The sequence below is a fragment of the Aythya fuligula genome, chromosome 14 (genome assembly GCF_009819795.1).
Source record: "Aythya fuligula isolate bAytFul2 chromosome 14, bAytFul2.pri, whole genome shotgun sequence".
Lineage (NCBI taxonomy): Eukaryota > Metazoa > Chordata > Aves > Anseriformes > Anatidae > Aythya > Aythya fuligula.
Window position 1 is genome coordinate 7,924,706 of NC_045572.1, and position 69,472 is coordinate 7,994,177.

A 69,472-nucleotide genomic window follows, 5' to 3' on the forward strand; every position below is an offset into this window, starting at 1 on the left:
ATTTAGCTCAGTAGCATCCTAAGGGAAACTGTGTCAAAAGCTTTACTGAAATCCAAAAAGATTACAGCAGCTGCTTTCCCTTCATCAGCTACATGGGTGATCTCATAATAAAAGGAAATCAGATTTGTTAAACAGAACCTACCCCTCATGAAGCCAATTTGGCAGGAACCAATGACTTTCTTGACCCCGGATGCAATTCAATAACTCCCAGGATTATCTCCATAATTTTATCAGGCACTGCCATGAGACTAAGAGGCCTGTAGTTTCCAGAGTCTTCTTTCTTGCCCTTCTTGAAAACTGGTACAACATTTGCCAGCTTCCAGTCAACTGGGACCTCTCCAGATTCCCAAGAACACTGAAAAATCATTGCGAGAATTCCCACGATGATGTCAGTCAGCTCTCTGAGCGCCCTGAGATGATTCCCATCCAAATCCATGGATGTTTATGGATCCAGGTGGAGCAGCAAATCCCACACACATTAAAAAATGCAATCTGTATTGATCCATGGGGTACACCAAGAGTTCCTGGCATCCAACAGGACTTTATGCCATTGATCACCACTCTTCTGGGCCCACCTGTTCAGCCACATATGCTCAGGTCTCACAAGACCCACAAGAGGCCTTCTAGCAAGTCTGTGCTACCCACCCTTTTCCTTCAGGCAAAAGCAGTCACATCTCCAGGTTGAGGACACATTCCCCCAGAACAATACCTCAATAAAGGAAACAATTAAAAATATATATAATAAATAAAAAAGCACCCAGACTTTGGAAAAACCATGGATCCTTTACAGAGCCTTCCTGATAAGAACATTACTACAAAGACTCTCTCCACAACAGCATCCTTTTTATTGCCTGAATGGCACTTGGGCATTCGTTCCATTTCACTTTTACAGACAAGGGTATACAAGTTTAATAATGGTAAAGTGTATAATGCAGCACAACAGAACATGAGAGTTTTTATGTATCCAGTCCCAGAACGCCTTCTTTCCAAAAACCCATTGTTATATGTTGGATGTCAGTCCTTCTTAAGGGGAATTCGTAAGACAGTGTTTAAATACACAGCCAAAGGAGAAAGGGAAAAAAAGGAAGATGCAAGCATTCTAACAAAAACCTGGAAAACCAGACCATGATAATACTTCCCTTTCATTGAGGAACCCATTCAAGCAACAATGAAAACAATGACACAAAAAAGGATATTCCTTTTTAAAGTCTATCTTTCTTCTGCCTTGTAGACAAACATCCTCTGAGGCAATGTACCAAGATGCCTTCCATCCACCCAAACACAATGATCAGGGTCAAAGCTATGAATAAGTAGTGTCTGTTGGAATCATTAGTCCTGCTATAGTTTTGAGTCACTCCCAAGAACATGGAGCACTGCAAAGTCTGGCTCTGCATGTATTTGCTGTGCCCTGGAGAAGATGAGATGGTGCAACCCAGATAATTACATGTTTCATGCCAACCAAGGTGGAAGAACACACAGTGCAAAAACACATGGTGCCAACAAGACTCACACAGAGAGATCCAGGACTCAGCAAAGAAAGAGTAGCACTTGCACTGCAGTGATACACTCGGAGAAATCCTTTCTTCTCTGCAGAAAAGAGAGGAGGGCTATACTACCCTGTCATTTGCAGAATCTCAACATTTTGCTTCAGGGTGACAGGGTGATTTTCAAGGTTTTTCCGAATTACAAGCACATAGCCAGAGAGCCAGGATCAAACCTTGCTCATGAAGCACTTTGGAGAACTCAGTATCAGAGCTGAAACATCATTGCATGAGCAAAAAGCCTTGGTTCTCTTACATTTTTTTATTCCTAATCTTTTTCGGGGGGAGAAGAAAAATATACATCTGACTTAGTGTTAGAGGGTCATTTGTGAAGCCAATTACGAACGCAGTTTTAATCTCTAGGAAACAAGACTGAATACCTTTAGCCAGATCCCTTCCAGCTCCAAGGCATGAAGCCTTTCACTGTGTGGACTCAGACCTAGTTAAATGGAAGGCCATTAAAGTGTCCAACAGATGGTGTACCAGAGATGTCCAGGGCTGCATCCCCAATGGAGTTCTGGATGGCATGGAAATCCTCTGTGTCATCAACACCCCTGCCTGTGCCAGAGTGCTGTGGTGGCACGCTGGGGAGGATGGGCTTCAGGAACTTGAACTCGCTGTTGCCCGACCCCGTGGAGAGGTTGATTTCGTAGCAATAGGCATGGGGCAGAGTCCCAGCAGCAGCCCCAGCAGCAAGACTGCTCTGCAAGTTTCCTGAACCATATAGCACATGCCCTCCTTTCAGCTCCTTTCTCTTGAACACCTTGCAAGCAACAAAGGCGGCGACAGATGTGAGGAAGAGGAGGGAGACAAAGACCAGTGAAACGATTAAATACATTGTCAGCGAGCTGTCTTCATCCTGCACAGCCAGCTCCTGCTGTGGCAGGTGTTCCTGTGAGAGGCCGTTGAGCAGGAGTACGTTCAGTGCTGCCGTGGCCGACAGAGGTGGCCGCCCATTGTCACGCACCAGCACCTCGAGCTTCTGCTTCACGGCATCCCTCTCTGTCACTGGCCTCCTCAGACGCACCTCCCCATTTTGGCTACCCACAGCAAACAGCCCGGGGTCTGTGGCCCTCAGCAGGTGGAAGGAAAGCCACGAGTTCTGACCAGAGTCCGCATCAACGGCCACCACTTTGGTGACCAGGTCCCCCACCTCAGCCGACGCTGGCACCAGCTCACTGGATGGCGGGCTGCTGTCCTGAGCAGGGTGCAACACCAGTGGGGCATTGTCGTTCTCGTCCACCACGAGAACGCGGACGGTGACATTGGTGCTGAGGGGAGGGGACCCCGCATCGGTGGCACTCACCAGCACCTCAAGCTGCCTCACCTGCTCATAGTCCAGTGGACGCAGCACAAACACATGTCCGTTCTCTGAGTTGACAGAGATGCAGGAGCAGGGGTCCCGCTCTGCAGGATATACAGGCCTCAGGGAATAGGTCACCTTGGCATTGAGTCCTGCATCTGAGTCCGCTGCACTGATAGCCCCAACAAGCACTCCAGGGATATTGTTCTCTCGCACATACATTGTGTACGATGTTTGGTTGAAGACAGGGGCATTGTCGTTGACATCGGAGATGTCCACGGTGAAGGTCTGGGTGGTGGTGAGAGGAGGAGAACCTGTGTCTGCTGCTGTGATGACCACAAGGTACCGAGATGTCTCCTCCCGGTCCAACGTGGTCACTGTCACTAACTCATAGTAATTCTTATAGGCTGGCCTCACGGAGAAGGAGAGCTGGTCTTCAAGGGCACAGCTGATCTCCCCATTCACACCAGAATCCCGGTCCCTCACAGCAAAGAGGGCGACCACTGTCCCAGGCTCTGTGTTCTCAGGGAGGGGGCTGCTGAAGGAACTCACCACCACCTCTGGTGCATTGTCGTTCACATCCAGCACCTCCACGACTACATTGCACATGGCCGATATGCCCCCACCATCAATTGCCCGCACACTGAGATCATATTTCTGTGTGGTCTCATAATCCAGGGACTTTGTGACACGAATTTCACCAGACATATTGTCAATTGTGAATGGCAAGTGGTTCTCACCCACTGACTGGCTGAACCTATAGGTGATGTCACCATTCAGTCCCATGTCTGGATCAGTAGCCATGACATTGAGAACCACAGTGCCCATTGGGGCATTTTCCAAAACCCGACCAATGTAAAGCTTCTGTGTGAATACAGGAGCATTATCATTTACATCTAGAACTACGATGTGGATTTGGGTGGTCCCGCTCCTAGGTGGAGAGCCACCATCTGTAGCAATGAGACTCAAAAGCAGCTCTGGCTGCTCCTCCCTGTCTAGAGGCTTTTCCAGTACCAATTCTATATACTTGTTACCTTCAGCTGGACTCTGTGTGGAAACACTGAAGAACTCGATCTCGGGAGTGATGGTGTAAGCCTGGATGCTGTTGCTGCCAACGTCCAGGTCCTGAGCAGCCTCCACGGGGAAACGCGAGCCAGGGTCGCTGGTTTCCAAGATCTGAAAAGTGACTCGTTCCTCGGGAAAGACCGGCGAGTGGTCGTTGACGTCCTCCACGGCCACCTCGACACGAAAGAACTGCAGCGGGTTTTCCAGCAGGAGCTCGAAGGCGAGCGTGCACGTAAGCGAGCGGCCGCACATCTCCTCGCGATCGAGCCGCTCCGCCAGGACGAGGCGGCCGGTGGCGCGCTCTAAGCCAAAATGCTGCCGGCCGTCCGGGGAGGCAATGCGTGCCCGGCGAGCCGAGAGCTGCGCCGGCGTCAGCCCCGCGTCCTCCGCCACGTTGGCCACCACGGAGCCGCTCTCCCCCTCCTCGGCTACGGAGTAGCGGATGGGCTCGCAGCGAACGCGCGGCACGCACAGCAAAGCACACAGACAAAGCACTTGCCTTGCAGACGCCATGGCGGGGCGGCGGACACCCTCCGTCTGCCGCAGTCCTCCGCGGGAAGCGGCGCCCGGCAGCAGCGCGGCGGCAAGGGCGGGCGCCCTCCCTCGCGGCCTCCCTCTCTCCCTCTCGCCGAGCTCGGCTGGCGGCCCGCAGCGCGGCACTCCGGGACCGGCAGCGGCTGCTGCGGAGGACGGCGCGGACGACCGCTCGCCGCCGCCTCCCGGCTGCGCTGCGCTGCGCTGCGCTGCGCTGGGCTCGGCCGCCTCCCCGCTCGCAGCCGCTCGCCGCTGCCTTGGCCACGAGCACCACCCTGCGGCCTGCGGCGGGACTGCTCCGGGACGGGACGCGCTCCTGGCCGCCCACTCGCAGTCTTTCACAAACGCCGGCGTGCTCACACAGCTTCCCTGCAAACTATACGTCTACAAGGACTCTCTCAACAGCAGCAGGCTTTTTGTGGAAGGAATTCCGTTCGGGTGTTTATCCCATGTCACCTTTACAGGAAAGCATGTGCTGTGTGGCCGTAATGCAGCTCATGACTGCAGCGCAAAGCAGCGTGAGCTTTTCCAACTGTTCAGTGCCATACCACCGTTATTCCAACAACCTGTTCAGCTGTTCTTCTTCCTGTGGTGAGAGTCTGTCTTCAGGGGAATAGGTAACACCATGCTCCAACACAACTCATACAGGAAAAGAGAAGTGGAAAACGTCGAATGAGAGCTTTCTAAAACCATAAAACCATGAAAATTCATGAAGAAGCTATAGGAAGTGGGAAGGAAAGTGACGGGATAAAAGTGAGAGACCAGTTTTTAACTTTGCCTACCTATAGAGTTGTTGTTCATTTACCTTAAAATCCTGGCAAGCAGAAGTGCACAGGGCTTTATAGCTATCATCGATCTCAGCACGGAGAGTGCTTCTAGAGCTTTGAGGAAATCTCCCGGAGACAGCCAACCCTTCTTTTCAAAACCGCAGGGATCTTGGGTTGTGCACGTTTTTTCTGTCCACTGGAGATGATAATATTCACTCTAAGAACCTCTCTTGCTGGCCCAGCTCGAGGAGCACACATCACAAATACATACAGGGCCCATGCATCTCAGAAACAGAGATAGAGGAACCAGCTAAGAAAGCAAGATGCACTTGTGCTGCATTGAAACACAGGACTCACAGCACCCTTTCCCTGCTGACATGGGGACATGGCTAAAGTGCATTACATGAGCGTGACTTGCTTTGCTTTTAAGGAAGGATGGCCAAGTGGCATTGGTGTGAGCATCATCTTTGTCTACCAATCTCACCCTTGTGTAACATCCCAGAAAAGACAGGGTGGGGTCCACAGCGTTCCCTAACAAGGAGGACAAATTAATTAAGGAGCCAAAGAACAAAGTACTTAACGAGCGAATTTAAAGAGCCAAACCCTACAAATGAAGTACTTCAGAAAAGATATTGTCCGAGATGAAACAAATTGCCTGAAGGAAAGAAATTTTACTTTCTTGATTTTATCTGTTTTATTTTATTTTTCCTTTGACGGGTGAAGAAAAACATACATCTGACTTCGAATTAGAGGGTCATTTGTGAAGCCAATTAAACAAGCAGGACAAAGAACTTAAGAAGCCAAAGAATTTAAGGAGAGAAAGAACTTAAGAAGACAATTTGAAGAGCCAACTTTTGCTCAGTTCAGAAGAGATCTCGAGTGAGGTGAAACATATCACTGCTTGAATGATGGAGACTTTGCTTTCTTTCATTCAATTTATCTGCTTTTTTTTTTTTATTTTTGAGGTGTAGAGGAAAACATATATCTGACTTATTTTTAGAGGGTAATTTTAAAGGCCAATTTCAAGTGCAGGTTTACTCTCCGGGAAACAAGGGTGAAGGGTTGTGAGCTAGATCCCTTCCAGCTCTAAAACACTAGACAGGGTCTGGCCTCACCACTGGTGAACAGAAGGGAAATACGGTTTTCCTTGGACTACTCGAGATATTCCCTTTACATGTTCAAGAGACTCTGCTGATTCAACCATCATTAGGCTTCTTTATGGCAAGGGTATGATGCTGGCACATGTTCAACTTGGTATTCACTGGGATCCCCAGAGACTTTTCCACCAGCCTGCTTTTCTGGAACATGGCATTGTTCCTCCCCATGTAAAAGATTTTGCACCTTTCCTTGTGGAACTCCATGAGGTCCTGTCAGCCCATTTCTCCAGGTTCTCCAGATCCTTTTGATGACAGCAACACCTTCTGCTGTAGCCAACACTTCCCCACCTCAGCACAATGCCATTTTATAGTACCTGCTGACTTACAGGGGGTACACTCTGTCCTATTATTTATATTATTTATAAGGACATTCATCAATGAATAAGAGGAATACGAAGTGGGAAGAAACCGATATGGATCATCGAGTCCAATACGTAGCACCAAATAGGACTAAAAAAATATTCAGACCATGTGACTAAGAGCACAGCCCAAATGAACAGCCCAAATTTGCTCAAAATACCTTCTAGTCCTACTTCCAAATCGTTTATAAAAACATTGAAGAGAACTGGGTCTAAAACGAAGCCTTGGGGGACCCCACTGGTGACTGGCCACTGGCCTGATGCAGCTCCATTTACCGTAAACGTTCAAGCACAAACCATCAGATAATTACTCACCCATCGTATGATGTTTTTGTCTAGCTGTATGCTGGACAATTTGCTCAGTAGCATCCTAAGGGAAGCTGTGTCAAAAGCTTTACTGAAATCCAAAATGATTACAGCAGCTGCTTTCCCTTCATCAGCTACATGGGTGATCTTATAATAAAAGGAAACAAATTTGTTAAACAGAATCTACCCCTCATGAAGCCATGTTGGCTGCGACCAATGACTGTGTTGTCCCCCAGGTGTGATTTAATAACTCCTAGGATTATCTCCATAATTTTACCAGGCACTGCCATGAGACTAATAGGCCTGTAGTTTCCAGGGTCTTCTTTCTTGCCCTTCTTGAAAACTGGTACAACATTTGCCAGCTTCCAGTCAACTGGGACCTCTCCAGATTCCCAAGAACATTGAAACATAATTGAGAGACGTCCCACGATGAAGTCAGTCAGCTATCTGAGCACCCTGAGATGAAACACATCCAAATCCATGGATGTTTATGGATTCAGGTGGAGCAGCCAATCCCACACATGTTGAACAATGCAATCAGTGGTGATCAATATGGGACACCAATAGTTCCTGGCATCCAACAGGACTTTGTGCCACTGATCACCTCCCTTCTGGGCCCAGCTGCTCGGCCGCTTCTTATGCTCAGTGCTCACAAGGCCCACAAGAGACCAGCCACTATATCCTAGATACCCACCCTTTCCCTTCAGGCACTAGCAGTCACATCACCAGGTTGAGGACACATGCCACCAAACCAAAACCTCCATTAAGGAACCAATTAAAAATATATATAGTAAATAAAAAAGCACCCAGACAGACAGTGACCCAGGACAACAGCATACTTTTTATTGCCAGAATGGCACTTGGGCATTCATTCCATTTTACTTTTACAGACAAGGGTATACCAGCATAAAAATGGTACAGTGTATAATGCAGCACAACACAACATGAGGGTGTTTGTGTATCCAGTCCCATATCACGACCTTTCCAACGAGCCATTGTTATAGGTTGGGTATCAGCCCTTCTTAAGGGGAATTCATAAGACAATGTTAAAATACACAGCCAAAAGAGAAAGGGAATAAGAAAGGAAGATGCAAGCATTCTAACAAAAACCTGAATAACCAGACCATGATAACACTTCCCTTTCACTGAGGAACCCCTTCAAGCAAGAATGAAAACAATGACACAAAAAAGGATATTCCGTTTTAAAGTCTATCTTTCTTCTGCCTTGTAGACAAATGTCCTCTGAGGCAATGTATCAAGATGCCTTACCATCCACCCAAACACAATGATCAGGGTCAAAGCTATGTATAAGTAGTGTCTATGTTGGAATTGTTAGTCCTGCTACAGTTCTGAGTCACTCCCAAGCACACGGACCACTGCAAAGTCTGGCTCGGCACATTTTTGCTGTGCCCTGGAGAAGATGAGATGGTGCAATCCAGTGAAATATATGATTAATGCAAACTGAGGTGGAAGACCACACAGTGCAAAACCACATGGTGCTGACATTACTCACACAGAGAGATCCAGGACTCAGCAAAGAAAGAGAGAAGAACTTGCACTGCAGTGATACACAGGGCTAACATCTTTCTTCCCTGCAAAAAAGAGACGAGGGCTATACTGCACTATCAACAGCCCAGACTCACCATTGTGTTTGAACACAGACTAAGACAGGGTGATTGTCAAGATTTTTCCTAATGACAAGCATTTAGCCAGAGAGACTGAATCACACATTCCTCACGAAGCACCAGTACCAGACCTGGAATATATCATTGCCTGAGAACAAAGGCCTTACTTCTCTTATACATACATATATTTAATTTCTCACCTTTTTTGGGGGGTGAATAAAAACACACATCTGACTTGGTATTAGAGGGTCATTTGTGAAGCCAATTACAAATGCAGATTTAATCTCCAGGAAACAAGACTGAATATCTTTAGCCAGATCCCTTCCAGCTCCAAGGCATGAAGCCTTTCACTGCGTGGACTCAGGTCTAGTTAAAGGGAAGGCCATTAAAGTGTCCAACAGATGGTGTACCAGAGATGTCCAGAGCTGCATCCCCCATGGAGTTCTGTATGGGAAGGAAATCCTCTGTGTCAGCAACACCCCTGCCTGTGTCAGAGTGCTGTGGTGGCATGCTGGGGAGGATGGGCTTCAGGAACTTGAACTCACTGTTGCCCGACCCCGTGGTGAGGTTGATCTCGTAGCAATAGGCGTGGGGCAGGGTCCCAGCAGCAGCCCCAGCAGCAAGACTGCTCTGCAAGTTGCCCGTGCCATACAGCACATGTCCTCCTTTCAGCTCCTTTCTCTTGCACACCTTGCAAGCAACAAAGGCTGCGAAAGATGTGAGGAAGAGGAGGGAGACAAAGACCAGTGAAATGATTAAATAGATTGTCAGCGAGCTGTCTTCATCCTGCACAGCCAGCTCCTGCTGTGGCAGGTGTTCCTGTGAGAGGCCGTTGAGCAGGAGTACGCTCAGTGCTGCAGTGGCCGACAGAGGTGGCCGCCCATTGTCACGCACCAGCACCTCGAGCTTCTGCTTCACTGCATCCCTCTCTGTCACTGGCCTCCTCAGACGCACCTCCCCATTTTGGCTACCCACAGCAAACAGCCCGGGGTCTGTGGCCCTCAGCAGGTGGAAGGAAAGCCACGAGTTCTGACCAGAGTCCGCATCAACGGCCACCACTTTGGTGACCAGGTCCCCCACATCAGCCGACGCTGGCACCAGCTCACTGGATGGCGGGCTGCTGTCCTGAGCAGGATGCAACACCAGTGGGGCATTGTCGTTCTCGTCCACCACGAGAAGGCGGACGGTGACATTGGTGCTGAGGGGAGGGGACCCTGCATCAGTGGCACCCACCAGCACCTCAAGCTGCCTCACCTGCTCATAGTCCAGTGGACGCAGCACAAACACATGTCCATTCTCTGAGTTCACGGAGATGCAGGAGCAGGGGTCCTGCTCAGTGGGGTGCACAGGCCTCAGGGAATAGATCACCTTGGCATTGGATCCTGCATCTGAGTCCACTGCACTGACAGCCCCAACAAGCACTCCAGGGATATTGTTCTCTCGCACATACATGGTATACGATGTCTGGTTGAAGACAGGGGCATTGTCATTGACATCGGAGATGTCCACAGTGAAGGTCTGGGTAGTGGTGAGAGGAGGAGATCCTGTGTCTGCCGCTGTGATTACCAGAAGGTACTGAGCTGTCTCTTCCCGATCCAATGTGCTCACAGTCACCAGCTCATAGTAATTCTTGTACGCTGGCCTCAGGGAGAAGGAGAGCTGGTCTTCAAGGGCACAGCTGATCTCCCCATTCACACCAGAATCTCGGTCCCTCACAGCAAATACAGCTACCACTGTCCCAGGCTCTGTGTTCTCAGGGAGGGGGCTGCTGAAGGAACTCACCACCACCTCCGGTGCATTGTCGTTCACATCCATCACCTCCACGACTATATTGCACATGCCTGAGAGACCCCCACCATCAGTTGCCAGCACACTGAGCTCATATTTCTGTGTGGTCTCAAAATCCAGGGGCTTTGTGACACGAATTTCACCACTTGTGGCATCAATTATGAAGGGCAATTGGTTCTCACTGACTGCTTGGCTGAACCTATAGGAGATATCACCATTCAGTCCCACATCTGGATCGGTGGCTTCAACTCTGAGAACCACAGAGCCTGCTGGGGCATTTTCCAAAACCTGACCAACATAAACGTCCTCAGTAAAGGTGGGAGCGTTGTCATTTACATCAAGAACTACGATGTGGATTTGCGTGGTCCCACTCCTAGGTGGAGAGCCACCATCTGTAGCAATGAGACTCAAAAGCAGCTCTGGCTGCTCCTCTCTGTCTAGAGGCTTTTCCAATACCAATTCTATAAATTTATTTCTCGGATGCTTAAAAGAAACACTGAAGTAGTCATTCTCTGGAGCGATGGTGTAAGCCTGGATGCTGTTGCTGCCAACGTCCAGGTCCTGAGCAGCCTCCACGGGGAAACGCAATCCAGGGTCGCTGGATTCCAAGATCTTAAAAGTGACTCGTTCCTCGGGAAAGACCGGCGAGTGGTCGTTGACGTCCTCCACGGCCACCTCGACACGAAAGAACTGCAGCGGGTTTTCCAGCAGGAGCTCGAAGGCGAGCGTGCACGTAAGCGAGCGGCCGCACATCTCCTCGCGATCGAGCCGCTCCGCCAGGACGAGGCGGCCGGTGGCGCGCTCTAAGCGAAAATGCTGCCGGCCGGCCGGGGAGGCAATGCGTGCCCGGCGAGCCGAGAGCTGCGCCGGCGTCAGCCCCGCGTCCTCCGCCACGTTGGCCACCACGGAGCCGCTCTCCCCCTCCTCGGCTACGGAGTAGCGGATGGGCTCGCAGCGAACGCGCGGCACGCACAGCAAAGCACACAGACAAAGCACTTGCCTTGCAGACGCCATGGCGGGGCGGCGGACACCCTCCGTCTGCCGCAGTCCTCCGCGGGAAGCGGCGCCCGGCAGCAGCGCGGCGGCAAGGGCGGGCGCCCTCCCTCGCGGCCTCCCTCTCGCCGAGCTCGGCTGGCGGCCCGCAGCGCGGCACTCCGGGACCGGCAGCGGCTGCTGCGGAGGACGGCGCGGACGACCGCTCGCCGCCGCCTCCCGGCTGCGCTGCGCTGCGCTGCGCTGCGCTGGGCTCGGCCGCCTCCCCGCTCGCAGCCGCTCGCCGCCGCCTTGGCCACGAGCACCACCCTGCGGCCTGCGGCGGGACTGCTCCGGGACGGGACGCGCTCCTGGCCGCCGACTCGCAGCCTTTCACAAAAGTCCGGCAGTTTCTTGCCGGTCAAACTGAATCCAGGCAAACTGAAGTTCACAGTGTTTTATAGTTACCATCGTGCCCAGTATCATGGGTGCTTCTAGAGCTTTGAGGTAATCTCCAGAAGACAGCCAACCCACCTTTTCTAAACCACAGTGATCTCAGGTTGTGCACTTTTGTTTTCTGTCCTCTGGAGGTGATAGTACTCTTTCTAAGCATCTCTCTTGCTGGCCAAACTGGAGAAGCACACATCACAAATGCACATACGGCCAATGCATCTCAGACTCAGAGATCCAGGAACCAGCTAAGAAAGAGAGCAGCACTTGTGCTGCATTGAAACACAGGACTCACACCATCCTTTCCCTGCTGACATGGGGACATGGCTAAAGTGCATTACAGGAGCGTGACTTGCTTTGCTTTTAAGGAAGGATGGCCAAGTGGCATTACCATGGGAATGACTGTTGCCCAATCTCACATTTGTGTTACATCCCAGAAAAAGGACAGGATGAGGTCCACTTGCTCCCTAACAAGGAGGACTAATTAATTAGGAAGCCAAAGAATTTAACAAGAAAAAGTAGTTAATGAACGAATTTAAAGAGCCAAACCCTACTAATTAAGTACTTCAAAAAAGATATTGTCTGATATGAAACAAATTGCCTGAAGGAAAGAAACTTTACTTTCTTAATTTTATTTTATCTGTTTTATTCTATTTTTCCTTTGACTGGTGAGGAGAAACATACATCTGACTTCATATTAGAGAGTCATTTGCGAAGCCAATTAAAACAAGCAGGACAAAGAATTTAAGGAGAAAAAAATTAAGGAGACAAAGAACTTAACAAAATAATCTTAAGAGCCAATTTCTACTCACTTCAGAAGAGATCTCGACTGAGGTGAAACATATCTTTGCCTAAATGATGGAGACTTTAGTTTCTTTCATCCTTTTTATTTGCTTATTTATTTATTTTGGAAGGGTGGAGGAAAACATATATCTGACTTATTTTTAGAGGATTATTTGCAAGGCCAATTTCAAGTGCAGGTTTAGTCTCCAGGAGCCAAGGGTAAGGGTTGTGAGCTAGATCCCTTCCAGCTCTAAAACACTAGACAGGGTCTGGCCTCACCACTGGTGAACAGAAGGGAAATACGGCTTTCCTTGGACTGCTCGAGATATTCCCTTGACTTGTTCAAGAGATTCTGCTGATTCAACCATCATCAGGCTTCTTTATGGCAAGGGCATGCTGCTGGCACATGTTCAACTTGGTATCCACTGGGACCCCCAGAGCCTTTTCCACCAGCCTGCATTCCTGGAACATGGCATTGTTCCTCCCCAAGTGAAGGACTTTGCATATCTCCTTGTGGAACTCCATGAGGGTCCTGTCAGCCCATTTCTCCAGGTTCTCCAGATCCTTTTGATGACAGCAAGACCCTCTGCTGTAACCAACACTTTTCTACTTCAACCCCACTCTGGTTTTACTACACCTGCTGACTTACAGGGGGTACACTCTGTCCCATTATTGAGATTATTTATAAGGACATTCATCAAAGAATAAAAGGAATACCCCAAGTGGGATGAAACCCATATGGATCATCAAGTCCAACTCCTGGCTCCACACAGCTCTACAACAAAAATTCAGAGCGTGTGACTAAGAGTACAAACCAAATGCACATTTGCTCAAAATACCTTCTATTCCTACATCCAAATCATTTATAAAAACATTGAAGAGAACTGGCTCTAATACAAAGCCTTGGGGGAACCCACTTTTGACTGTCCACTACGCTGGTGTAGCCCCGTTTACCATAAAACTTTAAGCAATACACATCAGATAATTATTCTCCCATCGTATGATGTTTTGTCTAGCCGTATGCTTGACCGTGTGCCCATTAGGATCCTAAGGGAAACTGTATCAAAAGCTTTACTGAAATCCAAAAAGATTACAGCAGCTGGTTTCCCTTCATCGACGGGATGGGAAATCAAATTTGTTAAACAGAACCTACCCCTCATGAAGCCATCTTGGCTATGACCAATAACTACTTTTTCCCTCAGAGGCGATTCAATAACTCCCAGGATTATCTCCATAATTCTACCCTGCGCTGCCATGAGACTAACAGGCCTGGAGTTTCCAGGGTCTTCTTTCTTGCCCTTCTTGAAAACTGGTACAACATTTGCCAGCTTCCGGTGAACTGGGACCTCTCCAGATTCCCAAGAACACTGAAAAATAATTGAGAGAAGTCCCACAATTTTGTCAGTCAGCTCTTTGAGCACCCTCAGATGAAACCCATCCAAATCCATGGATCTGTATGGATCTAAGTGAAGTAGCAAATCTGTATTGATCCATGGGGTACACCAAGAGTTCCTGGAATTCAACAGGACTTTATGCCATTGATCACCACTCTTCCGGGCCCAGCTGTTCTGCCACATATTCTCAGGTCTCACAAGACCCACAAGAGGCCTTCTACCAAATCCTTGCTACCCACCCTTTTCCTTCAGGCACTAGCAGTCACATCTCCAGGTTGAGGACACATTCCCCCAGAACAATACCTCAATAAAGGAAACAATTAAAAATATATATAGTAAATAAAAAAGCACCCAGACAGACAGTGACCCAGGACAACACCATCCTTTTTATTGCCAGAATGGCACTTGGGCATTCATTCCATTTCACTTTTACAGACAAGGGTATACCAGCATAAAAATGGTACAGTGTACAAAGCAGCACAACAGAACTTAAGGGTGTTTATGTGTCCAGTCCCAGAACACCTTCTTTCCAAAAACTCATTGTTATACGTTGAATGTCCATCTTTCTTAAGGGGAATTTGTAAGACAATGCTTAAATACACAGCCAAAGGAGAAAGGGAAAAAAAGGAAGATGTAAGCATTCTAACAAAAACCTGGAAGAGCAGACCATGATAGCACTTCCCTTTCATTGAGGAACCCCTTCAAGCAACAATGAAAACAATGACACAAAAAAGGACACTCGTTTTTAAAGCCTATCTTCTGCCTTATAGACACAGATCCTCTGAGGCAATGTATCAAGATGCCTTGCCATCCACCCAAACACAATGATCAGGGTCATAGCTATGTATAAGTAGTGTCTGTTGGAATCGTTAGTTGTGCTATAGTTTTGAGTCACTCCCAAGAACATGGATCACTCCAAAGTCTAGCTCTGCATGTTTTTGCTGTGCCCTGGAGAAGATGAGATGGCAGAACCCAGTAAAATACATGGTTCATGCCAACTGAGGTGGAAGACCACACAGTGCAAAAACACATGGTGCCAACATGGCACACACAGAGAGATCCAGGACTCAGGAAAGAAAGAGAGAAGCACTTGCACTGCAGTGATACACAGGACTAATATCTTTCTTCCCTGCAGAAAGGGGAGGCGGGTTATACTGCACTGTCAACTGCCCATCCACAACATTGTGTTTCAGCCCAGAAAAAGACAGGGTGATTTTCAAGGTTTTTCCTAATGACAAGCATATATCCAGAGAGCCAGAATCAAACCTTGCTCATGAAGCACCAGTACCAGACCTGGAACATATCATTGCCTGAGAAGAAAGCCCTTAGTTCTCTTATATATATATATTTAATTTCTCACCGTTTTTTGGGGGGGGAGAGGAAAAACACACATCTGACTTAGTGTCAGAGGGTCATTTGTGAAGCCAATTACAAACGCAGATTTAATCTCTAGGAAACAAGACTGAATATCTTTAGCCAGATCCCTTCCAGCTCCAAGGCATGAAGCCTTTCACTGTGTGGACTCAGACCTAGTTAAAGGGAAAGCCATTAAAGTGTCCAACAGATGGTGTACCGGAGATGTCCAGGGCTGCATCCCCCATGGAGTTCAGGATGGGCGGGAAATCCTCTGTATCATCAACACCCCTGCCTGTGTCAGAGTGCTGTGGTGGCACGCTGGGGAGGATGGGCTTCAGGAACTTGAACTCGCTGTTGCCCGACCCCGTGGTGAGGTTGATCTCGTAGCAATAGGCGTGGGGCAGGGTCCCAGCAGCAGCCCCAGCAGCAAGACTGCTCTGCAAGTTGCCCGTGCTATACAGCACATGACCTCCTTTCAGCTCCTTTCTCTTGCACACCTTGCAAGCAACAAAGGCTGCGAAAGATGTGAGGAAGAGGAGGGAGACAAAGACCAGTGAAATGATTAAATAGATTGTCAGGGAGCTGTCTTCATCCTGCACAGCCAGTTCCTGCTGTGGCAGGTGTTCCTGTGAGAGGCCGTTGAGCAGGAGTACGCTCAGTGCTGCAGTGGCCGACAGAGGTGGCCGCCCATTGTCACGCACCAGCACCTCGAGCTTCTGCTTCACTGCATCCCTCTCTGTCACTGGCCTCCTCAGACGCACCTCCCCATTTTGGCTACCCACAGCAAACAGCCCGGGGTCTGTGGCCCTCAGCAGGTGGAAGGAAAGCCACGAGTTCTGACCAGAGTCCGCATCAACGGCCACCACTTTGGTGACCAGGTCCCCCACCTCAGCTGACGCTGGCACCAGCTCACTGGATGGCGGGCTGCTGTCCTGAGCAGGGTGCAACACCAGTGGGGCATTGTCGTTCTCGTCCACGACGAGGAGGAGTACGGTGACGTTGGTGCTGAGGGGAGGGGACCCTGCATCGGTGGCACTCACCAGCACCTCAAGCTGCCTCACCTGCTCATAGTCCAGTGGACGCAGCACAAACACATGTCCGTTCTCTGAGTTCACGGAGATGCAGGAGCAGGGGTCCTGCTCAGTGGGGTGCACAGGCCTCAGGGAATAGGTCACCTTGGCATTGGGTCCTGCATCTGAGTCTGCTGCACTGATAGCCCCAACAAGCACTCCAGGGATATTGTTCTCTCGCACATACATGGTGTATGATGTCTGGTTGAAAACGGGGGCATTGTCATTGACATCGGAGATGTCCACGGTGAAGGTCTGGGTAGTGGTGAGAGGAGGAGATCCTGCGTCTGCCGCTGTGATTACCAGAAGGTACTGAGCTGTCTCCTCCCGATCCAATGTGCTCACTGTCACTAACTCATAATAATTTTTATAGGCTGGCCTTAGGGAGAAGGAGAGCTGGTCTTCAAGGGCACAGCTGATCTCCCCATTCACACCAGAATCTCGGTCCCTCACAGCAAATACAGCTACCACTGTCCCAGGCTCTGTGTTCTCAGGGAGGGGGCTGCTGAAGGAACTCACCACCACCTCTGGTGCATTGTCGTTCACATCCACCACCTCCACCAACACCTTGCAGAGTGCTGAGAGACCCCCACCATCAGTTCCTCGCACACTGAGCTCATGTTTCTGTGTGGCCTCAAAGTCCAGGGGTTTTGCAACTCGAATTTCACCAGTCATACTGTCAATTTTGAATGTGGACTGGCTGTCCTCAAGAACATTACTGAACCTATAGGAGATGTCACCATTGAGTCCCATGTCTGGATCTGTTGCAACAACGCTGAGAATCACAGAACCTATTGCAGCATTTTCCAAAACACGTCCAATGTAATACTTCTGTGTGAATGTAGGAGCGTTGTCATTTACATCAAGAACTACGATGTGGATTTGGGTGGTCCCACTCCTAGGTGGAGAGCCACCGTCTGTAGCAATGAGACTCAAAAGCAGCTCTGGCTGCTCCTCCCTGTCTAGTGTTTGATCTAAGACCAAGTCGACAAACTTGTAATCGTCACTGTGAGTCCCGAAAGAGACACTAAAATATCCATTCTCGGGAGCGATAGTGTAAGCCTGGATGCTGTTGCTGCCAATGTCCAGGTCCTGAGCAGCCTCCACGGGGAAACGCGAGCCAGGGTCGCTGGTTTCCGGGATCTGAAATGTGACTCGTTCCTCGGGAAAGACCGGCGAGTGGTCGTTGACGTCCTCCACGGCCACCTCGACACGAAAGAACTGCAGCGGGTTTTCCAGCAGGAGCTCGAAGGCGAGCGTGCACGTAAGCGAGCGGCCGCACATCTCCTCGCGATCGAGCCGCTCCGCCAGGACGAGGCGGCCGGTGGCGCGCTCTAAGCCAAAATGCTGCCGGCCGGCCGGGGAGGCAATGCGTGCCCGGCGAGCCGAGAGCTGCGCCGGCGTCAGCCCCGCGTCCTCCGCCACGTTGGCCACCACGGAGCCGCTCTCCCCCTCCTCGGCTACGGAGTAGCGGATGGGCTCGCAGCGAACGCGCGGCACGCACAGCAAAGCACACAGACAAAGCACTTGCCTTGCAGACGCCATGGCGGGGCGGCGGACACCCTCCGTCTGCCGCAGTCCTCCGCGGGAAGCGGCGCCCGGCAGCAGCGCGGCGGCAAGGGCGGGCGCCCTCCCTCGCGGCCTCCCTCTCTCCCTCTCGCCGAGCTCGGCTGGCGGCCCGCAGCGCGGCACTCCGGGACCGGCAGCGGCTGCTGCGGAGGACGGCGCGGACGACCGCTCGCCGCCGCCTCCCGGCTGCGCTGCGCTGCGCTGGGCTCGGCCGCCTCCCCGCTCGCAGCCGCTCGCCGCCGCCTTGGCCACGAGCACCACCCTGCGGCCTGCGGCGGGACTGCTCCGGGACGGGACGCGCTCCTGGCCGCCGACTCGCAGCCTTTCACAAACGCCGGCGTGCTCACACAGCTTCCCTGCAAACTATACCGCTACAAGGACTCTCCCCACAGCAGCAGCCTTTTTGTGGTAGGAATTGCATTCGGGTGTTCTTCCCATGTCACCTTTACAGGAAAGTGTGTCCTGCGTGGCCGTGATGTAGCGTATGACTGCAGCACAATGCAGCGTGAGCTTTTTCAAATGTTCACTGCCATACCACCACCGTTCCAAAAGCATGTTCTGCCTGTGGTGACAGTCCATCTTCAGGGGAATAGGTAACACCATGCTCCCACACATCTCATACAGGAAATGAGAATGGGAAAAAAGGGAATGAATGCTTTCTAACACCATGGAACTAAACCCACGAATAATCATGTCAGACTGATCTCTTGTCTCATGGAGAAGCAAGAGCAAGTGGGAAGGAAGGATAGCAATGGGAGAAAACTGGGAGACCAGTTTTTAACTTTGTCTAGGTATAGAGTGGTCGTTCATTTACCTTAGAATCCTGCCAAGCAGAAGTGCACAGTGCTTTATAGCTATCATCGATCTCAGCACGGAGAGTGCTTCTAGAGCTTTGAGGAAATCTCCAGGAGACAACCATCCCTCCCTTTCTCAACCACAGGGATCTCTGGCTGTGCACATATTTTCTGTCCCCTGGAGATGATAGTACTCAGTCTAAGCACCTCTCTTGCTGGCCCAGCTCAAGGAGCACACATCACAAATACACACAGGGAGCATGCATCTCAGACACAGACATCTGGGAACCAGCTAAGAAAGCAAGACACACTTGTGCTGCATTGAAACACAGGACTCACACCTTCCTTTCCCTGCTGACATGGGGACATGGCTAAAGTGCAATATGTTACTGTGAGTCGCTTTGCTTTTAAGGAAAGATGGCCAATCAGAATTGGCATGAGTATGATCTTTGTCTGCCCAATCTCATCCTTGTGTTACATCCCAAAAAAGACAGGGTGACGTCCACAGTGTTCCCTAACAAGGAGGACAAATTAATTAAGGAGCCAAAGAATTTAACGAGACAACTTAACGAGCCACTTTGAAGAGCCAATTTCTACTCCAGAAGAGATCTCGACTGAGGTGAAACATATCATTGCCTGAATGATGGAGACTTTGGTTTCTTTCATTCTTTTTATTTGCTTATTTATTTATTTTGGAGGGGTGGAGGAAAACATATATCTGACTTATTTTTAGAGGGTTATTTGCAAGGCCAGTTTCAGGTGCAGGTTTACTCTCCAGGAAACAAGGGTTAAGGGTTGTGAGCTAGATCTCTTCCAGCTCTAAAACACTAGACAGGGTCTGGCCTCACCACTGGTGAACAGAAGGGAAATATGGCTTTCCTTGGACTGCTCGAGATATTCCCTTGACCTGTTCAAGAGATTCTGCTGATTCAACCATCATTAGGCTTCTTTATGGCAAGGGCATGCTGCTGGCACATGTTCAACTTGGTATCCACTGGGACCCCCAGAACCTTTTCCACCAGCCTGCTTTTCTGGAACATGACATTGTTCTTCTCCAAATGAAGAACTTTGCACTTTTTCTCGTGGAGCTCTAAGAGGGTCGTTTCACACAATTTCTCCAGGTTCTCCAGGTCCTTTTGATGACAGCAACACCTTCTGCTGTAGCCAACACTTCTCTAACCCACCCCCACTCCGGTTTTACAGTACCTGCTGACTTACAGGGGGTACACACTGTCCCATCATTGAGATTATTTATAAGGACATTCATCACAGCATAAAAGGAATATCCAAGCTGGAAGAAACCCATGTGGATTATCGAGTCCAACTCCTGGCTCCACACAGCTCAGACCAAAAAAAAAAAAATTCAGAGCATGTGACTAAGAGCACAAACCAAATGCACAGCCCAAATTTGCTCAAAATACCTTCTAGTCCTACATCCAAATCATTTAGAAAAACATTGAAGAGAACTGGCTCTAATACGAAACCTTGGCGGACTCCACTTTTGACTGACTGCTACTCTCGTGCAGCCCCATTTCCCATAAACCTTTGAGCACAACCCATCAGATAATTATTCACCCATCGTATGATGTTTTTGTCTAGCCGTATGCTTCACCGTGTGCCCATTAGGATCCTAAGGGAAACTGTGTCAAAAGCTTTACTGAAATCCAAAAAGATTACAGCAGCTGCTTTCCCTTCATCCACTGGATGGGAAATCAAATTTGTTAAACAGAACCTATCCCTCATGAAGCCATCTTGGCTGGGACCAATAACTACTTTTTCCCCCAGATGTGATTCAATAACTCCCAGGATTATCTCCATAATTTTACCCTGCGCTGCCATGAGACTAACAGGCCTGGAGTTTCCAGGGTCTTCTTTCTTGCCCTTCTTGAAAACTGGCACAACATTTGCCAGCTTCCGCTCAACTGGGGCCTCTCCAGATTCCCAAGAACACTGAAACATAATTGAGAGAAATCCCACGATGATGTCAGTCTGAGTACCCTGAGATGAAACCTATCCAAATCCATGGACGTGTATGGATCCAGGTGGAGCAGCAAATTCCACACACATTAAACAATTCAATCTGTATTGATCCATGGGGTACACCAAGAATTCCTGGCATCCAACAGGACTTTATGCCACTGATCACCACTCTTCTGGGCCCAGCTATTCAACTACATATGCTCAACTCTCACAAGACCCACAAGAGGCCTTCTAGCATATCCTTACTACTCACTCTTTTCCTTCAGGCACTAGCAGTCACATCTGCATGTTGAGGACATGTCACCAAACCAATATCTCAGTTAAGGAACCAAGTAAATATATATATAATAAATAAAAAGCACACAGAATTTGGAAGAACCATGGATCCTTTACAGAGCTTTCCTGATAAGAACATTACTACAAAGACTCTCTCCACAACAGCATTATTTTTAATTGCCAGAATGGCACTCGGGCATTCATTCCATTTCACTTTTACAGACAAGGGTATACCAGCTTAAAAATGGTACAGTGTATAATGCAGCACAACAGAACATGAGGGTGTTTATGTATCCAGTCCCAGAACACCTTCTTTCCAAAAACCCATCGTTATACGTTGAATGTCAGTCCTTCTTAAGGGGAATTCATAAGACAAGGTTTAAATACACAGACAAAGGAGAAAGAGAAATAAAGGAAGATGCAAGCATTCTAACAAAAACCTGGAAAACCAGACGATGATAGCACTTCCCTTTCATTGAGGAACCCCTTCAAGCAAGAATGAAAACAATGACACAAAAAAGTGAAGGACTTTGCACTTTTCCTTGAGGAACTCCATGAGGATACTGTCAGCCTATTTCTTCAGGTTCTCCAGATCCTTTTGATGGTAGGAACACCTTCTGCTGTAGCCAACACTTCTCCACCTCAGTCCACTCCTGTTTTACAGTACCTGCTGACTTACAGGGCTACACTCTGTCCCATCATTGAGATTATTTATAAGGACATTCATCACAGAAACATAGAATATCCCAAGCTGGAAGAAACTGATATGGATCATTGAGTCCAACTCCTGGCTCCACACACATCTAAAAAACATTCAGACCATGTGACTAAGAGCACAGCACAAATGCATCTTAAACTCCAACAGGTTTGGTGCCATCACTGCTTCCCTGGGGAGCCTGTTCCAGTGCACAGCAACCCTCTCTGAAGCACCTCTTCCTGATTTCCAGCTTGAACCTCCCCTGCCACAGCTTGACACCATTCCATTGAGTCCTATCACTGGTCAGTAAAGAGAATAGATCAGTGTCTGCCCCTTCACTCCCCCTTGTGAGGAAGCTGTAGACCACAATGAGATGTCCCCTAAGCCTCCACTGTTCCAGGCTGAACAGGCCAAGTGACCTCAACCGCTCCTTGTACCTCTTCCTATTTAGGACCTTCAACATCTTCGTAGACTTTCTCTGGACACTCTCCAAAAGTTTCAGGTTTTCTGGAATGTGGTGCCCAAAGCTTCACATAGTACTCAAGGTGAGGTTGCACCAATGCAGAGCCGAACGGGATAATCACTTCCCTCAACTGACTGGAAATGCCATGCTTGATGCATCCCAGAATATGGTTTGCCTTCCTGGATGCCAGGGCACACTGAAGCCTCATATTCATCTTGCTATCAACCAAAACCCCCAGATCCCTCTCTTCCTGTCTCCCCACTAGCACCTCGTTACCTAGTCTGTACGCATAGACAGAGTTGCCCCTTCCCAGGTGCAGGATCCAGCACTTGCTCTTCTTCAACTTCATGTGGCTGGTGATTGCCCAGCTCTCCAATCTGTCCAGATCTCTCTGCAAGGCCTTTCCACCCTCAGTGGAGTCAATAACTCCTCCCAGTTTAGTATCATCAGGAAATTTGCTCAAAATACCTTCTAGTCCTACGTCCAAATTGTTTATAAAAACATTGAAGAGAAGTGGCTCTAAAACGAAACCTTGGGGGACCCCACTGGTGACCGGCCGCTGGCCTGATGCAGCCCCATTTACCGTAAACGTTCGAGCACTACCCATCTGTACTGGGTCTGGCTGGAATGTTAACTTTCCCGGCAGCAGCCCATACAGTGCCGTACTCTGTACTTGTAGCTGGAACAGCAGTGTTATCACACCAGTGTTGTGTCTGCTGCTGAGCAGCAGTGGCACAGCATTGGGCCTTTCTCTAACCCTCCTAGGGGGTGGGCAAAAAAGTGAGGAGAGAAACATCACTAGGGCAGCTGACCTAAACCAATCAAAAGGATATTCCATACCATGTGGTGTCACACTCAGCAATAAAAGGTGGAAACAGGAAGAAGAGGGGAGGGGTGGGCTCTCGTTGGGAAAACGTCGATCCTCCTCTCGAACACCGGCTGCGTGCGTTGAGGCCTTGCTTCAAGGACGTGGTCAATCATCGCTCATTTGTGGGAAGTAGAGAGTAATTTCTTTCCTCTGCACTTCCATATAGCCTTCGTTTATTTTGTTTGTTTGTTTTCCTCCCTTCTTCTTCTTTTTTCCCTTTTCCCCTCCCTTTTCCCCTTTCCCTTTTAATTTCCCCTTAGTTAAATAGTTTAGTTCATGGTAGTCTTTATTTACTTGTTATTATTATTTCCCTTTAATTAAATTATCCTTATCTCAACCCGTGAGTTGTTCTTTGCTTTACTTCTCCCCCTCCTCATCTAAAGGAGGGGGAGTGAGAGAGCGGTTGTGGGGTTTAGCTGCCCAGCGCGGGTAAAACCACCATACCATCAGATAATTATTTACCCATCATATGATGTTTTTGTGTAGCCGTATGCTGGACAAATTTTCCTCAGTAGGATCCTAAGGGAAACTGTGTCAAAAGCTTTACTGAAATCCAAAAAGATTACAGCAGCTGCTTTCCCTTCATCAGCTACATGGGTGATCTTATAATAAAAGGGAATCAAATTTGTTAAACAGAACCTACCCCTCATGAAGCCATCTTGGCTGAGACCAATGACTGTGTTGTCCCCGAGGTGTGATTTAATAACTCCCAGGATAATCTCCATAATTTTACTCTGTGCTGCCATGAGACTAACAGGCCTGGAGTTTCCAGGGTCTTCTTTCTTGCCCTTCTTGAAAACTGGTACAACATTTGCCAGCTTCCGCTCAACTGGGGCCTCTCCTGATTCCCAAGAACATTGAAAGATAATTGAGAGAAATCCCACAATGATGTCAGTCTGAGTACCCTGAGATGAAACCTATCCAAATCCACGGACGTGTATGGATCCAGGTAAATCCCTGCAGTAAATCCCAAACACATTAAACAATGCAATCTGTATTGATCCAATAGGTACACCAAGAGTTCATGGCATCCAACAGGACTTTATGCCACTGATCACCACTCTTCCGGGCCCAGCGGTTCAGCCACATATTCTCAGGTCTCACAAGACCCACAAGAGGCCTTCTAGCAAATCCTTGCTACCCACCCTTTTCCTTCAGGCACTAGCAGTCACATCTCCAGGTTGAGGACACATTCCCCCAGAACAATACCTCAATAAAGGAAACAATTAAAAATATATATAGTAAATAAAAAAGCACCCAGACAGACAGTGACCCAGGACAACACCATCCTTTTTATTGCCAGAATGGCACTTGGGCATTCATTCCATTTCACTTTTACAGACAAGGGTATACCAGCATAAAAATGGTACAGTGTATAATGCAGCACAACAGAACATGAGGGTGTTTATGTATCCAGTCCCAGAACACCTTCTTTCCAAAAACTCATTGTTATACATTGGATGTCAGTCCTTCTTAAGGGGAATTTGTAAGAGAATGCTTAAATAAACAACCAAGGAAGAAAGGGAGAAAAGGAAGATGTAAGCATTCTAACAAAAACCTGGAAAACCAGACCATGATAACACTTCCCTTTCACAGAGAAAACCCTTCAAGCAAGAATGAAAACAATGACACAAAAAAGGATATTCCTTTTTAAAGTCTATCTTTCTTCTGCCTTGTAGACAAATGTCCTCTGAGGCAATGTGTCAAGATGCCTTGCCATCCACCCAAACACAATGATCAGGGTCAAAGCTATGTATAAGTAGTGTCTATGTTGGAATTGTTAGTCCTTCTATAGTTCTGAGTCACTCCAAAGCACATGGACAACTGCAAAGTCTGGCTCGGCACATTTTTGCTGTGTCCTGGAGAAGATGAGATGGCGGAACCCAGTAAAATACATGGTTCAGGCCAACTGAGGTGGAAGACCACATAGTGCAAAAACACATGGTGCTGACATATCTCACACAGAGAGATCAAGGACTCAGCAAAGAAAGAGAGAAGAACTTGCACTACAGTGATACACAGGGCTAACATCTTTCTTCCCTGCAAACAAGAGACAAGGGCTATACTGCACTGTCATCTGCAGAACCTCAACATTGTGTTTCATCACACAGACTAAGACAGGGTGATTGTCAAGGTTTCTCCTAATGACAAGCATTTAGCCAGAGAGACTGAATCAAACATTCCTCATGAAGCACCAGTACCAGACCTGGAATATATTATTGCCTGAGAAAAAAAGCCTTAGTTCACTTACATATATATATTTAATTTCTCACTGTTTTTTGGGGGTGAAGAAAAACACACATCTGACTTACTGTTAGAGGGTCACTGTGGAAGCCAATTACAAATGCAGATTTAATCTCTAGGAAACAAGACTGAATAGCATTAGCCAGATCACTTCCAGCTCCAAGGCATGAAGCCTTTCACTGTGTGGACTCGGGTCTAGTTAAAGGGAAGGCCATTTAAGTGTCCAACAGATGGTGTACCGGAGATGTCCAGGGCTGCATCCCCCATGGAGTTATGGACAGGCAGAAAATCCTCTGCATCATCAACACCCCTGCCTGTGCCAGAGTGCTGTGGTGGCACGCTGGGGAGGATGGGCTTCAGGAACTTGAACTCGCTGTTGCCCGACCCCGTGGTGAGGTTGATCTCGTAGCAATAGGCATGGGGAAGGGTCCCAGCAGCAGCCCCAGCAGCAAGACTGCTCTGCAAGTTGCCCGTGCCATACAGCACGTGCCCTCCTTTCAGATCCTTTCTCTTGCACACCTTGCAAGCAACAAAGGCTGCGACTGATGTGAGGAAGAGGAGGGAGACAAAGACCAGTGAAACGATTAAATAGATTGTCAGGGAGCTGTCTTCATCCTGCACAGCCAGCTCCTGCTGTGGCAGGTGTTCCTGTGAGAGGCCGTTGAGCAGGAGTACGCTCAGTGCTGCAGTGGCCGACAGAGGTGGCCGCCCATTGTCACGCACCAGCACCTCGAGCTTCTGCTTCACTGCATCCCTCTCTGTCACTGGCCTCCTCAGACGCACCTCCCCATTTTGGCTACCCACAGCAAACAGCCCGGGGTCTGTGGCCCTCAGCAGGTGGAAGGAAAGCCACGAGTTCTGACCAGAGTCCGCATCAACGGCCACCACTTTGGTGACCAGGTCCCCCACCTCAGCCGACGCTGGCACCAGCTCACTGGATGGCAGGCTGCTGTCCTGAGCAGGGTGCAACACCAGTGGGGCATTGTCGTTCTCGTCCACGACGAGGAGGAGTACGGTGACGTTGGTGCTGAGGGGAGGGGACCCCGCATCGGTGGCACTCACCAGCACCTCAAGCTGCCTCACCTGCTCATAGTCCAGTGGACGCAGCACAAACACATGTCCGTTCTCTGAGTTCACGGAGATGCAGGAGCAGGGGTCCTGCTCAGTGGGGTGCACAGGCCTCAGGGAATAGGTCACCTTGGCATTGGGTCCTGCATCTGAGTCCGCTGCACTGACAGCCCCAACAAGCACTCCAGGGATATTATTCTCTGGCACATACATGGTGTACGACGTTTGGTTGAAGACAGGGGCATTGTCATTGACATCGGAGATATCCACGGTGAAGGTCTGGGTAGTGGTGAGAGGAGGAGAACCTGCATCTGCTGCTGTGATGACCAGAAGGTACTGAGATGTCTCCTCCCGATCCAATGTGCCCAAGGTCACCAGCTCATAATAATTCTTATAGGCTGGCCTTAGGGAGAAGGAGAGCTGGTCTTCAAGGGCACAGCTGATCTCCCCATTCACACCAGAATCCCGGTCCCTCACAGCAAATACAGCTACCACTGTCCCAGGCTCCGTGTTCTCGGGGAGGGGGCTGCTGAAGGAAGAAATCACCAGCTCTGGAGCATTGTCATTCACATCCATCACCTCCACCAACACCTTGCAGAGTGCTGAGAGGCCTCCACCATCAGTTGCCCGCACACTGATCTCATGTTTCTGTGTGGTCTCAAAGTCCAGGGGCTTTGTGACTCGAATTTCACCACTAACAGTGTCAATTGTGAATGTGGACTGGCTGTCCTCAGGAACATTGCTGAACCTATAGGAGATATCACCATTCAGTCCCACGTCTGGATCGGTAGCTAAAACTCGGAGAACAACAGATCCCACTGTGGCACTTTCCAAAACCTGACCAACATATACATCCTGAGTGAAGACGGGAGCATTGTCATTTACATCTAGAACTACAATGTGGATTTGGGTGGTCCCACTCCTAGGTGGAGAGCCACCGTCTGTAGCAATGAGACTCAAAAGCAGCTCTGGCTGCTCCTCTCTGTCGAGAGGCTTTTCCAATACCAGTTCAACATGCATTTCAACCCCACTCCGTTTCCGAATGGAAACACTGAAGTACTCATTTTCGGGAGCGATGCTGTAAGCCTGGATGCTGTTGCTGCCAACGTCCAGGTCCTGAGCAGCCTCCACGGGGAAACGCGAGCCAGGGTCGCTGGTTTCCGGGATCTGAAATGTGACTCGTTCCTCGGGAAAGACCGGCGAGTGGTCGTTGACGTCCTCCACGGCCACCTCGACACGAAAGAACTGCAGCGGGTTTTCCAGCAGGAGCTCGAAGGCGAGCGTGCACGTAAGCGAGCGGCCGCACATCTCCTCGCGATCGAGCCGCTCCGCCAGGACGAGGCGGCCGGTGGCGCGCTCTAAGCCAAAATGCTGCCGGCCGTCCGGGGAGGCAATGCGTGCCCGGCGAGCCGAGAGCTGCGCCGGCGTCAGCCCCGCGTCCTCCGCCACGTTGGCCACCACGGAGCCGCTCTCCCCCTCCTCGGCTACGGAGTAGCGGATGGGCTCGCAGCGAACGCGCGGCACGCACAGCAAAGCACACAGACAAAGCACTTGCCTTGCAGACGCCATGGCGGGGCGGCGGACACCCTCCGTCTGCCGCAGTCCTCCGCGGGAAGCGGCGCCCGGCAGCAGCGCGGCGGCAAGGGCGGGCGCCCTCCCTCGCGGCCTCCCTCTCTCCCTCTCGCCGAGCTCGGCTGGCGGCCCGCAGCGCGGCACTCCGGGACCGGCAGCGGCTGCTGCGGAGGACGGCGCGGACGACCGCTCGCCGCCGCCTCCCGGCTGCGCTGCGCTGCGCTGGGCTCGGCCGCCTCCCCGCTCGCAGCCGCTCGCCGCCGCCTTGGCCACGAGCACCACCCTGCGGCCTGCGGCGGGACTGCTCCGGGACGGGACGCGCTCCTGGCCGCCGACTCGCAGCCTTTCACAAACGCCGGCGTGCTCACACAGCTTCCCTGCAAACTATACCGCTACAAGGACTCTCCCAACAGCAGCAGCCTTTTTGTGGCAGGAATTGCATTCGGGTGTTTATCCCATGTCACCTTTACAGGAAAGCATGTGCTGTGTGGCCGTAATGCAGCTCATGACTGCAGCGAAAGCAGCACGAGCTTTTCCAACTGTTCAGTGCCATACCACCGTTGTTCCAACAACCTGTTCAGCTGTTTTCTTCCTGTGGTGTGAGTCCGTCTTCAGGGGAATAGGTAGCTTTCTAAAACCATAAAACCATGAAAATTCATGAAGAAGCTATAGGAAGTGGGAAGGAAAGTTACGGGATAAAACTGAGAGACCAGTTTTTAACTTTGCCTAGGTATAGAGTTGTTGTTCATTTACCTTAGAATCCTGGCTAGCAGAAGTGCACAGTGCTTTATAGCTATCATCGATCTCAACACGGAGAGTGCTTCTAGAGCTTTGAGGAAATCTCCAGGAGACAGCCAACCCACCTTTTCAAAACCACAGGGATCTTGGGTTGTGCACGTTTTTTCTGTCCCCTGGCGATGATAGTACTCACTCTAAGAACCTCTCTTGCTGGCCCAGCTCGAGGAGCACACATCACAAATACACACAGGGCCCATGCATCTCAGAAACAGAGATAGAGGAACCAGCTAAGAAAGCAAGATGCACTTGTGCTGCATTGAAACACAGGACTCACAGCACCCTTTCCCTGCTGACCTGGGGACATGGCTAAAGTGCATTACATGAGCGTGACTTGCTTTGCTTTTAAGGAAGGATGGCCAAGTGGCATTGGTGTGAGCATCATCTTTGTCTACCAATCTCACCCTTGTGTAACATCCCAGAAAAGACAGGGTGGGGTCCACAGCGTTCCCTAACAAGGAGGACAAATTAATTAAGGAGCCAAAGAACAAAGTACTTAACGAGCGAATTTAAAGAGCCAAACCCTACAAATGAAGTACTTCAGAAAAGATATTGTCCGAGATGAAACAAATTGCCTGAAGGAAAGAAATTTTACTTTCTTGATTTTATCTGTTTTATTTTATTTTTCCTTTGACGGGTGAAGAAAAACATACATCTGACTTCGAATTAGAGGGTCATTTGTGAAGCCAATTAAACAAGCAGGACAAAGAACTTAAGAAGCCAAAGAATTTAAGGAGTGAAAGAACTTAACAAGACAATTTGAAGAGCCAACTTTTGCTCAGTTCAGAAGAGATCTCGAGTGAGGTGAAACATATCACTGCTTCAATGATGGAGACTTTGCTATCTTTCATTCAATTTATCTGCTTTTTTTTAATTATTTTTGAGGTGTAGATGAAAACATATATCTGACTTATTTGTAGAGGGTAATTTTAAAGGCCAATTTAAAGTGCAGGTTTAGTCTTCAGGAAACAAGGGTTAAGGGTTGCGAGCTAGATCCCTTCCAGCTCTAAAACACTAGACAGGGTCTGGCCTCACCACTGGTGAACAGAAGGGAAATACGGTTTTCCTTGGACTACTCGAGATATTCCCTTTACATGTTCAAGAGACTCTGCTGATTCAACCATCATTAGGCTTCTTTATGGCAAGGGTATGATGCTGGCACATGTTCAACTTGGTATCCACTGGGACCCCCAGAGACTTTTCCACCAGCCTGCTTTTCTGGAACATGGCATTGTTCCTCTCCATGTGAAGGATTTTGCACCTTTCCTTGTGGAACTCCATGAGGTCCTGTCAGCCCATTTCTCCAGGTTCTCCAGATCCTTTTGATGATAGCAACACCTTATGCTGTAGCCAACACTTCCCCACCTCAGCACACTGCCGTTTTACAGTACCTGCTGACTTACGGGGGGTACGCTCTGTCCCATTATTTATATTATTTATAAGGACATTCATCAATGAATAAGAGGAATACGAAGTGGGAAGAAACCAATATGGATCATCAAGTCCAATTCGTAGCACCAAATAGGACTAAAAAAATATTCAGACCATGTGACTAAGAGCACAGTCCAAATGAACAGCCCAAATTTGCTCAAAATACCTTCTAGTCATACATCCAAATCATTTATAAAAACATTGAAGAGAATTGGCTCTAAAATGAAGCCTTGGGGGACCCCACTTGTGACCAGCCGCTGGCCTGATGCAGCCCCATTTACCGTAAACCTTCAAGCACTACCCATTAGATAATTATCCACCCACCGTATGATGTTTTTGTCTAGCTGTATGCTGGACATTTTGCTCAGTAGGATCTTAAGGGAAATTGTGTCAAAAGCTTTACTGAAATCCAAAAAGATTACAGCAGCTGCTTTCCCTTCATCAGCTACATGGGTGATCTTATAATAAAAGGAAACAAATTTGTTAAACAGAACCTACACCTCATGAAGCCATGTTGGCTGGGACCAATGACTGTGTTGTCCCCCAGGTGTGATTCAATAACTCCCAGGATTATCTCCATAATTTTACCCTGCATTGCCATGAGACTAATAGGCCTGTAGTTTCCAGGGTCTTCTTTCTTGCCCTTCTTGAAAACTGGTACAACATTTGCCAGCTTCCAGTCAACTGGGACCTCTCCCGATTCCCAAGAACACTGAAACATAATTGAGAGAATTCCCATGATGAAGTCAGTCAGCTATCTGAGCACCCTGAGATGAAACCTATCCAAATCCATGGAGGTGTATCGATACAGGTGGAGCAGCCAATCCCACACATGTTGAACAATGCAATCAGTGGTGATCGATATGGGACACCAAGAGTTCCTGGCATCCAACAGGACTTTATGCCACTGATCACCTCCCTTCTGGGCCCAGCTGCTCGGCCGCTTCTTATGCTCAGTGCTCACAAGGCCCACAAGAGACCTGCCAGCAAATCCTAGATACCCACCCTTTCCCTTCAGGCACTAGAAGTCACATCTCCAGGTTGAGGACACATGCCACCAAACCAAACCCTCCATTAAGGAAACAATTAAAAATATATATATTAAATAAAAAAGTACCCAGACAGACAGTGACCCAGGACAACACCATCCTTTTTATTGCCAGAATGGCACTTGGGCATTCATTCCATTTCACTTTTACAGACAAGGGTATACCAGCATAAAAATGGTACAGTGTATAATGCAGCACAACAGAACATGAGGGTGTTTATGTATCCAGTCCCATATCACGATCTTTCCAAAGAGCCATTGTTATAGGTTGGGTATCAGCCCTTCTTAAGGGGAATTCATAAGACAATGCTTAAATACACAGCCAAAGGAGAAAGGGAATAAAAAAGGAAGATGTAAGCATTCTAACAAAAACCTGGAAAACCAGACCATGATAACACTTCCCTTTCACAGAGAAAACCCTTCAAGCAAGAATGAAAACAATGACACAAAAAAGGATATTCCTTTTTAAAGTCTATCTTTCTTCTGCCTTGTAGACAAATGTCCTCTGAGGCAATGTGTCAAGATGCCTTGCCATCCACCCAAACACAATGATCAGGGTCAAAGCTATGTATAAGTAGTGTCTATGTTGGAATTGTTAGTCCTTCTATAGTTCTGAGTCACTCCAAAGCACATGGACAACTGCAAAGTCTGGCTCGGCACATTTTTGCTGTGTCCTGGAGAAGATGAGATGGCGGAACCCAGTAAAATACATGGTTCATGCCAACTGAGGTGGAAGACCACACAGTGCAAAACCAGATGGTGCCGACATGACTCACACAGAGACATCCAGGACTCAGCAAAGAAAGAGAGAATCACTTGCACTGCAGTGATACACAGAGCTAACATCTTTCTTCCCTGCAAACAAGAGACAAGGGCTATACTGCACTATCAACAGCCCAGACTCAACATTGTGTTTGAAAACAGACTAAGACAGGGTGATTGTCAAGATTTTTCCTAATGACAAGCATTTAGCCAGAGAGACTGAATCACACATTCCTCACGAAGCACCAATACCAGACCTGGAATATATCATTGCCTGAGAACAAAGGCCTTACTTCTCTTATATATATATATATATTTAATTTCTCACCTTTTTTTGGGGGGTGAAGAAAAACACACATCTGACTTGGTATTAGAGGGTTATTTGTGAAGCCAATTACAAATGCAGATTTAATCTCTAGGAAACAAGACTGAATAGCATTAGCCAGATCACTTCCAGCTCCAAGGCATGAAGCCTTTCACTGTGTGGACTCAGACCTAGTTAAAGGGAAGGCCATTTAAGTGTCCAACAGATGGTGTACCGGAGATGTCCAGGGCTGCATCCCCCATGGAGTTATGGACAGGCAGAAAATCCTCTGCATCATCAACACCCCTGCCTGTGCCAGAGTGCTGTGGTGGCACGCTGGGGAGGATGGGCTTCAGGAACTTGAACTCGCTGTTGCCCGACCCCGTGGTGAGGTTGATCTCGTAGCAATAGGCATGGGGAAGGGTCCCAGCAGCAGCCCCAGCAGCAAGACTGCTCTGCAAGTTGCCCGTGCCATACAGCACGTGCCCTCCTTTCAGATCCTTTCTCTTGCACACCTTGCAAACAACAAAGGCTGCGACTGATGTGAGGAAGAGGAGGGAGACAAAGACCAGTGAAACGATTAAATAGATTGTCAGGGAGCTGTCTTCATCCTGCACAGCCAGCTCCTGCTGTGGCAGGTGTTCCTGTGAGAGGCCGTTGAGCAGGAGTACGCTCAGTGCTGCAGTGGCCGACAGAGGTGGCCGCCCATTGTCACGCACCAGCACCTCGAGCTTCTGCTTCACTGCATCCCTCTCTGTCACTGGCCTCCTCAGACGCACCTCCCCATTTTGGCTACCCACAGCAAACAGCCCGGGGTCTGTGGCCCTCAGCAGGTGGAAGGAAAGCCACGAGTTCTGACCAGAGTCCGCATCAACGGCCACCACTTTGGTGACCAGGTCCCCCACCTCAGCTGACGCTGGCACCAGCTCACTGGATGGCGGGCTGCTGTCCTGAGCAGGGTGCAACACCAGTGGGGCATTGTCGTTCTCGTCCACCACGAGAAGGCGGACAGTGACATTGGTGCTGAGGGGAGGGGACCCCGCATCGGTGGCACTCACCAGCACCTCAAGCTGCCTCACCTGCTCATAGTCCAGTGGACGCAGCACAAACACATGTCCGTTCTCTGAGTTCACGGAGATGCAGGAGCAGGGGTCCTGCTCAGTGGGGTGCACAGGACTCAGGGAATAGGTCACCTTGGCATTGAGTCCTGCATCTGAGTCCACTGCACTGACAGCCCCAACAAGCACTCCAGGGATATTGTTCTCTTGCACATACATGGTGTACGATGTCTGGTTGAAAACGGGGGCATTGTCATTGACATCAGAGATATCCACGGTGAAGGTCTGGGTAGTGGTGATAGGAGGAGTACCAGTGTCTGCTGCTGTGATGACCAGAAGGTACTGAGCTGTCTCCTCCCGATCCAACGTGGTCACTGTCACTAACTCATAATAATTCTTATAGGCTGGCCTCAGGGAGAAGGAGACCTGGTCTTCAAGGGCACAGATGATCTCCCCATTCACACCAGAATCCCGGTCCCTCACAGCAAATACAGCTACCAGTGTCCCAGGCTCTGTGTTCTCAGGGAGGGGACTGCTGAAGGAACTCACCACCAGCTCCGGTGCATTGTCGTTCATATCCAGCACCTCCACGACTACACTGCACATGCTTGAGAGACCCCCACCATCAGTTGCCAGCATACTGAGCTCATATTTCTGTATAGTCTCAAAATCCAGGGGCTTTGTGACACGAATTTCACCACTCAGAGTGTCAATTGTGAAAGGCAATTGGCTCTCACTGACTGCTTGGCTGAACCTATAGGAGATGTCACCATTCACTCCCACGTCTGGATCAGTGGCTACAACTCTGAGAACCACAGACCCTGCTGGGGCATTTTCCAAAGCCTGACCAACATAAACTTCCTGAGTAAAGGCGGGAGCATTGTCATTTGCGTCTAGAACTACAATGTGGATGATGGCTGTCCCGCTCCTAGGTGGAGAGCCACCATCTGTAGCAATGAGACTCAAAAGCAGCTCTGGCTGCTCCTCTCTGTCGAGAGGCTTTTCCAATACCAATTCTATAAACTTTTTTCTCGGATGCTTAAAGGAAACACTGAAGTACTCGTTCTCGGGAGCGATGCTGTAAGCCTGGATGCTGTTGCTGCCAACGTCCAGGTCCTGAGCAGCCTCCACGGGGAAACGCGAGCCAGGGTCGCTGGTTTCCGGGATCTGAAATGTGACTCGTTCCTCGGGAAAGACCGGCGAGTGGTCGTTGACGTCCTCCACGGCCACCTCGACACGAAAGAACTGCAGCGGGTTTTCCAGCAGGAGCTCGAAGGCGAGCGTGCACGTAAGCGAGCGGCCGCACATCTCCTCGCGATCGAGCCGCTCCGCCAGGACGAGGCGGCCGGTGGCGCGCTCTAAGCCAAAATGCTGCCGGCCGTCCGGGGAGGCAATGCGTGCCCGGCGAGCCGAGAGCTGCGCCGGCGTCAGCCCCGCGTCCTCCGCCACGTTGGCCACCACGGAGCCGCTCTCCCCCTCCTCGGCTACGGAGTAGCGGATGGGCTCGCAGCGAACGCGCGGCACGCACAGCAAAGCACACAGACAAAGCACTTGCCTTGCAGACGCCATGGCGGGGCGGCGGACACCCTCCGTCTGCCGCAGTCCTCCGCGGGAAGCGGCGCCCGGCAGCAGCGCGGCGGCAAGGGCGGGCGCCCTCCCTCGCGGCCTCCCTCTCTCCCTCTCGCCGAGCTCGGCTGGCGGCCCGCAGCGCGGCACTCCGGGACCGGCAGCGGCTGCTGCGGAGGACGGCGCGGACGACCGCTCGCCGCCGCCTCCCGGCTGCGCTGCGCTGCGCTGCGCTGCGCTGGGCTCGGCCGCCTCCCCGCTCGCAGCCGCTCGCCGCCGCCTTGGCCACGAGCACCACCCTGCGGCCTGCGGCGGGACTGCTCCGGGACGGGACGCGCTCCTGGCCGCCGACTCGCAGCCTTTCACAAAAGTCCGGCAGTTTCTTGCCGGTCAAACTGAATCCAGGCAAACTGAAGTTCACAGTGTTTTATAGTTACCATCGTGCCCAGTATCATGGGTGCTTCTAGAGCTTTGAGGTAATCTCCAGAAGACAGCCAACCCACCTTTTCTAAACCACAGTGATCTCAGGTTGTGCACTTTTGTTTTCTGTCCTCTGGAGGTGATAGTACTCTTTCTAAGCATCTCTCTTGCTGGCCAAACTGGAGAAGCACACATCACAAATGCACACTGGGCTCATGCATCTCAGACACAGAGATCCAGGAACCAGCTAAGAAAGAGAGCAGCACTTGTGCTGCATTGAAACACAGGCAGGACTCACACTATCCTTTCCCTGCTGACATGGGGACATGGCTAAAGTGCATTACAGGAGCGTGACTTGCTTTGCTTTTAAGGAAGGATTGCCAAGTGGCATTACCATGAGAATGACTGTTGCCCAATCTCACATTTGTTTAACATCCCAGAAAAAGGACAGGATGAGGTCCACTTGCTCCCTAACAAGGAGGACTAATTAATTAGGAAGCCAAAGAATTTAACAAGAAAAAGTAGTTAATGAACGAATTTAAAGAGCCAAACCCTACTAATTAAGTACTTCAAAAAAGATATTGTCTGATATGAAACAAATTGCCTGAAGGAAAGAAACTTTACTTTCTTAACTTTATTTTATCTGTTTTATTTTATTTTTCCTTTGACTGGTGAGGAGAAACATACATCTGACTTCATATTAGAGAGTCATTTGCGAAGCCAATTACAACAAGCAGGACTAAGAATTTAAGGAGAAAAATAATTAAGGAGACAAAGAACTTAACAAAATAATCTTAAGAGCCAATTTCTACTCACTTCAGAAGAGATCTCGACTGAGGTGAAACATATCATTGCCTGAATGATGGAGACTTTAGTTTCTTTCATCCTATTTTTTGGTTATTTATTTATTTTGGAGGGGTGGAGGAAAACATATATCTGACATATTTTTAGAGGATTATTTGCAAGGCCAGTTTCAAGTGCAGGTTTACTCTCCAGGAAACAAGGGTAAGGGTTGTGAGCTAGATCCCTTCCAGCTCTAAAACACTAGACAGGGTCTGGCCTCACCACTGGTGAACAGAAGGGAAATACGGCTTTCCTTGGACTGCTTGAGATATTCCCTGGACTTGTTCAAGAGATTCTGCTGATACAACCATTATTAGGCTTCTTTATGGCAAGGGCATGCTTCTGGCACATGTTCAACTTGGTATCCACTGGGACCCCCAGAGCCTTTTCCACCAGCCTGCTTTCCTGGAACATGGCATTGTTCCTCCCCAAGTGAAGGACTTTGCATATCTCTTTGTGGAACTCCATGAGGACCCTGTCAGCCCATTTCTCCAGGTTCTCCGGATCCTTTCGATGACAGCAAGACCCTCTGCTGTAACCAACACTTCTCTACCTCAACCCCACTCTGGTTTTACTGCACCTGCTGACTTACAGGGGGTACACTCTGTCCCATTATTGAGATTATTTATAAGGACATTCATCAAAGAATAAAAGGAATACCCCAAGTGGGAAGAAACCCATATGGATCATCAAGTCCAACTCCTGGCTCCACACAGCTCTACAACAAAAATTCAGACCATGTGACTAAGAGTACAAACCAAATGAACATTTGCTCAAAATACCTTCTACTCCTACATCCAAATCATTTAGAAAAACATTGAAGAGAACTGGCCCTAATACAAAGCCTTGGGGGACCCCACTTTTGACTGTCCACTACGCTGGTGTAGCCCCGTTTACCATAAAACTTTAAGCAATACACATCAGATAATTATTCTCCCATCGTATGATGTTTTGTCTAGCCGTATGCTTGACCGTGTGCCCATTAGGATCCTAAGGGAAACTGTATCAAAAGCTTTACTGAAATCCAAAAAGATTACAGCAGCTGGTTTCCCTTCATCGACGGGATGGGAAATCAAATTTGTTAAACAGAACCTACCCCTCATGAAGCCATCTTGGCTATGACCAATAACTACTTTTTCCCTCAGAGGCGATTCAATAACTCCCAGGATTATCTCCATAATTCTACCCTGCGCTGCCATGAGACTAACAGGCCTGGAGTTTCCAGGGTCTTCTTTCTTGCCCTTCTTGAAAACTGGTACAACATTTGCCAGCTTCCGGTGAACTGGGACCTCTCCAGATTCCCAAGAACACTGAAAAATAATTGAGAGAAGTCCCACAATTTTGTCAGTCAGCTCTTTGAGCACCCTCAGATGAAACCCATCCAAATCCATGGATCTGTATGGATCTAAGTGAAGTAGCAAATCTGTATTGATCCATGGGGTACACCAAGAGTTCCTGGAATTCAACAGGACTTTATGCCATTGATCACCACTCTTCCGGGCCCAGCTGTTCTGCCACATATTCTCAGGTCTCACAAGACCCACAAGAGGCCTTCTACCAAATCCTTGCTACCCACCCTTTTCCTTCAGGCACTAGCAGTCACATCTCCAGGTTGAGGACACATTCCCCCAGAACAATACCTCAATAAAGGAAACAATTAAAAATATATATAGTAAATAAAAAAGCACCCAGACAGACAGTGACCCAGGACAACACCATCCTTTTTATTGCCAGAATGGCACTTGGGCATTCATTCCATTTCACTTTTACAGACAAGGGTATACCAGCATAAAAATGGTACAGTGTACAAAGCAGCACAACAGAACTTAAGGGTGTTTATGTGTCCAGTCCCAGAACACCTTCTTTCCAAAAACTCATTGTTATACGTTGAATGTCCATCTTTCTTAAGGGGAATTTGTAAGACAATGCTTAAATACACAGCCAAAGGAGAAAGGGAAAAAAAGGAAGATGTAAGCATTCTAACAAAAACCTGGAAGAGCAGACCATGATAGCACTTCCCTTTCATTGAGGAACCCCTTCAAGCAACAATGAAAACAATGACACAAAAAAGGACACTCGTTTTTAAAGCCTATCTTCTGCCTTATAGACACAGATCCTCTGAGGCAATGTATCAAGATGCCTTGCCATCCACCCAAACACAATGATCAGGGTCATAGCTATGTATAAGTAGTGTCTGTTGGAATCGTTAGTTGTGCTATAGTTTTGAGTCACTCCCAAGAACATGGATCACTCCAAAGTCTAGCTCTGCATGTTTTTGCTGTGCCCTGGAGAAGATGAGATGGCAGAACCCAGTAAAATACATGGTTCATGCCAACTGAGGTGGAAGACCACACAGTGCAAAAACACATGGTGCCAACATGGCACACACAGAGAGATCCAGGACTCAGGAAAGAAAGAGAGAAGCACTTGCACTGCAGTGATACACAGGGCTAACATCTTTCTTCCCTGCAGAAAGGGGAGGCGGGTTATACTGCACTGTCAACTGCCCATCCACAACATTGTGTTTCAGCCCAGAAAAAGACAGGGTGATTTTCAAGGTTTTTCCTAATGACAAGCATATATCCAGAGAGCCAGAATCAAACCTTGCTCATGAAGCACCAGTACCAGACCTGGAACATATCATTGCCTGAAAAGAAAGGCCTTAGTTCTCTTATATATATATATTTAATTTCTCACCGTTTTTTGGGGGGGAGAGGAAAAACACACATCTGACTTAGTGTCAGAGGGTCATTTGTGAAGCCAATTACAAACGCAGATTTAATCTCCAGGAAACAAGACTGAATATCTTTAGCCAGATCCCTTCCAGCTCCAAGGCATGAAGCTTTCCACTACATGGACTCAGACCTAGTTAAAGGGAAAGCCATTAAAGTGTCCAACAGATGGTGTACCAGAGATGTCCAGGGCTGCATCCCCCATGGAGTTCAGGATGGGCGGGAAATCCTCTGTATCATCAACACCCCTGCCTGTGTCAGAGTGCTGTGGTGGCACGCTGGGGAGGATGGGCTTCAGGAACTTGAACTCGCTGTTGCCCGACCCCGTGGTGAGGTTGATCTCGTAGCAATAGGCGTGGGGAAGGGTCCCAGCAGCAGCCCCAGCAGCAAGACTGCTCTGCAAGTTGCCCGTGCCATACAGCACATGTCCTCCTTTCAGCTCCTTTCTCTTGCACACCTTGCAAGCAACAAAGGCTGCGAAAGATGTGAGGAAGAGGAGGGAGACAAAGACCAGTGAAACGATTAAATACATTGTCAGCGAGCTGTCTTCATCCTGCACAGCCAGCTCCTGCTGTGGCAGGTGTTCCTGTGAGAGGTCATTAAGGAGGAGTACGTTCAGTGCTGCAGTGGCTGACAGAGGTGGCCGCCCATTGTCACGCACCAGCACCTCGAGCTTCTGCTTCACGGCATCCCTCTCTGTCACTGGCCTCCTCAGACGCACCTCCCCATTTTGGCTACCCACAGCAAACAGCCCGGGGTCTGTGGCCCTCAGCAGGTGGAAGGAAAGCCACGAGTTCTGACCAGAGTCCGCATCAACGGCCACCACTTTGGTGACCAGGTCCCCCACCTCAGCCGACGCTGGCACCAGCTCACTGGATGGCGGGCTGCTGTCCTGAGCAGGGTGCAACACCAGTGGGGCATTGTCGTTCTCGTCCACCACGAGAAGGCGGACAGTGACATTGGTGCTGAGGGGAGGGGACCCCGCATCGGTGGCACTCACCAGCACCTCAAGCTGCCTCACCTGCTCATAGTCCAGTGGACGCAGCACAAACACATGTCCGTTCTCTGAGTTCACGGAGATGCAGGAGCAGGGGTCCTGCTCAGTGGGGTGCACAGGCCTCAGGGAATAGGTCACCTTGGCATTGGGTCCTGCATCTGAGTCTGCTGCACTGATAGCCCCAACAAGCACTCCAGGGATATTGTTCTCTCGCACATACATGGTGTATGATGTCTGGTTGAAAACGGGGGCATTGTCATTGACATCAGAGATATCCACGGTGAAGGTCTGGGTAGTGGTGAGAGGAGGAGATCCTGCGTCTGCCGCTGTGATTACCAGAAGGTACTGAGCTGTCTCCTCCCGATCCAATGTGCTCACAGTCACTAACTCATAATAATTCTTATAGGCTGGCCTCAGGGAGAAGGAGAGCTGGTCTTCAAGGGCACAGCTGATCTCCCCATTCACACCAGAATCCCGGTCCCTCACAGCAAATACAGCTACCACTGTCCCAGGCTCTGTGTTCTCGGGGAGGGGGCTGCTGAAGGAACTCACCACCACCTCCGGTGCATTGTCGTTCACATCCAGCACCTCCACCAACACCTTGCAGAGTGCTGAGAGACCCCCACCATCAGTTCCTCGCACACTGAGCTCATGTTTCTGTGTGGCCTCAAAGTCCAGGGGTTTTGCAACTCGAATTTCACCAGTCATACTGTCAATTTTGAATGTGGACTGGCTGTCCTCAAGAACATTACTGAACCTATAGGAGATGTCACCATTGAGTCCCATGTCTGGATCTGTTGCAACAACGCTGAGAATCACAGAACCTATTGCAGCATTTTCCAAAACACGTCCAATGTAATACTTCTGTGTGAATGTAGGAGCGTTGTCATTTACATCAAGAACTACGATGTGGATTTGGGTGGTCCCACTCCTAGGTGGAGAGCCACCGTCTGTAGCAATGAGACTCAAAAGCAGCTCTGGCTGCTCCTCCCTGTCTAGTGTTTGATCTAAGACCAAGTCGACAAACTTGTAATCGTCACTGTGAGTCCCGAAAGAGACACTAAAATATCCATTCTCGGGAGCGATAGTGTAAGCCTGGATGCTGTTGCTGCCAATGTCCAGGTCCTGAGCAGCCTCCACGGGGAAACGCGAGCCAGGGTCTCCCCTTTCCGGGATCTGAAAAGTGACTCGTTCCTCGGGAAAGACCGGCGAGTGGTCGTTGACGTCCTCCACGGCCACCTCGACACGAAAGAACTGCAGCGGGTTTTCCAGCAGGAGCTCGAAGGCGAGCGTGCACGTAAGCGAGCGGCCGCACATCTCCTCGCGATCGAGCCGCTCCGCCAGGACGAGGCGGCCGGTGGCGCGCTCTAAGCCAAAATGCTGCCGGCCGTCCGGGGAGGCAATGCGTGCCCGGCGAGCCGAGAGCTGCGCCGGCGTCAGCCCCGCGTCCTCCGCCACGTTGGCCACCACGGAGCCGCTCTCCCCCTCCTCGGCTACGGAGTAGCGGATGGGCTCGCAGCGAACGCGCGGCACGCACAGCAAAGCACACAGACAAAGCACTTGCCTTGCAGACGCCATGGCGGGGCGGCGGACACCCTCCGTCTGCCGCAGTCCTCCGCGGGAAGCGGCGCCCGGCAGCAGCGCGGCGGCAAGGGCGGGCGCCCTCCCTCGCGGCCTCCCTCTCTCCCTCTCGCCGAGCTCGGCTGGCGGCCCGCAGCGCGGCACTCCGGGACCGGCAGCGGCTGCTGCGGAGGACGGCGCGGACGACCGCTCGCCGCCGCCTCCCGGCTGCGCTGCGCTGCGCTGCGCTGCGCTGGGCTCGGCCGCCTCCCCGCTCGCAGCCGCTCGCCGCCGCCTTGGCCACGAGCACCACCCTGCGGCCTGCGGCGGGACTGCTCCGGGACGGGACGCGCTCCTGGCCGCCGACTCGCAGCCTTTCACAAAAGTCCGGCAGTTTCTTGCCGGTCAAACTGAATCCAGGCAAACTGAAGTTCACAGTGTTTTATAGTTACCATCGTGCCCAGTATCATGGGTGCTTCTAGAGCTTTGAGGTAATCTCCAGAAGACAGCCAACCCACCTTTTCTAAACCACAGTGATCTCAGGTTGTGCACTTTTGTTTTCTGTCCTCTGGAGGTGATAGTACTCTTTCTAAGCATCTCTCTTGCTGGCCAAACTGGAGAAGCACACATCACAAATGCACACTGGGCTCATGCATCTCAGACACAGAGATCCAGGAACCAGCTAAGAAAGAGAGCAGCACTTGTGCTGCATTGAAACACAGGACTCACACCATCCTTTCCCTGCTGACATGGGGACATGGCTAAAGTGCATAACATGAGTGTGACTTGCTTTGCTTTTAAGGAAGGATGGCCAAGTGGCATTACCATGAGAATGACTGTTGCCCAATCTCACATTTGTGTTACATCCCAGAAAAAGGACAGGATGAGGTCCACTTGCTCCCTAACAAGGAGGACTAATTAATTAGGAAGCCAAAGAATTTAACAAGAAAAAGTAGTTAACGAGCGAATTTAAAGAGCCAAACCCTACTAATTAAGTACTTCAGAAAAGATATTGTCCGAGATGAAACAAATTGCCTGAAGGAAAGAAACTTTACTTTCTTAATTTTATTTTATCTGTTTTATTTTATTTTTCCTTTGACTGGTGAGGATAAACATACATCTGACTTCATATTAGAGGGTCATTTGCGAAGCTAATTAAACAAGCAAGACTAAGAATTTAAGAAGAAAAAGAATTTAAGGAGACAAAGAACTTAACAAATAATTTGAAGAGCCAATTTCTACTCACTTCAGAAGAGATCTCGACTGAGGTGAAACATATCTTTGCCTAAATGATGGAGACTTTAGTTTCTTTCATTCTATTTTTTGGTTATTTATTTATTTTGGAGGGGTGGAGGAAAACATATATCTGACTTATTTTTAGAGGGTTATTTGCAAGGCCAGTTTCAAGTGCAGGTTTACTCTCCAGGAAACAAGGATTAAGGGTTGTGAGCTAGATCCCTTCCAGCTCTAAAACACTAGACAGGGTCTGGCCTCACCACTGGTGAACAGAAGGGAAATACAGCTTTCCTTGGACTGCTTGAGATATTCCCTTGATCTGTTCAAGAGATTCTGCTGATTCAACCATCATTAGGCTTCTTTATGGCAAGGGCATGCTTCTGGCACATGTTCAACTTGGTATCCACTGGGACCCCCAGAACCTTTTCCACCAGCCTGCTTTCCTGGAACATGGCATTGTTCCTCCCCAAGTGAAGGACTTTGCATATCTCCTTGTGGAACTCCATGAGGGTCCTGTCAGCCCATTTCTCCAGGTTCTGCAGATCCTTTTGATGACAGCAAGACCCTCTGCTGTAACCAACACTTCTCTACCTCAACCCCACTCTGGTTTTACTGCACCTGCTGACTTACAGAGGGTACACTCTGTCCCATCATGGAGATTATTTATAAGGACATTCATCAAAGAATAAAAGGAATACCCCAAGTGGGATGAAACCCATATGGATCATCAAGTCCAACTCCTGGCTCCACACAGCTCTACAACAAAAATTCAGACCATGTGACTAAGAGCACAAAACAAATGCACATTTGCTCAAAATACCTTCTATTCCTACATCCAAATCATTTATAAAAACATTGAAGAGAACTGGCTCTAATACTAAGCCTTGGGGGACCCCACTTTTTACTCTCCACTGCGGTGGTGTAGCCCCGTTTACCATAAAACTTTAAGCAATACACATCAGATAATTATCCACCAATCGTATGATGTTTTTGTCTAGCTGTATACTGGACATTTTTCTCAGTAGAATCCTAAGGGAAACTGTGTCAAAAGCTTTACTGAAATCCAAAAAGATTACAGCAGCTGGTTTCCCTTCATCGACGGGATGGGAAATCAAATTTGTTAAACAGAACCTACCCCTCAGGATGCCATCTTGGCTATGACCAATAACTACTTTTTCCCCCAGAAGCGATTCAATAACTCCCAGGATTATCTCCATAATTCTACCCTGCACTGCCATGAGACTAACAGGCCTGGAGTTTCCAGGGTCTTCTTTCTTGCCCTTCTTGAAAACTGGTACAACATTTGCCAGCTTCCAGTCAACTGGGACCTCTCCAGATTCCCAAGAACATTGAAAAATGATTGAGAGAAGTCCCACAATGATGTCAGTCAGCTCTCTGAGTACCATGAGATGAATCCCATCCAAATCCATGGACCTGTATGGATCAAAGTGAAGTAGCAAATCCCATACACATTAAACAATGCAATCTGTATTGATCCATGGGGTACACCAAGAGTTCCTGGAATTCAACAGGACTTTATGCCATTGATCACCACTCTTCTGGGCCCAGCTGATCAGCCACATATGCTCAGGACTCACAAGACCCACAAGAGGCCTTCTAGCAAATCCTTGCTACCCACCCTTTTCCTTCAGGCACTAGCAGTCACGTCTCCAGGTTGAGGACACATTCCCCCAGAACAATACCTCAATAAAGGAAACAATTAAGAATAGATATAATAAATAAAAAAGGACCCAGACAGACAGTGATCCAGGACAACAACATCGTTTTTATTGCCAGAATGGCACTTGGGCATTCATTCCATTTCACTTTTACAGACAAGGGTATACCAGCTTAAAAATGGTACAGTGTATAATGCAGCACAACAGAACATGAGGGTGTTTATGTATCCAGTCCCAGAACACCTTCTTTCCAAAAACCCATCGTTATACATTGAATGTCCATCCTTCTTAAGGGGAATTCGAAAGTCAATGTTTAAATACACAGCCAAAGGAGAAAGGGAAAAAAAGGAAGATGTAAGCATTCTAACAAAAACCTGGAAGAGCAGACCATGATAGCACTTCCCTTTCATTGAGGAACCCCTTCAAGCAACAATGAAAACAATGACACAAAAAAGGACACTCGTTTTTAAAGCCTATCTTCTGCCTTATAGACACAGATCCTCTGAGGCAATGTATCAAGATGCCTTGCCATCCACCCAAACACAATGATCAGGGTCATAGCTATGTATAAGTAGTGTCTGTTGGAATTGTTAGTTGTGCTATAGTTTTGAGTCACTCCCAAGTACATGGACCACTGCAAAGTCTGGCTTTGCATGTATTTGCTGTGCCCTGGAGAAGATGAGATGGCAGAACACAGTAAAATACATGGTTCATGCCAACTGAGGTGGAAGACCACACAGTGCAAAAACACATGTTGCTGACATGCCTCACACAGAGACACCCAGGACTCAGCAAAGAAAGAGAGAAGCACTTGCACTGCAGTGATACACAGGGCTAACATCTTTCTTCCCTGCAGAAAAGGGAGGCGGGTTATACTGCACTGTCTACTGCCCAGCCTCAACATTGTGTTTCAGCACAGAAAAAGACAGGGTGATTTTCAACGTTTTACCTAATGACAAGCATATAGCCAGAGAGCCAGGATCAAATCTTGCTCATGAAGCACCAGTACCATACCTGGAACATATCATTGCCTGATAACAAAGGCCTTAGTTCTCTTATATATATATATATATATATAATTTCTAATATTTTTTTGGGGGGGAGAGGAAAAACACACAGCTGACTTAGTGTTAGAGGGTCATTTGTGAAGCCAATTACAAATGCAGATTTAATCTCCAGGAAACAAGACTGAATATCTTTAGCCAGATCCCTTCCAGCTCCAAGGCATGAAGCTTTCCACTACATGGACTCAGACCTAGTTAAAGGGAAAGCCATTAAAGTGTCCAACAGATGGTGTACCAGAGATGTCCAGAGCTGCATCCCCCATGGAGTTCGGGACGGGAGGGAAATCCTCTGTGTCAGCAACACCCCTGCCTGTGCCAGAGTGCTGTGGTGGCACGCTGGGGAGGATGGGCTTCAGGAACTTGAACTCGCTGTTGCCCAACCCCGTGGTGAGGTTGATCTCATAGCAATAGGCGTGGGGAAGGGTCCCAGCAGCAGCCCCAGCAGCAAGACTGCTCTGCAAGTTGCCCGTGCCATACAGCACGTGCCCTCCTTTCAGATCCTTTCTCTTGCACACCTTGCAAACAACAAAGGCTGCGACTGATGTGAGGAAGAGGAGGGAGACAAAGACCAGTGAAACGATTAAATACATTGTCAGCGAGCTGTCTTCATCCTGCACAGCCAGCTCCTGCTGTGGCAGGTGTTCCTGTGAGAGGCCGTTGAGCAGGAGTACGCTCAGTGCTGCAGTGGCCGACAGAGGTGGCCGCCCATTGTCACGCACCAGCACCTCGAGCTTCTGCTTCACGGCATCCCTCTCTGTCACTGGCCTCCTCAGACGCACCTCCCCATTTTGGCTACCCACAGCAAACAGCCCGGGGTCTGTGGCCCTCAGCAGGTGGAAGGAAAGCCACGAGTTCTGACCAGAGTCCGCATCAACGGCCACCACTTTGGTGACCAGGTCCCCCACATCAGCCGACGCTGGCACCAGCTCACTGGATGGCGGGCTGCTGTCCTGAGCAGGGTGCAACACCAGTGGGGCATTGTCGTTCTCGTCCACCACGAGAAGGCGGACAGTGACATTGGTGCTGAGGGGAGGGGACCCCGCATCGGTGGCACTCACCAGCACCTCAAGCTGCCTCACCTGCTCATAGTCCAGTGGACGCAGCACAAACACATGTCCGTTCTCTGAGTTCACGGAGATGCAGGAGCAGGGGTCCTGCTCAGTGGGGTGCACAGGACTCAGGGAATAGGTCACCTTGGCATTGAGTCCTGCATCTGAGTCCACTGCACTGACAGCCCCAACAAGCACTCCAGGGATATTGTTCTCTCGCACATACATGGTGTATGATGTCTGGCTGAAAACGGGGGCATTGTCATTGACATCAGAGATATCCACGGTGAAGGTCTGGGTAGTGGTGAGAGGAGGAGAACCTTCGTCTGCCGCTGTGATGACCACAAGGTACTGAGCTGTCTCCTCCCGGTCCATTGCGCTCACAGTCACCAGCTCATAGTAATTCTTATAGGCTGGCCTTAGGGAGAAGGAGAGCTGGTCTTCAAGGGCACAGCTGATCTCCCCATTCACACCAGAATCCCGGTCCCTCACAGCAAAGAGGGCTACCAGTGTCCCAGGCTCCGTGTTCTCGGGGAGGGGGCTGCTGAAGGAACTCACCACCACCTCTGGTGCATTGTCATTCACATCCAGCACCTCCACCAACACCTTGCAGAGTGCCGAGAGGTCTCCACCATCAATTGCCCGCACACTGATCTCATATTTCTGTGTGGTCTCAAAATCCAGGGGCTTTGTGACACGAATTTCACCACTCAGAGTGTCAATTGTGAAAGGCAATTGGCTCTCACTGACTGCTTGGCTGAACCTATAGGAGATGTCTCCATTCACTCCCACGTCTGGATCGGTGGCTACAACTCTGAGAACTACAGAGCCTGTTGGGGCACTTTCCAAAACCAGATCAACATACATGTCCTGAGTAAAGATAGGAGTGTTGTCATTCACATCAAGAATTACGATGTGGATTTGGGTGGTCCCGCTCCTAGGTGGAGAGCCACCATCTGTGGCAATGAGACTGAAAAGCAGCTCTGGCTGCTCCTCTCTGTCGAGAGGCTTTTCCAATACCAGTTCTACATGCATGTCAACCTCACTTCGTTTCCGAATAAAAACACTGAAGTAATCGTTCTCGGGAGCGATGGTGTAAGCCTGGATGCTGTTGCTGCCAACGTCCAGGTCCTGAGCAGCCTCCACGGAGAAACGTGAGCCAGGGTCGCTGGTTTCCAAGATCTTAAAAGTGACTCGTTCCTCGGGAAAGACCGGCGAGTGGTCGTTGACGTCCTCCACGGCCACCTCGACACGAAAGAACTGCAGCGGGTTTTCCAGCAGGAGCTCGAAGGCGAGCGTGCACGTAAGCGAGCGGCCGCACATCTCCTCGCGATCGAGCCGCTCCGCCAGGACGAGGCGGCCGGTGGCGCGCTCTAAGCCAAAATGCTGCCGGCCGTCCGGGGAGGCAATGCGTGCCCGGCGAGCCGAGAGCTGCGCCGGCGTCAGCCCCGCGTCCTCCGCCACGTTGGCCACCACGGAGCCGCTCTCCCCCTCCTCGGCTACGGAGTAGCGGATGGGCTCGCAGCGAACGCGCGGCACGCACAGCAAAGCACACAGACAAAGCACTTGCCTTGCAGACGCCATGGCGGGGCGGCGGACACCCTCCGTCTGCCGCAGTCCTCCGCGGGAAGCGGCGCCCGGCAGCAGCGCGGCGGCAAGGGCGGGCGCCCTCCCTCGCGGCCTCCCTCTCTCCCTCTCGCCGAGCTCGGCTGGCGGCCCGCAGCGCGGCACTCCGGGACCGGCAGCGGCTGCTGCGGAGGACGGCGCGGACGACCGCTCGCCGCCGCCTCCCGGCTGCGCTGCGCTGCGCTGCGCTGCGCTGGGCTCGGCCGCCTCCCCGCTCGCAGCCGCTCGCCGCCGCCTTGGCCACGAGCACCACCCTGCGGCCTGCGGCGGGACTGCTCCGGGACGGGACGCGCTCCTGGCCGCCGACTTACAAACGCCGTTTCACAAACGCCGGCGTGCTCACACAGCTTCCCTGCAAACTATACGGCTACAAGGACTCTCCCAACAGCAGCAGCCTTTTTGTGGCAGGAATTGCGTTCGGGTGTTCTTCCCATGTCACCTTTACAGGAAAGCGTGTCCTGCGTGGCCGTGATGTAGCGTATGACTGCAGCACAATGCAGCGTGAGCTTTTCCAAATGTTCAGTGCCATACCACCGTAGTTCCAACAACGTTTTCACCTGTTCTTCTGCCGGTGGTGACAGTCCTTCTTCAGGGGAATAGGTAACACCATGCTCCAACACAACTCATACAGGAAAAGAGAATGGGAATAAGGGGAATTAAAGCTTTCTAACACCATGGAACTAAACCCATGAATAATCATGTCAGACTGCACTCTTGTCTCATGGAGAAGCTAGAGTAAGTGGGAAGGAAAGCAATGGGACAAAACTGGGAGACCAGTTTTTAACATTACTTTGAGAAAGACTTGTCGTTCATTTACCTTAGAATCCAGGCATCACCATGAGAATGATCTTTGTCTCCCCAATCTCACCCTTGTGTAACATCCCAGAAAAGACAGGGGGGGTCCACAGCGTTCCCTAACAAGGAGGACAAATTAATTAAGGAGCCAAAGAATTCAACGAGACAAAGTACTTAACGAGCCAATTTAAAGAGCCAAACCCTACTAATGAGGTGCTTCAGAAAAGATATTGTCCGAGATGAAACAAATTGCCTGAAGGAAAGAAACTTTACTTTCTTGACTTTATTTTATCTGTTTTATTTTTCCTTTGAGGGATGAAGAAAAACATACATCTGATTTCCGAATAGAGAGTAATTTGCGAAGCCAATTACAACAAGCAGGACAAAGAATTTAAGGAGCCAAAGAATTTAATAAGACAAAGAACTTAACGAGACAGTCTGAAGAGCCAATTTTTACTCACTTCAGAAGAGATGTCGACTGATGTGAAACATATCATTTCCCGAATGATGGAGACTTTGGTTTCTTTCATTCAATTTATCTGCTTATTTATTTATTTTGGAAGTGTAGAGGAAAACATATATCTGACTCATTTTTAGAGGGTTATTTGCAAGGCCAGTTTCAAGTGCAGGTTTACTCTCCAGGAAACAAGGGTTAAGGGTTGTGAGCTAGATCCCTTCCAGCTCTAAAACACTAGACAGGGTCTGGCCTCACCACTGGTCAACAGAAGGGAAGTATGGCTTCCTTTGGACTGCTCGAGATATTCCCTTGATCTGTTCAAGAGACTCTGCTGTTACAACCATCATTAGGCTGCTTTATGGCAAGGCCATGCTGCTGGCACATGTTCAACTTGGTATCCACTGGGACCCCCAGAGCCTTTTCCACCAGCCTGCTTTCCTGGAACATGGCATTGTTCCTCCCCAAGTGAAGGACTTAGCACTTTTCCTTGTGGAACTCCATGAGGATCCTGTCAGCCCATTTCTTCAGGTTCTCCAGATCCTTTTGATGACAGCAACACCCTCTGCAGTAGCCGACGCTTCTCCACCTCACCCCCATTCCCGTTCTACAGCACCTGCTGACTTACAGAGGGCACACTCTGTCCCATCATTGAGATTATTTATAAGGATATTCAACACAGAATAAAAAGAATATCCCAAGCTGGAAGAAACCCATAAGGATCATCTACTGACCCTCCTGGCTCTTCATAGGTCTAAAAATAATTCAGACCATGTGATTAAGAGCACAAAACAAATGCACAGCCCAAATTTGCTCTAAATACCTTCTAGTCCTACATACAAATCGTTTAGAAAAACATAGAAGAGAACTGGCTCTAAAACAGAGCCTTGGGGGACCCCACTGGTGACTGGCCGATACCCTGATGCAGCCCCATTTAACGTAAACCTTCAAGCACAAACCATCAGATAATTATTCACCCATCATATGATGTTTTGTCTAGCTGTATGCTGGACATTTTTCTCAGTAGGATCCTAAGGGAAACTGTGTCAAAAGCTTTACTGAAATCCAAAAAGATTACAGCAGCTGGCTTCCCTTCGTCGACTAGATGGGTGATCTTAAAATAAAAAGGAATCAAATTTGTTAAACAGAACCTACCCCTCAGGATGCCATCTTGGCTGGGACCAATAACTACTTTTTCGCTCAGAGGCGATTCAATAACTCCCAGGATTATCTCCATACTTTTACCAGGCACTGCCATGAGACTAATAGGCCTGTAGTTTCCAGGGTCTTCTTTCTTGCCCTTCTTGAAAACTGGTACAACATTTGCCAGCTTCCAGTCAACTGGGACCTCTCCCGATTCCCAAGAACATTGAAAAATAATTGAGAGAATTCCCATAATGATGTCAGTCAGCTCTTTGAGAACCTTGAGATGATTCCCATCCAAATCCATGGATGTGTATAGATCCAGGTGGAGTAGCAAATCCCATACACATTAAACAATGCAATCTGTATTGATCCACGGGGTACACCAAGAGTTCCTGGCATCCAACAGGACTTTATGCCATTGATCACCACTCTTCTGGGCCCACCTGTTCAACCACATATGCTCAGTGCTCACAAGACTCACAAGAGGCCTTCTATCAAATCCTTGATACCCACCCTTTTACTTCAGGCACTAGCAGTCACAACTCTAGGTAGAGGACACATTCCCCCAGAACAATACCTCAATAAAGGAACCAAGTAAAAATATATGTAATAAAAAAAAAAAGCACCCATACTTTTGGAAATCTCCTGGATAGTTTACAGAACTTTCCTTATAAGAACATTACTACAAAGACTCTCTCCACAACAGCATCCTTTTTATTGCCAGAATGGCACTCGGGTATTCATTCCATTTCATTTTACAGACAAGGGTATACCAGCTTAAAAATGATACAGTGTATAATGCAGCACAACAGAACATAAGGGTGTTTCTGTATCCAGTCCCAGAACACCTTCTTTCCACCAACCCAATATTATACTTTGGATGTCAGTCCTTTTTGAGGGGAATTCATAAGACAATGTTAAAATACACAGCCAAAAGAGAAAGGGAAAAAAAAGAAAAAAAAAAAGTGAATATGTAAGCATTCTAACAAAAACCTGGAAAACCAGACCATGATAGCACTTCCCTTTCATTGAGGAACCCCTTCAAGCAACAATGAAAACAATGACACAAAAAAGGATATTCTGTTTTAAAGCCTATCTTTCTTCTGCCTTGTAGACACAGGTCCTCTGAGGCAATGTATCAAGATGCCTTGCCATCCACCCAAACACAATGATCAGGGTCAAAGATATGTATAACTAGTGTCTATGTTGGAATCGTTAGCCCTGCTATAGCTCTGAGTCACTCCCAAGCACATGGACCACTGCAAAGTCTGGCACTATATGTTTTTGCTGTGCCCTGGAGAAGATGGAATGGCAGAACCCAGTAAAATACGTGGTTCATGCCAACTGAGGTGGAAGACCACACAGTGCAAAAACACATGGTGCTGACATGCCTCACACAGAGAGATCCAGGACTCAGCAAAGAAAGAGAGAAGCACTTGCACTGCAGTGATACACAGGGCTAACATCTTTCTTCCCTGCAGACAAGGGAGGAGGGCTATACTGCAGCGTCAACTGCCCAGCCTCAACATAATGTCTGAACACAGACTAAGACAGGGTGAGTTTCAAGGTTTTTCCTAATGACAAGCATTTAGCTAGAGAGCCAGGATCAAACCTTGCTCATGAAGCACTTTGGAGAACTCATTATCAGAGCTGAAACACATCATTGCATGAGCAGAAAGCCTTGGTTCTCTTACATTTTTTAATTCCTAATCTTTTTGGAGGGGTGAAGAAAAACATACATCTGACTTAGTGTTAGAGGGTCACTTGTGAAGCCAATTACAAATGCAAATTTAAGCGTTCCACTGTGTCGACACAGATCTAAAGGGAAGGCCATTAAAGTGTCCAACAGATGGTGTACCAGAGATGTCCAGGGCTGCATCCCCCATGGAGTTCAGGATGGGCGGGAAATCCTCTGTGTCAGCAACACCCCTGCCTGTGTCAGAGTGCTGTGGTGGCACGCTGGGGAGGATGGGCTTCAGGAACTTGAACTCACTGTTGCCCGACCCCGTGGTGAGGTTGATCTCATAGCAATAGGCATGGGGCAGGGTCCCAGCAGCAGCCCCAGCAGCAAGACTGCTCTGCAAATTGCCCGTGCCATACAGCACATGTCCTCCTTTCAGCTCCTTTCTCTTGAACATCTTGCAAGCAACAAAGGCTGCGAAAGATGTGAGGAAGAGGAGGGAGACAAAGACCAGTGAAATGATTAAATAGATTGTCAGCGAGCTGTCTTCATCCTGCACAGCCAGCTCCTGCTGTGGCAGGTGTTCCTGTGAGAGGCCGTTGAGCAGGAGTATGTTCAGTGCTGCCGTGGCCGACAGAGGTGGCCGCCCATTGTCACGCACCAGCACCTCGAGCTTCTGCTTCACGGCATCCCTCTCTGTCACTGGCCTCCTCAGACGCACCTCCCCATTTTGGCTACCCACAGCAAACAGCCCGGGGTCTGTGGCCCTCAGCAGGTGGAAGGAAAGCCACGAGTTCTGACCAGAGTCCGCATCAACGGCCACCACTTTGGTGACCAGGTCCCCCACATCAGCCGACGCTGGCACCAGCTCACTGGATGGCGGGCTGCTGTCCTGAGCAGGGTGCAACACCAGTGGGGCATTGTCATTCTCGTCCACCACGAGAAGGCAGACGGTGACGTTGGTGCTGAGGGGAGGGGACCCCGCATCGGTGGCACTCACCAGCACCTCAAGCTGCCTCACCTGCTCATAGTCCAGTGGACGCAGCACAAACACATGTCCGTTCTCTGAGTTCACGGAGATGCAGGAGCAGGGGTCCCACTCAGTGGGGAGCACAGGCCACAGGGAATAGGTCACCTTGGCATTGGGTCCTGTGTCTGAGTCCACTGCACTGATAGCCCCAACAAGCACTCCAGGGATATTGTTCTCTTGCACATACATGGTGTACGATGTCTGGTTGAAAACGGGGGCATTGTCATTGACATCAGAGATGTCCACCGTGAAGGTCTCGGTAGTGGTGATAGGAGGAGTACCAGTGTCTGCTGCTGTGATGACCAGAAGGTACTGAGCTTTCTCCTCCCGATCCAACGTGGTCACTGTCACTAACTCATAATAATTCTTATAGGCTGGCCTCAGGGAGAAGGAGACCTGGTCTTCAAGGGCACAGCTGATCTCCCCATTCACACCAGAATCCCGATCCCTCACAGCAAAGAGGGCTACCAATGTCCCAGGCTCTGTGTTCTCAGGGAGGGGACTGCTGAAGGAACTCACCACCAGCTCCGGTGCATTGTCGTTCACATCCAGCACCTCCACGACTACACTGCACATGCTTGAGAGACCCCCACCATCAGTTGCCAGCATACTGAGCTCATATTTCTGTATAGTCTCAAAATCCAGGGGCTTTGTGACACGAATTTCACCACTCAGAGTGTCAATTGTGAAAGGCAATTGGCTCTCACTGACTGCTTGGCTGAACCTATAGGAGATGTCACCATTCACTCCCACGTCTGGATCAGTGGCTACAACTCTGAGAACCACAGACCCTGCTGGGGCATTTTCCAAAGCCTGACCAACATAAACTTCCTGAGTAAAGGCGGGAGCATTGTCATTTGCGTCTAGAACTACAATGTGGATTTGGGTGGTCCCACTCCTAGGTGGAGAGCCACCGTCTGTAGCAATGAGACTCAAAAGCAGCTCTGGCTGCTCCTCTCTGTCGAGAGGCTTTTCCAATACCAATTCTATAAACTTTTTTCTCGGATGCTTAAAGGAAACACTGAAGTACTCGTTCTCGGGAGCGATGCTGTAAGCCTGGATGCTGTTGCTGCCAACGTCCAGGTCCTGAGCAGCCTCCACGGGGAAACGCGAGCCAGGGTCTCCCCTTTCCGGGATCTGAAATGTGACTCGTTCCTCGGGAAAGACCGGCGAGTGGTCGTTGACGTCCTCCACGGCCACCTCGACACGAAAGAACTGCAGCGGGTTTTCCAGCAGGAGCTCGAAGGCGAGCGTGCACGTAAGCGAGCGGCCGCACATCTCCTCGCGATCGAGCCGCTCCGCCAGGACGAGGCGGCCGGTGGCGCGCTCTAAGCCAAAATGCTGCCGGCCGTCCGGGGAGGCAATGCGTGCCCGGCGAGCCGAGAGCTGCGCCGGCGTCAGCCCCGCGTCCTCCGCCACGTTGGCCACCACGGAGCCGCTCTCCCCCTCCTCGGCTACGGAGTAGCGGATGGGCTCGCAGCGAACGCGCGGCACGCACAGCAAAGCACACAGACAAAGCACTTGCCTTGCAGACGCCATGGCGGGGCGGCGGACACCCTCCGTCTGCCGCAGTCCTCCGCGGGAAGCGGCGCCCGGCAGCAGCGCGGCGGCAAGGGCGGGCGCCCTCCCTCGCGGCCTCCCTCTCTCCCTCTCGCCGAGCTCGGCTGGCGGCCCGCAGCGCGGCACTCCGGGACCGGCAGCGGCTGCTGCGGAGGACGGCGCGGACGACCGCTCGCCGCCGCCTCCCGGCTGCGCTGCGCTGCGCTGGGCTCGGCCGCCTCCCCGCTCGCAGCCGCTCGCCGCCGCCTTGGCCACGAGCACCACCCTGCGGCCTGCGGCGGGACTGCTCCGGGACGGGACGCGCTCCTGGCCGCCGACTCGCAGCCTTTCACAAAAGTCCGGCAGTTTCTTGCCGGTCAAACTGAATCCAGGCAAACTGAAGTTCACAGTGTTTTATAGTTACCATCGTGCCCAGTATCATGGGTGCTTCTAGAGCTTTGAGGTAATCTCCAGAAGACAGCCAACCCACCTTTTCTAAACCACAGTGATCTCAGGTTGTGCACTTTTGTTTTCTGTCCTCTGGAGGTGATAGTACTCTTTCTAAGCATCTCTCTTGCTGGCCAAACTGGAGAAGCACACATCACAAATGCACACTGGGCTCATGCATCTCAGACACAGAGATCCAGGAACCAGCCAAGAAAAAGAGCAGCACTTGTGCTGCATTGAAACACAGGCAGGACTCACACCATCCTTTCCCTGCTGACATGGGGACATGGCTAAAGTGCATTACAGGAGCGTGACTTGCTTTGCTTTTAAGGAAGGATTGCCAAGTGTCATTACCATGAGAATGACTGTTGCCCAATCTCACATTTGTGTTACATCCCAGAAAAAGGACAGGATGAGGTCCACTTGCTCCCTAACAAGCAGGACAAAGAATTTAAGTAACGAAACTATTTAGCAAGATAAAGAACTTAACGAGCCAATATAAAGAGCCAAACTCTACTTATGAAGCATTTCAGAAAAGCTACTCCCGAGGTGGAACATATTTCCTGAAGGGAGGAAACTTTAATTTCTTTCATTTAATTTAATTTATTTTTCTCTTGGGGGGTGAAGAAAATCATTCATCTGACTTCTTAGAGGGTCATTTGCTAGGCCAATTATAAGTGCTGTTTTAATCTCCAGGAAACAAGGGTAAGTGTCATGAGCTAGATCCCTTTCATCTCTGAAACACTAGGCAGGGTCTTGCCTCATCAATGGTGATCAGATGGGAAGGACCATTTTCCCTAACCTGTTTGAGATACTCCGCTGATGCAACGTGAGATATCATTAGCCTTCTTTATGACAAGGGCATGATGCTGCCTCAGGTTCATCTTGGTGTCCATCGGGACCCCTGGGCCTTTTCCACCAGGCAGCTTTCATGGAACAAGGGATTCTTTCTCCCCAAGTGAAAGACTTTTCACCTCTCCTTGTGGACTGCTCCTGGTCGGGACGCGGTCCTGGCCGCTGCCTCTTGCAGCCACACTCCATCGGGCACGTGTGCACATGTCCCACTGCCCGCCGCACACACTCAAAAGCAAAGGCAAAGCCTGCAGCGGGCAAAAACGCCGAGCTTGAGGCAAACGCACCGGTAGCGCCCACAGCTCCGCAGCCTCTCCGCCCTCTACAATCTGCCAGAGCCCACCATGATGCCAACCTCGGCGCCCTGCCACAAACCCACCCGTAACACAACAACAAACACAATTCCGAGGGCCAAGGAGAAGGACAAGGACAAGGACAAACACAAAGCCCAAGGACTAGGAGAAGGCCTTTCAACCCCGCACAGCGAGGCGGAGGCTTTGTCCGGAGGCACCTGTCTGCCTTCTCTGCTCTGAGAAACCAGGAAGGGGCCTCCGCGTGTATCTCCCTATCAGGTATTATGCACGCAGAAAAACAGCACATCACTACATCTACTTGAGATCGCATGGTGGGGACGAGACATGGGAAACGCTCCCAGACAGGTGCAAGCACAAAGGCACCTCCTGCTCTACCGTGCAGGTATGCGCGCTGCAACCGCCCGGGCTAGAGGAGGACAGGCAGACAGTTAGAGCGACGGAGGGGCTGCTGTCCCCTGCTCGGGTCTCTTCTGGCCAGCGCGCTGCGGGCTGCACTCAAGCATATTGCCCTTGCCAGCCTCCGCGCAGCCTGGTGGACTCTGAGGACTCGGCAGGACGGGCCTCAGGAACTTGAAGTCACTCTGTCCCGAGTCGTTGGTCAAATACATCTCGTAGTGGTAGCCCGGCCACAGATCTCCCCTGCCGGCCATGTCCCTGGCATCGGCAGTCAAGTCGCTGTCAGCAGAGCTGCGAGCAGAGGAGTTCGGGAGCGCCGGGCAGAGGCGACCCTTGCACAGCGTGGTCCCCGAAAAGGCTGCGATGACTACAAGGAGGAGTGAGGAGATGCAGCAGAGGGAGGCGATGAGGTAGGTAGTGAGAAGGTCGTGGTCGCCCTCTTCCTGCTGCGGACTTCCCGTATGCGCCTGCGAAAGCTGCAGGAAGGCTTCAGAGAAGCCGTCCACCAGGGTGATGGTGAGGGTGGCAGTGGAGGAGCGCGGTGGCTGCCCGCGGTCTCGCACCAGCACGACGAGCCTGTGCCTGGGCGCGTCGCGCTCGGTCACGGCCCGCGCCGTGCGCACCTCGCCGCTGTGCAGCCCCACGCGGAACAGCCCCGGCTCCGTCGCCTTGGCCAGCTCGTAGGACAGCCACGCGTTCTGCCCCGCGTCCGCGTCCACCGCCACCACCTTGGCCACCAGGTAACCTGCCTGCGCCCAGCGCGGCACCAACTCGCCCGCTGCCGCGCTGCCGTCGGGAGGCGGGTGCAGCACGACGGGCGCGTTGTCGTTCTCGTCCCGCACCAGCACCCGCAGCAGCGCCTCGGCGCTAAACGCCGGCGAGCCCCCGTCAGCGGCGCGCACGGTCACCTCGAAGGCGTGCACCTCTTCGTAGTCCACTGGATGCAGAGCCCTTACTATGCCGCTCTCTGCCTCCACCGACAAGAAGGACCGCGCAGCGGAGACCCCCAGTGGAGTCAGCACCAGCATGTAGCTCACAAGGGCGTTTTCACCCGTGTCGGCGTCTGTGGCATTAAGGCGGCCCAGGATCGTCCCAGCGGGCTTGTTTTCACGTAGCACCGTGTTGTAAATGGCCTGGGAGAAGGTGGGCGCGTTATCGTTCACGTCCGAGAGCCGCACCACCAGCGTCTTCGATGTTGAGAGTGCAGGAGTACCGGCGTCACTGGCCCGCACCGTCACGTTGTACCCCGACACCTTCTCTCGGTCCAACGCCTCCAATGTCACTAGCGCGTACGCTTCACCCACCAGCGGCAAAATGCTGAAGGGCTGCTCGCCCAGCAGCTCGCAGCTCGTCCTGCCGTTGTCCCCTGAGTCCCGGTCCCGCACGCTGAAGAGGGCCACCACCGTGTTCAGCGGGGCTGCTTCGGAGAGGCTGCTGGTGAGGGAGGTGATTGTTACCTCGGGGGCGTTGTCGTTCACGTCCTGCACCCCCACCTCCACCTTGCAGTTCGCAGACAGGCCTCCTCCATCCGTTGCCTGGATGTCTATCTCGTAGGTCTTTATTTCTTCATAATCCAGTGTTTTTTTGAGTCGAATCTGCCCTGTCTCTGAATTTATTTTAAATGTCTCTCGATTATCCTCTGAATTTTGAACTATGGAATAGGCTATTTCCCCGTTAATTCCTGAGTCTAAATCTTTAGCAGACACGACTGCCACCAAGGTATCCTCGGAACTATTTTCTAATACTCGGACCTTATACAGACTCTGCGTAAATACTGGAATGTTGTCATTTGCATCCAGGACTACCACGCGGATAACGGCTGTACCAGAGCGCGGTGGAGACCCACCATCCACAGCCGTGATGCTAAAAACCACTTCTGCCTGCTTTTCCCGGTCTAGCTCTCTGTCCAACACCAGCTCAGCGTGCCTCCTGCCGTCACTACGCTGCCGGGTGTAGATATGGAAATAACCGTTCGAGCTGATGTTGTAATGGTGAACACTGTTGTTCCCCACATCTGGATCCTGAGCGCTTTCCAGTAAAAAACGAGCTTTCGGCTTTGTAGTTTCCGAGATCTTTAAAATTATCTCTTTATTTAAGAACACGGGAGCATGATCATTAATGTCTGTGAGGCTTACCTCGGCGCGGAAGGACTGCAGTGGACCCTCCAACAATACATCGAAACGTACCAGGCAGGGCTCGCTCTGCCCACACAGCTCCTCCCGATCCATCTGTTCTCGCACAAACAAATCCCCGGTGTGCTGATCCAGTTGAAAATACTGTTTTTCTCCTTCAGGAACGAGTCGAACCTGTCGAGTCGACAATTCCTCAGCGGTCAGTCCCAAATCCTTAACTATATTTCCCACAAGGGAGCCCCTCGCCGCCTCTTCGGGCACAGAGTACCGGGCGGTTTCTGCTCTCCCCCCCGACACGCAGAGGAGCAGTATTACAAACAACGCTCGCCCTGGAAGCGGTTCCTCCCTCTTTCTCAGCTCCATTTCCCTCTCGGCTAACCTTCCTTCCCCCTCCGTGAGCAGAATGGAGGTGTTGATCTATCCCGCCGACCCCCGAGCGGAGCAGCCCCGGCTGGTCGAGCCCAAGGGCCGTGGAGCCGGGAGCTACGCAGAGCCTCTGCGGTCAGCAGCGGCACCAGGCGGCCGGCGTGCGAAAGTACAAGGAGATCTCTGCAAAACCGCAAAAATAGAGACAAACTGCTCGATTTCTTTGTTCTGATACTATCTTTAACTCCCAGTACTATTCTGTTAAAAGTTCGAATAAGCAATGCTTCTTTTTGCCTTTTATCTGAAAATGAGATCTATCTGAGGCTGCTTTTTCCTAGTGTCCTTCCCTAAAATGGCTCCGATTTTTTGTGCATACTAAGTAAGTGATTTTCAGGCCCTTTAGCTAAAAAGCTGTGTACAGCACCCAGAATAAGCCGGTCCATTAACCTTGCCAGTGATCGCTAGGTGGTTCCCTTTATTAGTTCTTGGACTGTTTTCTCGAATGGATTGAAATTGTTCCCGATTCACAACCTGTCAGGCCAGAAGCCCTTGCAAAGGGGCTCGGGCAGCATCTCTCTTTTCTCACCGATCTTAGCATGACTCAGACAAACCCACCCCACCCTGCTCTGGCAGAAGAACACCCTCTTCCCAAGATGTTCTGATTTGCCTTGTAAAATACCCACTTCTAATGCATGGAATTATTCTCAAAATACAACTCTTGGGGTGGGTATTATCTAGGCGATTACTGTGACAAGTGGTCTTTGAGATAGCACACTCACACGAGGGATTTACAGGTACCTTTTATTGTTTATTTTGTCATCAGGCGTTTTACTCTTTTAAACGTGTGAGTGACAGGAAATACTACCTTACTTTATATTTTAATACCGATTAATGAAAGTAAAGGAAAACGGAATGCTCCTTGACTTTCTATATTCTAGAGTGCCTTCAGATTATTGTTAACGTTTTACTGTTAAAACACAAACAGTATTTTTAATTCTCTACTACCTTATATTTGATAATCCTGAAACGCTCTTTAACTGTTGATTTCGGCTTTATTATGAAAGAAAACGAAACAAATTTAAAAAGGGAATACAGTGCTCAAAGACCACTCTACTTCATGGACAACGTGTAAACTCATGATCGATTACAGTGTGCCAATGTCAGCCACTTCGAAAGTAATTTCCTTATGTTTGTTATTAAAAACTCCCTTGCAAGCCTCATTTAATTTAATAGCTGTATGACCTGGCATTGAACAAGTAGCAGAAAACTAAAACGTGATGAAGGAGCCCTCTTCACAATAACAAATAATACAGAAAAGCTGATGTAGGAAAAGCATATCTTGAACATGTTTCTGTTTTCATGTTTCCCTTAACATTCAGGAGAAATAGCACTCTCTCACAATCATACATCAAGTCTCAGTGTAATCAGCATGCAACATAGTCCTCCTCCATCCTTATCACAATTTCAAAATACTTATATGAACAAAATACTGTTTAAGATGAGAGTCCTTGCTGTCTCACAGAGGACTTGTACGCTGGTACTTTTTTGGTGCACGTTCCGTCTCTCTGCTCTCCTTTCCCCGTGAGGACGTTAGCCAGTGAGGACCAAGATGTTTGTCTTTCTCCTCACTTACTGATGGGTGAGCCAAGGATTTTGATCAGAACTGGCATTTTCCTCTGCTGGCCTGGGACCCGTGCCTTCAGAGAGGGGAACTCGACCCTGCGAAGAGCAGAATGGAGTGTTGATATTTGGACGTCGAGGGTAAGCAGATGTCAGCGAGACGCTTAGAGGGCTTGTCTTAAACCAGTGCGTGAGTCAAAGAGGGAGGAAGGATGGGAGTCAGGTCTCTGACCTGAACGAGGTAAAATAAAAGCCCTAAAGCGTCCTCCTATATGGACAACAAAAAGTCACCACTGGAAAGTTTTTATTAATTTGGGGGGGGGGGGGGGGGGGGGGGGGAAGGAGGAGGGAGAAGAGGATTTAAAACAGGGAGAGCTCCAAACCTGTTTCTCGCAAACAGAAAACGTGATTTAACGTTGATATTTCGAGGTGGGTCTTTGTGTCCTCTTAATGCCACTGCCATGGCAGTTCTGAGAACCTGTGGTAATGTGAGGCCAAGTCATCAGTGGTTATTAAATTTGAAGACGTTACGGAGTGACCATAAAAAGGTGGTTGTGGGTCTCCTTTCTCATATATGTCCATTTTGCAGACTCACGTGAAGTTTTAGATGGGCATCAGACACAAATAACCCCACCTTTAGAGGCAACTTGGACTCAATGTGAGAATGAGGAGAGGAGGAGCTGTTTCGATAATCATTATTGGTCTCCCCCATATTGTTTGAACAGACGGACGTTAAACGTCTTAGATAAGACTCATTATAAGTTCACAGCACCGTGAAGTGAGATACTGGTACTGTCGGAGAGCACCCGGCTGGGCCAGGAAGGGACAAAGAGGTTGCCTTGTAAAGCCCCCATCTCCATATTTTGATGGGCAATTTTTTTTTTTTTTGATGGCCAATAATTGTTTTGATGGCTTTTGTTAACAAAGGCCACAAAAATATACCGGATTTTTATGATATATAGCTCCGTGGACCACGGCAGATTGTGAGACAGCTTGGCTTCAGCACCACTATCCCAGTAAGTGGCAGCTGCCAGCGCCGTGCACCAGCTCTTGATAACAGTGCAGGGGACGCCATCAGAAGGGTGACACCCCGACCCACCTCTGCCCCCGTAGACCCTGATGCTACCAATGAACAGGGACACCACGACCCCAGGGATAGTGTCTCCGGGAGTGGTGTCGTTCCTGCACCCGGCCCCTACGGACTCTACACAAGACGTGGGCAGGACCCACTGTGTGGCTCCCGCATCCATCCTCCTGGTTCACATTTTCTCATGGTCCAGCTGCCCCCCCCCCCCCCCTTTGGGATGACACCACAGACTTAATCTCACACAAATGACCAGGGCATGAAGCCGAATGCAGAGCCGCGGTTAGCCCGCACTTGGGGAGCAGCCGAGCGCGCGGCGGCGGCTCTGACACTACCACCACCCACTCCTATCCTTCCGGCGACTCTTTCAGGACCAGCTCCGCCACTTTGCTGCTCCCTACTGCCCCACTTCTACATTCAGGGATGATTCCCGACCCCTCTACTCCCTCCCCGCCCTCCCCGCCCCCCCCCCCCCCCCCGTCACCTCGGCCCGCGCAGGTCCCTCACCTGTGCAGCCCAGTCGGCTTCTTCCCCGAGGTTGGCCGAGCACACCGAGCTCCGCTGGTCGCCCGGGCCGTGGGGCAGCCCAGCTGGGAAGCAGGGGAAGAGGGGCCTAAGGAAGCGGAACTCGCTGTTGACGGTCCCGGCGGCGAAGCAGACATCGTATACATAGCTACGGGGCAAGGAGCCAGCGCTGCTCTCAGCGGCAGATTTCGGGAAAGTGGGCAAGGACCCCGCCATGCTCTGCCTGGCCCGCCGCAACCTCACAACCACGGCGGCCGCTGCAGTGGCCAGGAACAGCGCGGACACGCAGGCCAAGCAGATGATGAGGTACAGGGTGAGCCTCCCGTCGGGATCGGTGGTCGGCGCCTCTTCGCTCACACGCAAGTGGGCTTCAGAGAAGCCGTCCACCAGGGTGATGGTGAGGGTGGCAGTGGAGGAGCGCGGTGGCTGCCCGCGGTCTCGAACCAGCACGACGAGCCTGTGCCTGGGCGCGTCGCGCTCGGTCACGGCCCGCGCCGTGCGCACCTCGCCGCTGTGCAGCCCCACGCGGAACAGCCCCGGCTCCGTCGCCTTGGCCAGCTCGTAGGACAGCCACGCGTTCTGCCCCGCGTCCGCGTCCACCGCCACCACCTTGGCCACCAGGTAACCTGCCTGCGCCCAGCGCGGCACCAACTCGCCCGCTGCCGCGCTGCCGTCGGGAGGTGGGTGCAGCACGACGGGCGCGTTGTCGTTCTCGTCCCGCACCAGCACCCGCAGCAGCGCCTCGGCACTGAGCGCCGGCGAGCCCCCGTCAGCGGCGCGCACGGTCACCTCGATGGCGCGCACCTCTTCGTAGTCTAGTGGGCGGAGGATGTAAACGTCCCCATTTTCAGAGTTGATCGACACGTCGGGCTGCTCTTTGTCCTCTCGCACCAGCGCGTAGCTCACACGGGAGTTTTTACCCGCATCGGCGTCCGTGGCATTTACATTGCCGATCCGGAGCATAGGGTTGTTGTTCTCGTTCACTGATATGGTATAAACGTCCTGTGTGAACTCCGGGGGATTGTCGTTCACATCGGATATCTGCACGAAGATTCTTTCCCGAGAACTCAGCCGAGATCTGCCCCAGTCTATGGCTGTGATGGTGATGTTGTACTCCGCCGTCCTTTCCCTGTCCAGGGCCGCGTTTGTGCGCAGCTCGTAGTAATTGTCGAAAGTGGGGGTGAGACTGAAGGGCAAATCGACATCGATCGCGCAGTCCGTCCTACCGTTGTCTCCCGAGTCCCGGTCCCGCACACTGAACAGGGCCACCACGGTTCGGGGCGGGGCATCCTCAGGGATAGAGGCGGTGAGGGAGGTGAGCGCTATCTCCGGGGCGTTGTCGTTCACGTCCAGCACCTCCACATGCACTTTGCAATGTGCAGACAGCCCTCCTCCATCGGTGGCTCTCACCACCAACTTGTGTTTTTTTGTTTCTTCGAAATCCAGGTTGCCCGAGACCCGGATCTCTCCGGTGGCAGCGTTCAGCTCGAAGAGCTGGCGGGACCGCTCCGATGTCTGGGTGAAGGCATACCGCACTCTGCCGTAGGACCCTTCGTCGGGATCCGCGGCCACGACCCTAACCACCAGCTGCTCTGGGGGGCTGTTTTCAGCCACGCGGACCTCGTAGACCTCCCGGGAGAAGACAGGAATATTGTCGTTGGCATCCAGCACCACGATCCGGACCTGAGCCGTGCCTGACCTGGGCGGCGAGCCCCCGTCGATGGCGGAGAGGAGTAAATTCACCTCCCCCTGCTGTTCGCGGTCCAGCTGCCTCTGTAGGACGAGTTCCGCGTATTTTGCTCCATCTTTCCCTGTTCCGAGAACGAGGGAGAAATGTGAATTGGACCCGAGGCTGTAGTTCTGCAGGCCGTTGCTCCCCACGTCCCTGTCCTGGGCGGTTTCTAGGGGGAAACGAGTCCCGGGGGATGTTGTTTCCAGAATTTCCAAAACCATTTCCTTCTCCGGGAATACGGGGGAGTTGTCGTTCACGTCACGAACCTCCACCTCCCCTCGGATCAGCTGCACCGGACTTTCAAATAATATCTTAAAGAAGAGTGTGCAGATGTCGCTCTGCGGACAGATCGCCTCTCGGTCCAGCGTCTCCTTTACCGTCAGGACTCCGGTGTTTAGATTGAGGCGGAAATACTGCTCGTTCCCCTCGGACACAACACGGGCATTGCGAGACGCGAGTTGGCTCGGAGAAACGCCCAGATCCTTTGCGATATTGGCGACAAAGGAGTCCCTCTCCATTTCCTCCGCCAGAGAATAGCGGAGGGTTTCGGCCCCGCTCTGACACACGCAAACGCACAGAACAAACAAGACCACTTGCCTCTCAGTGCCTCTGCTCTGTCTCCCAAACGCCATGACTCTCCAAATAAGCCCTCCTTTCCGAGCATCCGCCGTTGTTCCCCGTATTTTAAAGGGAGGCAGAGCGATGTTTGTCAGGAATCATAAAGCCCGAAACCCCCCCGGCTCCGTGCCCCGCCGCCCTTCCAGCAGCTCGCACGGTTTTTCTGTCTCCCTGTGTCTGAAAAGCCGATGCAGAGAAGAATGCCGGTCCGTGGCCAACACCCCCACCCAGCGTTTCAAGGGGGAATATATTCTTTGCATTCGGGACAGAGCTGCTGATCTCATGTTTGCTGCTTGAATCTCCACTCTTCTTACCAACAGAAGCCAAAAGTTGTAGTGTTTGCTGTATTTGAAGAAGTCTTGCTCCCCATACAGAGTGACAACATTTTGGGTATCATTTTCCAGCCCACCACCGCGAACTCTTCAAATACAGCTTTCAGTTTTCCTCTGTGCTGTAGAGAGATTGCGAAAAGATGTCACTTCCACGGGATGAATAGTGGTGTTTGCCTTCTTTGCCTCTTGTTAATCAGCACAGGACAATCAGCAAGTGGGGCATGCTAATGTCAGGGAAACTGTTGAATAGGAGAGCTGGTGCCGGAGAGCGTATAGGGAAAGGTCTAGGAAGTAAATGATTCACCATCACTCTATCTCGCAATTTCACTAAAATGTTACTAAAATGACATGTCATCCTAACGTTGTTCACTTCACTTTGTGTGTCACACTTTGCCCAGACAACACAGGATTCCCGTGCTTTGCTGTGTGAAAAGCGTCTTTCTCCGTGAGTTGGCCGTGAACCTTCCTTTGCTCCCACGCCAAGGTGTGTCACCAAAAAACCCAGCACTCACACATTCATGAAAAATGTCCCCAGCCGTACACAAACGTAAAAATTCTGTAACCTGCTTTCACATTTTGGAGGTGTATCTCCCTTTCTCCTCTGATATTACCACACGATTTAGAAACAGCTGCAAGGACGTTGTGCTCAGAGATCAAACCTGAACTCCTGCACTTGTGTAAGGTTATTTAAGGCTATTTAATACAAAGGGCAAGAAAATTAAACACCTAGAGACACAAACTTTAACGACCAGTGACAATGACAAAGACCACGAACCTTAGGATACTGGTTGATGGGCCATTAAAGGAGCTATCCAAGTGTAGATTCCAAGAGGTTCTACCAGACACGGAAAGGAAAGGACATTATCATGGATCGTCAGAAAGGATGTCGTAAGAAACAACAAAATGATTATGAGATGTTGGAGGTGTGTGTAGGAATCTTCAGAATTTATTATGGGATGATTAGAGGCAGGATCATTCTCAGGGAAAGGTATAATTCGCCTCTTTGGGAGGATCTGGAAGGAATAAATACAAGGAAGTGGAGGAGGGAGGTGGGAAGCGTGCCAGATAAGAGATAAAGTCCCCAGGGCACACATCGTCAGCCCTGAGGATCACGTTACATCACGACTACTCTTGCGGACTCTGGGCAAGATCTGGCCAGGACACATACAAGGTACCCAAAATGCACATAGCTGCCCTTGAGAACAGTCTTCCTTCCTTCCTTCCTTGGATGTGTCTTTCTCTCTGGTTTCTATCGTTATCAGCAACACAGAAGCTTGTTGTAAAAACAACTATAGGTTAAGTACATCAGTAGGTGAATTTGGTTGGGAATGCGGTTCCTCATTCACGTCATGGAGAAATAACAGTGGCACCTGGTATCCATTTGCTTGTGCCCTCACCAGCGCTCCTACGCAGTCCTTGGAACCTCAGAGAGAGGAAGATGGACCTGTAACCTTGCTTTACTGTAAATCCTTGGGTCCACTAAGGCAGAGAACAAATCCAGGTGGAGAATATTTCACTTCATTTCTGAAGAGGGACATTATCCTTCAGCTTCAGGTGTAGAAGGGTTTAACAGGAACAGCGATCCTTAACAGAACTCTTAGCTTCAATAATATCTTTGTACATCAGAAGTTGTTGCCCTTAGATTGAAGGTCACACTCTTTCAGATTGTAGAGAAACATAAAATGAAGTAAATCACTTACCATGCATCATTGGATAGCTAATGACTCCGTCTTCCATCGAGTTACAACAATAAAATGAGTGTGTATGGAAAAGCCTCACAGGAAAAGCAAGAAGTAACTGTGCTGCCATGTGAAGATACATTGTGCGTAGGACAGACTAAAGAACCATAGCCATAATATTATATAATCTGCATAAATTTGTCAGAGAATTTGCTTATCTCCTTAAACACATAGTGATGTTGCAGGCTTTCTTGATTTTTTGTTTAGTGATAATTCCTTTACCCTAAGAACGTTGTTTAAAATAAACAAAACCTAGTTCTTCTTTAAAAGACTCACATCTTAAATCTAGGAAAGAGCCACGGCAACATATTTTGCTCATTTCCTGTTGGGTCTCACGTTTAAGGACACAGTGTTCCTAAAATAGAATTCTTCCCGCATTTCTGCATCCTGAGCAATTTCAGTTTCAAAATCCCCTGCCTGGTCTTCAGTCTGGGAATTCAGATCATGCGAGTGAAAGCTCACTGTTCCCAGGTCATGTTTGGCTCACCCTAATAAAAACTTCTGCACCACCCCTGGAGCCACTGCCTCGCAGCTGTGAGAACCGTCTTCTCTGGCACGCCCTGTGGCTCGGGAGAAACACTCCCTCAGAATGAAAGCACAGATGCTTTCCAGAACCAGTGTGCTTTCCATGTCCGAGTGCAAGGAGGGAGCCACACTATCCTTCCCAGCCAGCTCTCAGGACGAATTTCTTACTCTTCTGGCACTCTGAATCCCCAGCGCTCCCGCAGAGCTTCTGCCCTGAGCTCCTCAGCTGGATGCAAACGTGACGAAAGTCGGGAGAATCATTCTGCACCTCCTGGCTCTCCTTTATATGACAAATACTACTGGTATATATCCTATTTGTGGTTTACTGAGAGACAAACCAGCCTCCTCTCTGCATTCAGTCCAGTTAATGCTTCCCCAATCACTCTGTTAAACGTAAACATTTCTTTCTCGCGGTACTAAGCCGATGCTTACCAGCCAACGGGCTCTGCCTGACTCCATATTCCCCAGGAACGGCGTATGGCATCAGCAGGCGGTTACAGCCTGGGTGACCTTCTTCCTCCTTCACATTCCCAATTCTGTCGCGTGCTCTTGGAAGTTCCAGACGGTTCTTGATGCGGCAGATCCCTTGGAAAGCATTAGAAATGGGATGTATTCCACGGCAAGCAGAATATTCCGGCTGGGCTCTCAGCTAACGTCAGCCGTGCAGCATCTGGCTGGTGCTCACTGGTTTCTCCCTGCCCGGCAGCGGCACTGGGCGTCCAGAGCAGGAACTACACATGGGCATCTACCCGCCAGCCTCAGCACGCCCCTCCTCCGTCAGGTGTTGGCTATTGCTAGAGTAAATTATGGAATACTCTTCCCACCTGAAGTATTTGGCAAATACACACTTACTTAGTACTTACTGAGACATTTCTGGCACTAAGAATCCAAGACGGTATGAAACGTCCTGAAGGTGTCCTATACAAACATTGTGTTAAATGTTCTTGACAAAGATGTGTGCTATGGGCAAACGTTGGGAGACTGCTTGTGCATTGTACAGAACATATTCTAGAAGCAGAGAGATAATCTACAAGTTTTCAAGCACACACCAGTTACAGGAGGCTCAGAGCTTTGGATACTTTCTTTTTCACAAGAGAATCTCTAGCTGCTGTGTGTTCTCCCTAAGGTAATCTGAAGTGAAGAATTAGCTCAGTATTAATATCAATATATTTCCTCCTGTGTAATAGTACTTCATTTCTACTAACACCAGTTCTCGAGGATATTTGCTCTGAAATCTCTCCAGAATATCTTCCAGATTGGAGAATGAAGAGAAATCCCCTGCTTCAAACGTCTAAGCTCATATACGTTCTCAGAGAAATTCTGATAGATGTAGTCTTTAATCTCCAAAGATAATGCTGGACAGAAGATACCAGCCAAACTTCTACCCATACTTTTTCCATGTGCCTTATTTAGAGGAAGGAATTCTCACTTTTATCTCTTTAGTCCTTCAATGCTTATTTTAAAATGAACCCTTTTCAGCTTCAACATTTTGGTACTACTAATGCCTTCTGGAGCCAACTAAGTAATTACTCTCATCTTTGTAAATTTTGTGCTCAGTGAGATCCAGTTTCTCCATCTTCGTTCTTACTCCTACATCAAATATACAGCAGAAAAATGTTCTTCATAAATTCCTAGAACAGCATGTTTTCATGGTGATCTCAAATAGCCTACAAATAATATTATAATCTCTAAGTCTATGTTAATATATCTCGTGGGGAGAAGTAATATCTATTAAGATTGTTTTTTCCACTTTTTTTTTTTTTTTTTTTTTTTTAATACAATTCTTTTTTTATGACTGCTTCCACAGTTTTCTGGAGTGACAATTTCAGTTGACCAGGAGGAGATACACATGGAAAAGTTATGTGATAAAGAGAAAAGCATGAAGTTGCTAAGTAATTCAAGCCCACTGTATCAATAGTTCTGGCTTTCCAAATTTTTATGAAGCAAAAGAGGAGAGTAAGGTGATAGTGACAT

At 50.0% G+C, this 69,472-nt stretch overlaps 9 protein-coding genes across 9 annotated transcripts; all 9 read right to left on the reverse strand.

Annotated features, from left to right (window-relative positions):
• Positions 1-838: 838 nt before the first annotated feature.
• LOC116494763 (protocadherin beta-15-like) lies at positions 839-4,606 on the reverse strand. The gene has a single exon (XM_032196827.1). It carries the CDS (start codon positions 4,420-4,422, stop codon positions 1,981-1,983), a length of 2,442 nt encoding a protein of 813 aa, XP_032052718.1. The 5' UTR covers positions 4,423-4,606; the 3' UTR covers positions 839-1,980.
• A 3,244-nt stretch (positions 4,607-7,850) lies between these two features.
• On the reverse strand, positions 7,851-11,612 carry LOC116494765 (protocadherin beta-4-like). Its single transcript, XM_032196829.1, has one exon. The coding sequence runs from the start codon at positions 11,457-11,459 to the stop codon at positions 9,024-9,026; it is 2,436 nt and encodes an 811-aa protein (XP_032052720.1). The 5' UTR covers positions 11,460-11,612; the 3' UTR covers positions 7,851-9,023.
• Positions 11,613-15,414: 3,802 nt separating this feature from the next.
• LOC116494762 (protocadherin beta-16-like) lies at positions 15,415-18,182 on the reverse strand. The gene has a single exon (XM_032196825.1). It carries the CDS (start codon positions 18,013-18,015, stop codon positions 15,574-15,576), a length of 2,442 nt encoding a protein of 813 aa, XP_032052716.1. The 5' UTR covers positions 18,016-18,182; the 3' UTR covers positions 15,415-15,573.
• Positions 18,183-25,456: 7,274 nt separating this feature from the next.
• Positions 25,457-28,169, reverse strand: LOC116494766 (protocadherin beta-15-like). The gene is made up of 2 exons (XM_032196830.1): positions 26,524-28,169; positions 25,457-26,388 (listed from the first exon to the last, which is right to left on the reverse strand). The coding sequence occupies exons 1-2, from the start codon at positions 27,996-27,998 to the stop codon at positions 25,557-25,559; spliced, it is 2,307 nt and encodes a 768-aa protein (XP_032052721.1). The 5' UTR covers positions 27,999-28,169; the 3' UTR covers positions 25,457-25,556.
• Positions 28,170-31,356: 3,187 nt separating this feature from the next.
• Positions 31,357-41,719, reverse strand: LOC116494764 (protocadherin beta-15-like). Its single transcript, XM_032196828.1, has 2 exons — positions 40,854-41,719; positions 31,357-34,292 (listed from the first exon to the last, which is right to left on the reverse strand). Exons 1-2 carry the CDS (start codon positions 41,533-41,535, stop codon positions 32,533-32,535), a joined length of 2,442 nt encoding a protein of 813 aa, XP_032052719.1. The 5' UTR covers positions 41,536-41,719; the 3' UTR covers positions 31,357-32,532.
• A 3,777-nt stretch (positions 41,720-45,496) lies between these two features.
• Positions 45,497-48,313, reverse strand: LOC116494800 (protocadherin beta-15-like). The gene has a single exon (XM_032196885.1). The coding sequence runs from the start codon at positions 48,127-48,129 to the stop codon at positions 45,688-45,690; it is 2,442 nt and encodes an 813-aa protein (XP_032052776.1). The 5' UTR covers positions 48,130-48,313; the 3' UTR covers positions 45,497-45,687.
• A 2,884-nt stretch (positions 48,314-51,197) lies between these two features.
• LOC116494799 (protocadherin beta-15-like) lies at positions 51,198-54,992 on the reverse strand. Its single transcript, XM_032196884.1, has one exon. It carries the CDS (start codon positions 54,814-54,816, stop codon positions 52,357-52,359), a length of 2,460 nt encoding a protein of 819 aa, XP_032052775.1. The 5' UTR covers positions 54,817-54,992; the 3' UTR covers positions 51,198-52,356.
• Positions 54,993-56,857: 1,865 nt separating this feature from the next.
• On the reverse strand, positions 56,858-59,320 carry LOC116494959 (protocadherin beta-16-like). The gene has a single exon (XM_032197122.1). It carries the CDS (start codon positions 59,318-59,320, stop codon positions 56,858-56,860), a length of 2,463 nt encoding a protein of 820 aa, XP_032053013.1.
• Positions 59,321-60,110: 790 nt separating this feature from the next.
• LOC116494938 (protocadherin beta-15-like) lies at positions 60,111-65,061 on the reverse strand. Its single transcript, XM_032197095.1, has 2 exons — positions 62,535-65,061; positions 60,111-61,042 (listed from the first exon to the last, which is right to left on the reverse strand). Exons 1-2 carry the CDS (start codon positions 64,914-64,916, stop codon positions 60,953-60,955), a joined length of 2,472 nt encoding a protein of 823 aa, XP_032052986.1. The 5' UTR covers positions 64,917-65,061; the 3' UTR covers positions 60,111-60,952.
• Between the last annotated feature and the right edge of the window lie 4,411 nt (positions 65,062-69,472).

Bases quoted from the DNA above. Each gene is read 5' to 3' on its own strand.
- LOC116494763 (XM_032196827.1), bottom strand. From the start codon at position 4,422: ATGGCGTCTGCAAGGCAAGTGCTTTGTCTGTGTGCTTTGCTGTGCGTG.
- LOC116494765 (XM_032196829.1), bottom strand. From the start codon at position 11,459: ATGGCGTCTGCAAGGCAAGTGCTTTGTCTGTGTGCTTTGCTGTGCGTG.
- LOC116494762 (XM_032196825.1), bottom strand. From the start codon at position 18,015: ATGGCGTCTGCAAGGCAAGTGCTTTGTCTGTGTGCTTTGCTGTGCGTG.
- LOC116494766 (XM_032196830.1), bottom strand. From the start codon at position 27,998: ATGGCGTCTGCAAGGCAAGTGCTTTGTCTGTGTGCTTTGCTGTGCGTG. The intron at 26,389-26,523 runs GCAGGACCCCTG...CCCTCCCCTCAG, and splicing joins AGGCCTGTGCACCCCACTGA to CACCAACGTCACCGTACTCC.
- LOC116494764 (XM_032196828.1), bottom strand. From the start codon at position 41,535: ATGGCGTCTGCAAGGCAAGTGCTTTGTCTGTGTGCTTTGCTGTGCGTG. The intron at 34,293-40,853 runs ATGTAAATGACA...TTGTAGTTCTAG, and splicing joins AATCCACATCGTAGTTCTTG to ACGCAAATGACAATGCTCCC.
- LOC116494800 (XM_032196885.1), bottom strand. From the start codon at position 48,129: ATGGCGTCTGCAAGGCAAGTGCTTTGTCTGTGTGCTTTGCTGTGCGTG.
- LOC116494799 (XM_032196884.1), bottom strand. From the start codon at position 54,816: ATGGCGTCTGCAAGGCAAGTGCTTTGTCTGTGTGCTTTGCTGTGCGTG.
- LOC116494959 (XM_032197122.1), bottom strand. From the start codon at position 59,320: ATGGAGCTGAGAAAGAGGGAGGAACCGCTTCCAGGGCGAGCGTTGTTT.
- LOC116494938 (XM_032197095.1), bottom strand. From the start codon at position 64,916: ATGGCGTTTGGGAGACAGAGCAGAGGCACTGAGAGGCAAGTGGTCTTG. The intron at 61,043-62,534 runs GTGAGGGACCTG...TGCTCTTCGCAG, and splicing joins AAGCCGACTGGGCTGCACAG to GGTCGAGTTCCCCTCTCTGA.